A 72,089-nucleotide genomic window follows, 5' to 3' on the forward strand; every position below is an offset into this window, starting at 1 on the left:
ACAAGAAATCATGAAAGGTGATACTCCATTTGACCTTGAACTTGTGTCCTCCATTTAGAGGCAGTGGGCATCTACCATGTGATTTCAACAATATGTTTGATATTCCCATATTGAACACAATTTCAACATGCTATTAAGGTCTATGAGTCTAACTCAACTTCAAAAATCATGGTCAAGAGGTGAGGGTTGTCTTCTCCTTATATACTATATAGATTGGATTCCCACAGATGACGTGAAAGAGTTAAGGAAATGCTTCCATGCATTTAAAAATAGACACGCCCAGCCCAGATGCCATATTAAGATCTATGGGCTAACTCAACCTCAAAATCATGATCAAGAGGTGAGGTTTGTCTTCTTCTTATATACCACACGGATTGGACTCCCACAGTCGATGTGGGACTATCGTTCTAACACATGCATTATCTCATATTTCTTTTTTCAAATGCTTTAGTACTTATTTCTTAATAGTGTAGGTTCTGCATTGTAAATGTGTGGAGTTTGGTTTTATGTCACTTTTGTCTCCCTTCTTATTTTGGTTTCGCAACATATACCTTTGATCTACTAACTGAATTTTCATCCCAACAAGGCCAGACATATCTAGCCACAAATCGGTCCTATAACCTGTCTTCATCTACTAATTACTGGCCAATGACCAGTGACTACTATGTTACAACTTAATTACAACTTCCAACCTAAAATATTCTCTCGTTTGAACTCATTGGAATTGCAGAACTCGATCCTAAACATAGTAATGTAAACAACAGAGACTGAAAGTGTGTTTATATGTGTTTTCACCATCTTCATCCATATTATTTTTTGGTGTTCATCTCATTAAAATCTTTATCTTGAGTATTTATTTTACTTAGAGTTGTGAGTTGTGAGTTGTGATTGGCCTTCATTAAACGTGCACAAATCATCTCAATTAATTTTCTTTTAGTTTGTCTCTTAGTTATTAGAGTTGAATTAATTCAATTTAATGATTTATGATAGAAAATATTTATTATTTAAAAAATAAATTTTATTTAAACCAACTTAAAAGGGTTTGACCCATCAAGACACGGATGCCAAGACAAGAGGAGAAACAAGGTTTGAAAAGCATGGCTCCTAATTCATTAATTTCATCTTGGACTCAAAAACTTTGCATGAAGGGGACGTTGATACCAAGGGCTTCTCTCTCACATTAGGCCTTCTTTTACCATACATAACATATGGGCTTATAGGGTCCTCTAGGCCCTCCCTAAATGAAGACAATGTAGAAAAACTAGCTGTTATAAGGGGTAGAGGAACAAGAGCTTGAAATTCTCAAGGTTGTGGCAGAAGCTTGGCACATTGGCAAACCTAGACCCACAAAGGTAATTGAAGCTTAAAGAAACAATTACAATAGCAAGCCAACTTGCTTAAAACTCAAAACCACCACCATTTTTATTTATTTATACCTTACCCGAGATTCTCAATAGCTATTGAGATACATTTCAATGAATTAACAAGGAACGACATACTCATTATTTTATATTGATGCTCACATCCTTTAAAAAGATTATTTATCAATTTTTTTTCTTCTAAACATTAATTATATTAGAATACTTGATGTTTTAAAATAAAGTAACCCAACAAAATTTGTTTACTTCTTACTTTTGTGAAAAACAACGATTTCACTGTTTTATTCAATGTCCAGAGACAAATACATTGCTTTCAAAAGAGACAAATTTCTTGTTTTATTTATTTCCAATAGGGATGGCAATGGCACGGGTTTGGGCTGGGTTTAGCTAAACTAATCTCCGACCCTAATTGTAATTGATTACCCAGAATCCGCCTTGAACCCGACTTGGGTATGGTTTTTTTTAACCCATCCCTATCCCAAATAGTTTTTTCTAAACCCCACCCCGTGATCCACTCCTTTATAACGTTAATAATTAAAATTTGTATAAGTTGAGATTTGAACTTAGAATATGGGATGAATTTTTCACACACCTTATTATTAGGCTAAGTGGCATTTCCTAATAATAACTCTAATATATATATATATATATATATATATATATATATATATATATATATTGGGATAGGACGAGGTAAGGTATATCAAAATCATTCCCGCCCCTAGATGAGGTGGGGTATATCAAAATCATCCCCGCCTTGAAATTGACTCGATTTTTCATTTTTAATACCGAAATTTTCTTGAAATCGTTTAAAATAGTGAAAATCCGAACCTGTAAGGACGGTTTGGGACAGGGTAAAATTGCCATCCCTAGTTACCAAGCAACAAAATCTTTTTTTTTTTTTTTTTTTAAACATGTAGATAGTTTTCTTTCAAAATCGATGAATTCAATGCTTTATTTATTTGAAAGTTGAAAAATCACTACTATACTATGTCTTAACATTTGTGATTCTACAACTTTCTTTATTTTTATGTATGAGAATGATTACAATCTTGACTTATAAAATTGTCGGTTTCCAATTTGTAATCAACTATCCCAAACCTCTTTTTTTTTTTTTTTTTTCATATTTTCCCTTGCACCAAATATTTCTATTAGAGTTTCGTTGAGAAGGGGTATTTGCTCCCATACAACCTCGCCAAGGGCCATCATGGGACTCTTAGGTTAGGTATTTGATGAACAGTATTTTATAGGATATTAATTTAAGGATTAGTGATGATTTGACGCCCCTTTTGACATACGCCCCCATCACAGAACCGTAGATCATTTGCCTCGGGATATACAAGAGAAAGATTTATGGTTTTGTGTATTATGAGGCAAATGATTTATGATTCTGTGATGGGGGCGTCCGGAAATCATTATTCTAACACAAAAAAATGGTGAGGTTTTCATATCTAACTCATAAATTTGTAAGTTTTTATGAGCATTTCAAAAAAATGTATACATCATCATGTTTTTATTTTGTCAGTATCTTGACCTAAAAATCAATCTTATTAAGTGAAAGAAAACTTTTGGTATTTTAAATCAATTTTTTTTAGGTCATGAAATGTTTAGTTATTGGAAAAACTTTGTTGGTTAAGTAGTTGCCACCCAAAGAAATTAAGAACATTTAATAAAGAAAATAATATATTAGAATGTATTAAATAATTTTCTCTTACTTAAATCATCTTTTCGACTTTTATCTCAATGGACATTTTCTTGTTATTTGGTGGGTTACCTCTCTCTCGATTGGCTCAACAAACTCCACGTGGCTTCGTGCGCACCTGTTTATAATCAATTAGAGAAATCTAATTAGTAATTAATAAATTGAAAAGTAAAGTAAAAGGGTTTGTTTGGTCATGGTTGTCTAAACGACTTTGAGAATGTATTTCACAAGTTACATTTTTTTCCCTTGAAGACTTGTACACTACAATCAATATAAATGCGAGACTTAGATCTTATTAGTTGACCCGACTCCCAGCGGTGCAGAGCTAACAGGAATGACAAAGACAGGAAAATATATATATATATATATATATATATAATTGCCACGTGGCATGATTTAGCATACTCAGAACAAAACCACTTGATTGGTTCCTAAAGAATTCTATAGGTCAAGGTCATGCTTGAGTTGTTGTGGGTTTCTACTTTGGCTGCAAAATTATTGTGGTAAGAGGTTTTTTGAAGAAATAACTTTTTGGACTTATTGATAATTACATTAAATGTTTTCATCGTTAACTTGATAAAGTGTTAGGCTCTTTTAACCACACACACAAAAAAAAAAAAAAAAAATGAAAACGAAAATTCTTACTATTAAAACCCTATATCCAATCACTAAGGGGGTGGCTGAATGGTAGTAACTTGGGGTCAAAGAATTTGCTCTTTCTATGATCTCAAGTTCAAATCCCACTATCCATAAAAAATCTTGGTGGTCACGCACCGCTCCACGTAGTAGGGTATAGCTTGAGTGCGGGGCGTAGGGACTAGTCTAGTGCGCACAAACTGGCCCGGATACTCTTCATTATAAATAAAAAAAAGAAAAAAACTCTATATCCAATCATTAGGGTTTTACTTTAACAATACATCACATATCCTTGAAATATGTATCTAGCCCAACAATTGGATTTCATTTTTTAATGGTCGAGCCTAAGTGTTTTTTTCTTAAGTCATTGAATCTTGATCCTTTAAAACAAATTAGTAGCATTATGGCGTGTATTTTTTTTTTTTTTGATCAGTAAACCTATTTTTAATGAGTTTAGTAACTCGGTGTTAACAGGATTTGAACCCAGGTTTTTGGTATCGTCACCTACAGACTTTACAAATTAAGATAGTGAGCATATGCTAAAAGAATTTTATGGCCACCATGGGTGGGTAAACTGGACTTGAACCCATGACCTCAAAGTTATTTTACAATTTGTCAAATCAAGTGAGCTATGGGAAGAGATATTGTGGATGACATTTAACCACTAAATTAATTAATTAAATCATTAACGTTCGAAAATCACATAATTATAGCAAACTTCGGAAGTGGGAAGTGAATTTGATCCACTTCTCACATTTTCGACGTCCTGTAATGTTTGCCAAATCATAATTTAAATTTTAAAAGCGGTTCTAAGTACAAAAAACAGCACAAAATCGCTTTTCAAATACAAATCTTAACAAGTGCTGAGAAAGTCATGTGGCATGATATGGTTGTCAGTGGTCCAACAAACCAAAAACATGTCAAATTCCAGGGACTTTGCACTCCACGTGGAACATTTTGAGAACATAAATGTGTGGACCACCACCACAAATAGGGATGGCAATGGCTGGCTAAACCCGACCCCGCCTGATTATTATTGGTTAACTGACTCGGGTCTAGTATTTTTGACTCATCCCCGCCTCGAATAATTTTACTCCACCTTGATTTTGGTAAATTATTTAAGAAAATCGATATATGATAAGTAAAAGTTGGGTTGATAAAGATTTGAACTTAAAAGGTGTGAACTACTTTACACACAATTTACTATTTCATTAAGTGGTACTTCTTGATAGTAAATCTAATATATATCAAGATGGGCATATTGGCAAGGTGGGATATATCAAAATCATCCCCATCTTGAAATTGAATTGATTTTTTATTTCTACGGTGAAGAGATCATCTTCACCAAAATCAGCTCATTCTTAAACTTGTAGTCCCATGTTTACAAATTGAAGAATTTTCGACCGTTCAATTTTTGTAAATCACTTTTGTTGGGGTTATAAGTTTTGAAATGGGCTGATTTTTGTAAGAATGATCTCAACATATAGATTATCCTTACAAAAAATTAGTCCATTCCGAATTTTTTTTCCCATATAAGACAAAACACATTGTAGCTTTATGTGTATACCCATCTTACCCTATATATATATATATGGGAAATGTTCAGCACCCTAAGTTTTACCACACACTTTAACAAATGTTTTTTATCCTACATGGGTTAGAAGTTTTGGAATGAGCTGATTTTTGGTGAGGATGATCTCTATGATTAGAAGATCATCCTCCCCAAAAATCAGCCCATTCCAAAATGTTTAGCCCCATGTTTACACGTTGAAAAATCGTGGACCGTCCATTTTTTGTAAATCAATTTTGATGGGGTTAGAAGTTTTGGAATGAGCTGATTTTTGGTGAGGATGATCTCCTCACCATAGAGATCATCCTCACCAAAAATCAGCTCATTCCGAAACTTATAACCCATGTAAGACAAAACGCGTTTGTTAAAGTGTGTGGTAAAACTAAGGGTGGCGAACGGGACCCTATATATATATATATAGGGTCAGGTTCAGAGGACAACCATTTCTACACACATATAGACAACGTGTTTTGTCTTATATGGGCAAAAATGTTTGGAATGGACTGATTTTTTGTGAGGATGATCTCTGTGATGAGGAAATCATCATTGCCAAAAATCAGCTCATTATGAAACTTCTAGACCGTCCAATTTTTGTTGAAAAATTATAGACCGTCCAATTTTTGTAAATCAATTTTGATGGGGTTACAAGTTTTGGAATGGGATGATTTTTTGCCAGGATGAACCCCTCATCACAGAGATCATCCTCACAAAAAATCAGTCCATTCCAAACATTTTTGCCCATATAAGACAAAACACGTTGTCTATATGTGTGTAGAAATGGTTGTCCTTTGAACCTGACCCATATATATATATATATATTATTATGAATTATTTTATGACTTAAGACATAGATTAGTGATTTTTTATGTATAGATTAGTGATTATTATATGAAATTTTATATTTAATTTTTTATTAAAAAATATTATTTACAATTTATAGAATATTGACAATCCGTAAGATCGAATTGAAGCAAACCGACTTTAGTTTGGTTTGGTTCCAATGGAATTTAATATGATTTTGGTTGTTATTTAGTGGAATTGACCTATATTGGTTAGGTTACTATTTTGATTTGATTCCAATGAAATTTAGTATGATTTTGATTCTTATTTAGTGGAACTGACCTATATTGGTTAAGTTCCAATTTGACCTTAAACTGAACTAAGTTGCACCCCTAATTTTTACTATCATAACTGCCTCAAATTCGTTAAGAAGTGGGAAAAAACGACCCTATAGGAGTATGGTGGGGCGCGGCGGATCAAAATGGCCATCCCTACGTACAAACTAATTTCATTGGTCAATTATGGCCATGGGATTAAGTCATCTCTATTTACTTTATTTATAGAGTATTTTTGGATTTTGAAATGGAAAGACTAAAAGTCCAACAAGGAAGCTTATTTTACTGGCTAAGTCCACTAATGGGTGGGGTGACATCATTAGGCCTGAAGCCTCATTTCTGGGGTGGAGAGGAAAGTTTCTTCTCCATCCACATAATTAGAAGATAGAATATTCATAAGATGTATATACATGGTGTCTTACAAGTGCTCCAGAATTTTTTGAGAAAGTCTTCCATGTTATTAAATATGATCTAATAAGTCTTTTTCGAAATTTTGTACATTTCTGCCTATTGATACTTCTTCACAAGCAAAATATAATTTGCATTTATTCCTATTTACCCTTTCAACCTTACAAAAAGCTAGGGCAACAGCCAACAAACATGGCAATTGGAACCTTTTTCAGGTTTATTTATTTATATGTAAAGGTCGACACTGTAATAACTCCAATGCCAATAAATTTCATGAACTTTTTTGGGGCCATCCATTGGTGATAGACCAATTTCTAGCCAATAAAACCAGATCCATGGGTTAAATCTAAGGGTCAAAATAATCCAATCTTTCAGCTATAAATCATCAATCTTGCTAATTTTTGGTGCAGAGCCAATAAAAGGGTAAGCCAAAATTTCATGAGGAAAGTTGACCTACATGTATGAAAAAGAGTGTGCCATGTGGCATTTATGAAACCCCACCAACTTAGAACTACGCAATTAAATTTTTTCTCTTTTCTTATTGTTGGTATCCTCATCCGAGCCCTTCGGGTGAGATTAATCTCACAGTCACACACATCACCCCTTCAAAAATTCCTATGAGCAGCTGGTTGAGTTGAGGGTCAACTAAAACTTGGAGAGTGGCCCCGAGGAATTCATTGCTTTGTTGTGTTTCGAACACTTGAATTACCCTTCCCAAGAGTCAATTAGATCAATCGATATGGATTTAATACAAGCGTGAGAGATGAATAATCCTTTTAATGGACTTGTCGAATTTATGGGACATGCAATGGTTCCCTGATTTATATATTTCAAAAACCCTTTTATGAGAACCCTTGTTTATCACAAAAAGAAAGTCTAAAGAGGGGAGGGGAGGGGAGGGGAGGGTGGGGAGGGGTGGTCCTAGCACATGTGCCGTTAACCATATGGGGTACCCCATTACCCAACACAAGGGACTTAGTCTTCACTTCTTTACATAGCAAGTAGGTTTGTATTTATTTTTATTTAATTTTGTGCTTCTAGGGTAAGAAGGTTTGCAAATATTGCAAGAGACGAGTACCACAAGTAGTCCCCTCATGACACATAAGTGCTCAAGATATGAGTCTAGTGTCAACTAAATCCCCACCCTTGTATGTCAAGGGTCAAGGTACCTTTCTAAATAGAACTTTGGGATCTTAAGGTCATGTTAGAAGCAAGGAGCCAAGGAATGTAGGAGGGACTAAGAATCATGAACCAGACATGGTTGGAATATCTCCAAATGCCTCAAATCCTCAATAGAAAAGACTATTGAATTTAATCCCATATCGGACACTTATTGCCTTGTCTCTCTTTTTATAAGCTCCTAGGCCTCTTCACTCATTGCCAATTGGTTTTGAGTTGGACCCTCAAATTTATCATGGTATTAGATGTCTTTTCTCTCCTTCACGTCACTCAATACATATCTCCATGTGCTTTGGTCTAGTTTGACCTACACGTGTGGAGGCAAGTTGAATTTAGTCCCACATCAAGCATTCATTGGCTTGTCTCTCTCCTTATACACTCTTAGGCCTCTTCACTCATTGTCAATTGATTTTGAGTTGGATTCCCAAATTTATCAAAGACAACACCTGCTTACTGTAGACGTGCCTTGGAACTATACTCACCAAGGTTACTTGTGCTTCGAGTAGGTGAACAAACCCTAACATTGAAAAAATGCGAACTAGACATGGTCAACATAATTCATGAAATATACAACTTGGATGTGTTGACAATCATTATTGTAGAAAAAGTAGATGAAAGTAACAATAGTAGAAATAAAAAATTAAAACGCAAATCAAGATCAAACTAAAAGGAATACCAAAACTTACGTGGTTCAATTTTGAGACCTACACTCATAGGATGTGATCAAATCTTCTTCACTATGAGAATCACATGAGAGCAATATATACAAACTAATTCAAATTTCAATCCCAAACCCATACTCTAAATTCCTTGTACACTCCTCCATGGCTCTCTCACATCTTAGAAGAATAATACATAATTAATGAAAAATTGTTCCATGGATTATTATTCATAGGGTTCCAAATAAAGGAAACTTATCCTAATAGTCAAATTATAACTTAATCTAATGGTTTGGATAAGCGTAATGATTTTCTAACTCAACTCTAATAGAATTACTCAAAAACTCACTGACGTGGCATGTGAAATAACCATAGATTTTTTTCTCTCTGGATACACAACTACATCCCCACAAAAATGTGCACTTGTGTTTCCTGAGGGAAAAATCTACTGCTCTTACACATGCCACGTTAGTGAGTTTTTAAGTTATTATGTTAGAGTTGAGTTAGAAAATCAGCACTCTTTTGAATAAATATATATATAACAATCGCTCTATATAGTTATTAGTACTCTAATAGAGCATATAAACGTCTTTGAATAGACCCCAACCTACAAAAAGAGAATCAAAGGAAAAAATATGTTATTTTCTCTGCAATATTGTCTTGAAAATTTGTTAAATTATTTACTAACTTAATCATCATAATATATTTGATAGGAAAATCATCGAAATTTGGAGGGTTTGACCTAATAACATGAGGCAAAAAGACCTTCAAGCACTTATGGGAGGATTTGGGAATTTATCCAACAAGTAAGATCCAACGGTGGAAACATTAAGCAAATAAATCTAATTCTCAAAGGCCAATGATTTTCGAACTCAGTTGACATAACAAGGGCATAGAACCATGGATCTTTTTTCTTCTATATCCCAAAGAAAATGATCTATGGTTCTGTGCACTTGCCATGTCAGACGAGTACAGACTAAGTGAAAAAAAAAAACGAGTCTGAAAATCATGAGTCATTCTCAAATCATCCGACTTGACCTTCTCTAAATCATAATTATATCAATCCAACCCAAGACCAAAACTAGGTTAAAATTGATTTTTAAATCATACAATTTGTTCTTGTGTACTACTCCATATAAATCCAAGCCAAGACAAAGACTAGATTTTCATTAGAAGATCAATGGAGCACTCACAATCACACAAGGTTCTAATTGGGGAAGTGCCCCTAAAATTATTGCGAAGATTTTTACTTGGGAAGTGCTCTAAGATGACTACTGAAGACTCAACGTGTACTTGACCGAGTCAATCAATTAATGGGAGATGAAACTCCAACCATATATAAAATTAAATGACTCAAATATCCTTAGCCACAAACCCATAGCAATCACGTAATGAAGGCTATATTGGTAAAACTAGACCTAAACAAAATATTTTATTATGATTTTAAGATAAAACCTTCGTTGTAAATAAATATAAAACTGCCACGCATTACAAGTTACAGAGGTGTTTTTGTTTATTTTTAAATATTATTAAGAGTATTTCAGTTTATTTAAAATTCTAATTTTTAGGGTTTTAAATCTCTCTCTCTCTCTCTCTCTCTGTCTGTTTTTGTTTCTCTATTAAGATGAGGAATTATAGCTGTGGAAGAATATCTGGAAGAGCGAAAGCCCAGTAAACGGGCTAGAAGTGCTGTTTGAGTCTAGATAGAGAGACAGAGAGGACCAGAAGCCATAGATCGCTGCCTTTTTGAAGTTTTTTTTGGACAGATTGTGAAGTGGGTCGTGAACCCATTTCGCAGATTCGAAGGTTGATTTGGATTTAAAGGTCTAATATTGCGGTCGAAGGGAGAGAAATTGACGAAAAAATAAGTTTTTTTTTTTGTTGTGTTTAATAATCGGATGTTCATGATGCCTGACGGAGGGTATTATAGTTCTAAGAAGACTGATGCCATTTGCGAAGATGTTTGTGGGCAGGTAATTATGATCTTCTATTTTTTCCTTTTTTTTTTTTAAATGTATATATATTTTCATGTTTATGAAATATATGAATCTTTTTTTTTTAATTCGATGATTTGGCTTTTTTAATTTCTGGGTATATATTTTTGGATTAATTGGTTTTTAATTTCTGTGGATTATGATCTTCTATGCTCTTTTGAACCCTAAGAAATGTTGATGAAGGGGTTTTAATTCCCTTGTGTGGGTTTCCCCCATATTTTTATGTCAATTGTTGTTTCGATCAGAAAAGATTGTATCTTTGGGACTAAATTAGATACAATGTAAAGGGAGGTTTTAGAATTATGATTTAGGGATTTTAATCATTAGGGTTGTAGATCTTTCAAAATGGGTACCATTATTTCATGCAAAAAAAGGTGTTTTTTTTCCCCTTTCAATTTTGACATTTATATTTGGATGGGCACTCTGCTTGTAAGATTTTTTTTTTTTTTTGACAAGTACTCTGCTTGTAAGAATTCTGTGTTAGGGTTTGAAGAACTAGATTTTTTTTTTGTTGAAGAAACTGAAACTAATAAGATGGATTGATTTAGATTTCCTTTTATTATCTTGGGTGTCTTAGAAAAATTATGATTTTAATCTATAGGAGGCGAGAACAGCTTTTAGCATGTCGAGACTTCGCTGCATTCTCCGAGGGTTGGATTTGAAAGCCTACATCCTTTTCTTTGTAATTGTACCAACATGTGTTCTTGGTATTTATTTGCACGGGCAGAAGATCTCATACTTCCTACGGCCGATTTGGGAATCTCCTCCCAAACCCTTCCATGATATTCCACACTATTACCATCAGAATGTATCAATGGAGAATCTCTGCAAGCTTCATGGATGGGGAATCCGTGAGTCCCCAAGACGTGTCTTTGATGCAGTATTGTTCAGTAATGAACTCGACATCCTTACAATCCGATGGAATGAGTTATACCCTTATATCTCAGAGTTTGTTCTCCTCGAATCAAATTCGACTTTCAGCGGTTTACAGAAACCTTTGGTTTTTGCTAGCAATCGTGATCAGTTCAAATTTATTGAGTCTCGACTGACTTACGGATCAATTGGGGGAAGGTTTAGAAAAGGGGAGAACCCATTTGTGGAGGAGGCATATCAACGAGTAGCACTTGATCAGCTTCTAAAAATAGCAGGTATATCCGATGATGACTTGTTGATAATGTCTGATGTTGATGAAATCCCAAGCGGCCACACAATTAATCTCCTAAGGTGGTGTGACGAAATCCCTCAAATCATACATCTTCGGCTCAATAACTACCTCTACTCTTTCGAGTTTCTTGTCGATAATAAGAGCTGGAGAGCTTCGGTCCATAGATATAAAACGGGTAAGACAAGGTATGCACATTATCGGCAGACCGATGACATCTTGTCAGATGCGGGATGGCATTGCAGCTTTTGTTTCCGCCGTATCAGCGAGTTTATATTTAAGATGAAAGCTTATAGTCATGTTGATCGAGTCAGGTTCTCACATTACTTGAACCCCAAAAGGATTCAAGATGTAATATGCAAAGGGGCTGACCTATTTGACATGCTTCCCGAGGAATACACATTCAAGGAAATAATTGGAAAGTTGGGACCCATTCCTCATTCGTATTCGGCGGTTCATCTTCCATCATATCTTTTGAATAATGCTGATAGGTATAAATTTCTCTTGCCCGGCAACTGCAAAAGAGAGAGTGGCTAAGTGTCTCACTGACATGTCTTCAAGTCTTTCTTTGTAATGGTTGGAGGTTCTGTTTGTTTGATGCACTGAGAAGAGTCCTATTGGACGATTGATGACTTTGGTTTGGTACTAAATATGGGTAGATTGTATATCTATTTAAATTTAGACCATTCTTTAGAAAGAGTTCGAAGAAAATTGGATGAGCCGTTGCACCTTAAGGATGAGACTCTCTGTATATTGCCTTTTATGGTATTTGTTTTGTCCGAGATGGAGGAATAGATTAAGTCGCTGAGGAAAGCTTGTGCATAGCATCTTGTTGGTATAGCATGAGCCACCAAATGAAAGAGAGAAAAAAAAAAAATAGACATCGTGAGCTTTTCCATGTCAGGAATTTTGTTTTCTTTGAGACTAATTTATTCATATATTCTTACAACTTGTTTAGCTGTTATCTTTTAACTCCTGGATTTGTAAAAATTGCTTTGGATCTTTCTTTGATAATGCTGATTTTATTCTTTATCCATACCATTCTAGATGGTGAGGCTGCTATTATATTAGTACTGTTGTTTTTTCTCAGAATTTCTGTTTTGTGGTAGTGATGGTAGTTCTCCAGAATGGCTCCATTATATCTGCATATAACCCTTCAATTTCTTTTTATTTCTTGTATCAAGGTAGATGTTTGACTCTGATCTTCTTACTGTTATGGGCGATAACGGGGTTCTGACCTGCCTTTATTCCAGCTTGATATATTGTAGTAATTTGAAACATCTAAAACAATAGGAGGGAGAACACCACTCGTTAATTATTATTGTTAGTTTGGGTATTTTCAGTGACAAATGGTTGGTATGAGCTTTATTCCCATATATAATGTATACGCTTTCTAATGCGTTATAGTTGCGCCATGTGGTATGGTGGACTTTCAAGGCTAAGATGCTAGCTATTGTACATGGTGCTGGGACCCCACCTCTCCCAACTCTCTTTGCTCCCCTTCATAGGATGAAATGGATGGATTCCAAATTGCTATCCTTAGGAAGTGCCAGCTAAGCTTAGTTGGTAAGGTCTTTGGGTGAGGAGACCATATACCTGAATCCAATTCTTGGCTTCACCATTTATTGATCACATTAATAACTTTTTTTTGTCCATTTTATTAAAAAAGAAAAAAAGAAAGGAGCAAGAAATATTGCTTGGGTTCATTGGTAGGCATAACAGGACTTCAATCATTTTTCTTTGGAAAAGTTACTTGAAGGTCCATGGCGGAGGGATTTATTTTTTAATAGTTCCTAAGTTTTGCACATTAGCTTGATAGGACAGTCAACAAACTTTTTATTTCTTAATGGTCCATCATTATTGGCGAACTCACCACTTTTTTATTTATTGTCGAATTCACCACTTTTTATTTATTGTCGAACTTGACATTTTTTTATTTAATGTCGAGTTTACAATTTTTGCCATCAAACTCACCAATATTTACTATCGAGTCACCACTTTCTATTTATTGTCTAATTTGACATTGGTAATCCCCCCTCCCTTTCAATTTTTGAGTTTTTTCGACTAAAATATGTGGAAAGATTGGTTAGAAAGTTAAGATAATGACTTGTTTACATAATTTCACCTCCAAATAACCATTCTTGATTAATTTTCATCCAAAAACTAAGAAAATTAATGAAAAAATTCTAATTTTTTTACATACATTTCAAAATATTTGAAAGAACCCTTGAAAATGATTTTTTCTTTTTTCTTAAATCATTTATGACAGAATGGAATCTCCGAAGCTTGATTGAGATGTCAAAAATTCAAATTTTTTTTAATATGAAAACAATGTGTTCGAACAGTTAAGACATTCAATCTTGAGAAATGTGGAAGATGAGGTCCAAGGACTGTCATGAAAAGAAAAGGTCACTAATATTAAGAGACCATCCAAAACTTAAGGGACTATTTTATAAAAAAATCCCTCCACCATGTCCTTTTAAGTAATTTCCCCTTTTTCTTTTTTCAAAAATGCCTTATATCACCCATCTATCTCACTAATAATTTTTTATTTAAAAAATATTCTTATTATTAAGAAAAAACATATTAGCCCCCACCTCGCATTTCCCATGACAACCACACAAAATTTGGATGACTCGTTGCGTGTTGCATCTTCCCCATGAGATCAATCTTTTTGGGATAATGATTTGTCAACATGATATTAGAGCACTAGACTTGTATAAGTCCCGGGTACAAGTCTCCTCAAGAGAATTTTCCACTCTTACCAATGAGAGAGAGTGTTGAGTGTTATATTATCCACCTCTACTCCTAGGTGTCACGTCCATACGTATCATACCCTAATTCCACCCATGACCCTCTTACATTCATACTTGCATCCTCCCCATCAGATCGGTCCTGAGGTAAATGATTTGTCAACACTACCTAGATAATATAATCAAATATTTAAATACTTCATCTAGTCAAATCAAATGATTGATAGTTCTACTGACAATTACAGTTGATTTCCTTCTTAAAAAACGCCAGAACGTTGAATAACTTACCCATAGAAACCCACTCATGTATAACAAAATAGCTTACCATCTTCTCAGGAAGCTCTATTTTTACCTTCTTTCAATTGTTTTAAAAGAACAGCTCTCTCTCTCTCTCTCTCTCTCTCTCTAAATTATCTTTTGTGATGATATATATTTAAAAGGGACACTCTCTGCTCTGCAATTTACTAAGCTAATCACTATCCCAAGTCTCATCAACCTGTTTTGGTGTCTTGGCCCTTTTATTATTCTCCCCATTTGTTGGATCTCTCGTCGTGCCATACTCCTCATCCTCCCCACTACTGCTCAGATACTCATAACCATTCCCTTCCGGTGATCTCAAATCTTGTTCTTCCTCACCATCAGATTCCCATGAAACATTTTCTGAATCACTAAATATATCCTCAGACCCCGAGTCTATGTCGGAGATCTTTCCTCGTGATCTGCCCCCACCGTTTTTCTTAAAAGCTTCCTTGTTCTCAGCTCTGTTAACAAAATTGTGTTTCCTGTTCACAGTTCTCGATACCTTTAACTTATCACAATCTTCATCAGAATCATCCACTTCACTGTCAAGATCATCAGATGCCTCAGCAATCTCATGACCTTCATCTTCACTATCCCATTTACGTGTATCACTTGTCCTATGCCTACTAGTTCTCGTCCCTCTGATCTCATCATCGGAATCTCCACCACTTATCATTGGAGATCTTCTAGCCCTCCCGCCTAAATCTTCTTCTCTGTTCCGATATCTCATCCTCCCCATCTCTTCTCTCTCTGCAGCTTCCTCTGCTTCCCATTCTTGTTCTGCTGCCTCCTCAATGTCAGCAATAAATTTATCAAGCTGTTGTTGTTCGTGTTCTTCGGAAAATTGGTCGTGGTCTTCCCTATTATCAGGCTCAGATACAGAGCGTTTGTCTCCATGAAAGATGTAAGGGCTCCCTTGCTTCTCGTCAATTGCCCTAAAGAATGTTGAAGCAACTCGTTGAATGCTAGCCATAGCAACAGGGTCCTCGGGGTTCACACCCTTGCGCCGGAGTTGCTGCTCTATCTTCTTTATGTTTAGTTTTTGAGAATCAAGGGCTTGCTCAAATCTGGCCTTGAAGAGTGCCTGCATATTGATAAAAACGTGTTTGTACTTGATTCGAAAGGGCAACTCATGTAGCAAATTTATAATCCCAAATGAACCTAACCCATCTTACAATAGAAATCTAATGTTCTAGTGTCACAGATCATGCTACCATCTACAAGCCAGCAGGAATACCGAAACAGGCACACCGAGGAACATGGTGACAAAGTCAGGAAAACATTGACTTAACTAAAAATTAAAAATATTTTTTTAAAGTATAAAAATGTAAAGAAAAATGTATTTCAATATATTAAATGATAAAATAAAACTTAAAGGGTCCTGCCGTTGCATCTGTAATAATAATCTTACTAACTCTGCTTATTTCGAGGCAGGTCATCTCGACCTCCTCCCACTCTTTTTGGTAATATAATTATATAAGATTCACTAACATAAGGAGGGGAACTCCAAAGCAGAAGTGTTTTGTTGCATATTGCCAAGTATACACATTCAACATGCTAATGCAAAAAAATAGAGATCATAAAAGTATGAATCTACCTTCCTTTTGGTAAGGGTGTTGACAGGTATCAAATTCTTTGGTTGCCGATAGTTTCTGCCACGGAACATGATAATTGTTTTCACATCATGTATATTAACCACAATACCACCACTTAATCTCGCAAGCATAGTTGCCATCTCTTTAATTTTTTCTTTAGGAAAGTTATCACAACAAACTTGAACTGTCTCATGAAACTTCCAGTGGAGATGCATATTTTGAACGACACCTCCAAATACTCCACGGACACCAACAGGCACATAATTTCTGTTCCTAAAGCCAATCTTCTTATATGCCTGAAGCTGCTCAGGAGTCAGTAACTCAGGGTCGTGTCGTGGAGGTGGTAGCTCTGGTAGCTCGTACTTCTTGAGTTTTTGTAGGAGCAATGCCACTTTCTTCTTTGCCTTCATGAGCAAAAAGTGACAATAAGATGAAATTAGTTAATATATTACCATCAATAGCTTTAACATTGCCATCAATAGCTTTCACGAACAGAAAAAGGAGGGAAAAAAAAAACAATGAAATTAGTTTATCTTGTTTCCTAACAAATAAAACTAGTTTAACTGATAAAAGGAAAGTTTGATTTAATTATCTAAAACCTATTAACAACAAACTGGTTATGATTAGAGAAAAATGTCAAATCCAAACAACACTAGAAAAAGAACGAAAAATACAACAAATAAAAGAAGAAGAAGAAGATTCATATGCATTCAAAATAGAGTTTAGATCAATGGGACAGACACAAGTTGACTGTGAGAATAACATCATGAAAGGTCTTGTAACGGTTATAGACTTACATTTTCAATAATGTGGAAGGAAGTATCCATGATCCAGAATATTATTAGAAGCCTATTTAATCACATTAAGAAAATGTCCAATAACTAAGGGATTTTACGAAAGATCCTAGGTCCTTCAAACAATGACCCTTCTTCATTGGAGGCTATAGTGCCAATCAGACTAGAAGTATGTTATCTGAAAAAAACATATTTGGATGGTATGGACATATTGGATGAGGTACCTGTAATTATATACACATTATTATCTTTAAACATGTTTGGAAGAAACAATTAATAGTGGAAGAGATTGATGGAGCTGCAAATTGACTAGGACTTGTAAATAATGGGGCTCAAAGGATGCATTTAAATTTAAAATTAAGTACCTTATGTATATATGTTATAACAGGAGCAACTTTATAATTATAAGGGCTATCATGTAACAATACTTGAGACGTAAGCTTTTTAAACAAGGACATAAGCATATGCATCCTTTAAGCTGAAAGCTTTTTCGATGACTCTTCACATAAGGTGCAAGCTTTTAAGGCAAAATGAACTTTTCCTCAAAGACTCAATGAAAAATGGCCTTCCCACTTTTTATTTCAATTTATAACCTCATTTAAGACTCCCATTCAGACCCTCAGGTCTCAGCTAATGCCACTGAAAGCCACAAATGCTTCAATAAAGGTAACTTGTCTCACTAATGCTGTTATAGAAACCTCAAATCATCATCAAAGAATTTGGGGTCGGCGGAGCAATCATGTTCTTTCATTCAATTTAATCAAGATTCAGAGTTGAACTCAGATTTTTTCAACCATTATAGTTAAGTTGACCCAAAGAATTTACAAGCAAAAAAGTTCAAACTTTTTGAGACAAAATTAATCCTTGAATCAGCAAGTTAATAGGAAATAAAAAAAGAATTTAAAAAAAAAAAATCATGCTTTTCATTCAATTTAACCAAGATTCATAGTTGCACTCAGATTTTTTCAACCATTATAGTTAAGTTGACCCAAAGAATTTAGAAGCAAAAAAGTTCAAACTTTTTGAGACAGAATTAATCCTAGAATCAGCAAGTTAATAGGAAATAAAAAAAGAATTAAAATAAAAAATCATGTTTTTTCATTCAATTTAATCAAAGATTCATGGTTGCACTCAGATTTTTTCAACCATTATAGTTAAGTTGACCCAAAGAATTTACAAGCAAAAAAGTTCAAACTTTTTGAAACAGAATTATTCCTAGAATCAGCAAAGTTAATAGGAAAAAAAAAAAAAAAATTTAAAAAAAAAAATCATGTTTTTTCATTCAATTTAATCAAGATTCATGAGAAATTTCTCACCCATTATAGTTGAGTTGACCCAAAAAATTTACAAGTAAAAAAGTTCAAACTTTTTGAGATAGAATTTATCCTATAGAATCAACAAGTTAATAGGAAATTAAATAATTAAAAAAAAAAAAATCAAGCATACTCTTCTGAGGTTCCATATAAGCCTCTCCTCATCCGTCATCAATTTTTTCCTCAAGTTCCTCGCTCTTCGGACCTCCTTCTGAGTTTTCCCAACATCTCTTCTCATTAACTTCTCTACTTTACTCCTCATAGTCCTCCCTCTAGCAGTCGACATCGATCGAGTCCCATTAAAGCAACCCAACATAGATTTCGAATGCAAGAAGTTATCTTTTCTAGCTAACATTGAATCAAATACATTGTTTGCAAGAAATTTTGAAGAAGAATCACCCAATTGTAGAAAAGTCCTGATGTAATACGAAGAAAACCATAAATTAGGTTCCAAATAATGATAAAGTTAGGGTTTCAGAGAATGAAGGTTTAAACTTACTTCTTATCTTTGAGGAGAGAGAAACAAAGGGTATTCAAGTAATGCCTTTGGAGGTTCTTCGCTGCTGCCCACATGGTTTGGCTCCTCTCTCTCAAGTCGAAGGGAGAGAGACTACGAAACAGTAAATTTTTTAGTTTCTACTTTCACGGGACACTCAACCTTACATACATACATTCGCATAGATTTTTTTCCTCGAGATACATATTGACGGAATACCTAATGGTTCCGTACAGACTGCCACGTTACTATTTAGTGAGCTTATTTGAGTGTTTTTAGTCACTTTATTATTAAGAGAAATTATTTATAATAAAAAATGAGTTGTGCAATATTCATATTGACATCGTTTGGTACATTAGTTCCGTGCACACTGCCACGTTACTATTTAGTGAGCTTATTTGAGTGTTTTTAGTCACTTTATTATTAAGAGAAATTATTTATAATAAAAAAATGAGGTGTGCAATATTCAAACTGACATCGTTTGGTACATTAGTGTGCACAGAACCATAGATGATTCTCACTTGTATCTCGATGAAAAACATCTAGACACATCCACATCAGCAATGTTTGAAATGATGTCAATTTAATGTTACATCAGCATTTCCAAAAAAAAAAAAAAAAAAAGTTAATTTTTTTTCCTATTTACCAATAAGAACCCAAAGCGTCACTAGAAGTGGCATTTTGACCCATTTATTAAATTATCCCTCAAAAAATACCTCTACGATTGGCATTTAAAAAGAAAATAAAAAATAGAGGTTGTTTTCATAGGTGTATCTCGAAATTCATAAGAAAATGGTGGGCATCTAACAAAAAAAAATTAAAAAAACTTTCCTTGAAATGAGGAAGAAGTGTGATGTGTAATTCGTGGAAATGAGGAGGAATGAAGGAAGAAGCTGGTTCAGGAAGGATACTAAAAAGATCACTTTTAGTGGTGTTTTTCAAGGGTAATTTGGGTGTTTCATCAAAATAAATAATAAAAAATGACCTTTAGAAGTGGCATTTTGGATTCCTATTTGATAAATATACGAAAAACTGGAAATTGCATGAACCCCAATTTTATTTTTTTTTTTTTTTTTTAATATCTAGAGGGCTGTGGCGTTGGATTGCCAACGTGATAATCCATTTGAGCAAAATGACCCTTAGTAAGGCTTAAACTCTTGCTGAGTTGGTAAAGAAAGTTTTTTTCATTTACATATGACATCCCTTAGTTTTTAAGCTGCATCTCCAATGATTTACTTTGTTTCATGACATGAAAGATGTGTACATTAGTCTTCAAATTTAGGATTTGGGCTTCCATTATTTCCTAGTAGATGGATAAATTAAAGCTAATATGCAGTATGGCATTTAGATTTCTTTCTTTCTGCCAACAATTCAATGTCACGAGGCCCGTGTCCACGCAGCGCAGAATGAGCTACCCCCACAGAGCCAGACATGGCCATGCAACTAAGCTGCAAAACAACATCATATTAGATCTAATGCTACCAACAATACGTGCTCTCCTTCATAGCACCATTATGTCGCCAAGTCCATATGATTACAGCCAACCCATCCATAGATTCTATTTTGACACCAACCCATTCATCCATCAAACATATCGACAATTCAGAAAATTTTGGGACACATTTGATGATAAAAATTACAATTGGTTAGGTCCTCAACTAAACCATGTTTAACCATAAAACATGGAGAAAGCTCCCTTCATACTTTGACGTGTCACAACAGTCCCAACTCCAGATTACAAGTTTTTTTCCTACACATCTTCGATAAGAAGACATTAATTCTTAGAAGGCTAATTAGGTTCTAACACCTATGTAAGTATAACAGTACCTTCAGATAGTTCATTGAGCTTCCCTTAAAGCAGTTTATGATTCTCTCTAGACTTTCATCTGCGATTCATCAGTAGCATTGGTTGAAGCAGAAGAAGAATCCCCTCGATTTATTTTCCATTATTCCCTTTGGGGTTTCCCCTGAGTCATCATGTACAGCCATTAAAGAACTTGTGCCAGGAGACTCTGGAGGTAAGACTGCATTCTCCGAAGTAAACACACGGGATGGGATCATGGGTTCTGGTGGTGAAAGCATAGAGAGGTAACGGAGGAGCATCTGTGCTATTTGGCTGAAGTTTGGTCTGGCATTAGGATCTTCTTCCCAACAAGAAGTTAGAATTAAAGACAAATCTTCGGGGAGATTTTCTGCGCTAGGCCTCACATTCTGAATAGCAAAGAAGAACAAACTTGAATCATCAGCTTACAGTCAACAAAAGTTCTCCATAATTTGATGTTATGTAGAAACAATGAAGTTGAGATGGGAAAGGAGTAGACACCATATATCATAAAGAGTCCAGATTGGATGCACCCAGGGTGGAGGATTGAAACCCACCTCCCACACCTCATTAAAAATTGAATAAAATAAATGTAGTTTTTAATTGATAGTTACAACTTAATAGCATTAATCATACTATCACTATCATGAATATATATATAGTAAAAACATATGTAAACACAATCATTTATCAATAATTTGTAAACCACTTTTGATGGATTTAGAAGTCTCAGATTGGACTGATTTTTTGTGAGGATGATCACTCTGATCAAACCGAAACTTCTAACCCATATTTTTGAAAAATGATTGTTTTTACATATGTCCCTTGAACAACTCCCCAGAGGGAGAGATGTGAACTCTACACCATATTTTGCATGTTTTTACACCCTTAGCTCCCCAGAGGGAGAGATGTGTCACATGAATGAACAACCACTTAGGCACCCAAAAACATGGCATAGGGTGCCACAGTGATGTAGGTGCCACAGTGATGTAGAGAATATAATTTTATGAACTAAAAAATTTAAAAAGGCATTTTTTTCACCGTTGGATTTAAATTTCAAATTTGGGAGCTCATTGTTAAATTCTTTAAATTTGTTCGTAAAAATCCTATTTATATAGGTTATAATTATAAAATATCTATAACCCATATTTCATTATTTAATTCTTTGATTTTTTATAATTATTTTATAATTGCATTATGCCTTGCTTCACTCAAGCGTGCACTTCACCTTGTGTCTGGCGCCTCAGACACCAAGAGGCTTTTGCAGCTTAAGCCCTTAACTACACTCTGAAAATAACATTAAAAAAACCCACGATTCATTCTGATTTAAAAACAATGCATAATACAGTTGATGTATATGCAGTGTGGTAGCCCAAAAAATGACAATTGAATTAGCTCACACTCCAATTTATCAGATTCTTAGAAACATCCAACCATCGTGTCATTATGCCTATAGATCTTGATGGGACCTCTCAAGATCATCAGAAATAGATTATTACCTTAAATGCAGCTGCATAGGCTGCCTGCAGGTTTGACATGCCTTCGAATGGCAACCGGTTGTGTAAGAGTTCCCATAGCACGATCGCAAAGCTGTACGCATCCACCTTATGATTGTAATGCTTCTTCTCTCCATGTCTCAATGTAACCGTGCTGTACAACTGCCACCAAACAAGATGATAGATTTAGAGAGCTGCTATTGGCACCCCAACTTTTACTTACTACACCCCAATTACTTAAATCATTTATCACCCCCAAATTAAAGATTAAAACACACTCTTCAAACGTTACAAAAGTTTGGCTCAACTTCTAATCTCAACGTTACAAAAACATTAATAACACTCATTCAAACAATTTCAGTAGTTATTTACAATTATGATTAGGTTCATGTAAATCCCAACCCCAAAAAATAGAAATCTAGCAGAAAAAATGAGAGAGATACCAATGGCACCTCAACTTTTACTTATTCTCAATTATTAAATTATTTTATTTATTTTTAATTGGGGTGTAATAAGTAAAAGTTGGGGGCGAATAGCAGCTCTCTAGATTTATGTTTCTAGTAATTGACAAAAAGCCTGGACTGTTTCAGTGTAAGTACCTCTGGAGCCATCCAACGGTATGTCCCTGTTTCAGCAGTCATCATCTCAGTTAATGACTCTTCTCTTGCTAATCCAAAGTCTGCTAGTTTGACTGTCTTGTGGTCTGCAGTCAAGATCAAGTTTTCTGGAAAAAAAAAATCCAGTGAATACTTTTTCCGTTTAACTGGCAAAGTCATGTTACTTTACAGAAGTGTGTGTCTGTGTGTGTGTGCATGTCCATGCGCATGTGCAATGAACCATACTTAACACTCTGACAGTTCGTCACCAAAAAATTAATCTGTTAAGATATATAAATTTTGAGAGCTTCTAATGCCACCCCAACTTTTACTAATGCCATCCCAAGATGTGTGCTACTTCTTTGGTGATTTACATATGAATTGGGGTGGCATTAGCAAAAGTTGGTGTGGCAATAGAATCTCTCTAATTTTTTTTTTTTTACCATAAGTAATGGTGCAAATAAATTTCCATGATGCAAGGAATGTCCAAATGGATTCATTTTTGAGAGCCTTAGGTGAATAGAGTTTGCAGGATATTGTGATGAGTATCTATTAACATTCAAGGAAGTAAAAAGGAAACAACATCAAAGGAGAACCATCATATATTCAAATCAATAATCCCAAATCATTTTCTCACACAAAACATTGAAAGCCTTGAATCAAATCACATTTTCAATATCAACACCTATCAAAAAAAAAAAAAAAAAATTCTACATTCCCCCAATCAGATTTGACTATAAAATTCCAATCCCCCCCAATATGATTGCATGTACTTCTCTCTTTAAGTCATAAGCCTGGCTACCCATATTGTCCTTAAACCAAGAAAACTGTGGGAGTAAAGACTCAATTGTGCGAACTATCATTTTTTACTGATGAAGAACATAAGAATATCCAAAATTTTATATTTATACATCCCTTCGAAGACTCAATCATGCTAAAGTGAACTGATAATCGCAACAGAGATCCAAGAGAACAACCCCCTCTAAACTTTTAGCCAAATGAAACAAGCTTGTTTGTCTCAACTCTAGCATAGAACATGAGATCATGGATCAATCTAATGCAAGAATCCTCCAAATTGGATCTAAGCTCTGATTCTGTACTTCTCCCCAAAGTGATCCAATTTAGAACTGTAAGGCACCCTATTCAAGATTATAGTTTTGTGAGCAGCCCAACTACATGTAAGTTTAAGGTTGGAAATGTCAACCAAAACAAGAAGAAGGGGGGGGGGGGGGGGGGGTATGGGGTTCGAGACAAAGAAAGATCAAGGCAGCATATCAGTTTTTCCTATATACTGAACTTGGATCTGTTTTTATGCTATTAGCTATTCCGTTGATTCTTCTCCAAACAGGAACCACCGATTCACAAATCTCATTAACCACAGAATTTAGTGAGCGGCGCCAAATCTTTCTATGGATTGCTTCTTTCGCCTCTAAGGTCTTATCTTCATTATTTAGTTTTGAGCCCACGCTATTGAGCTACAAAAGGTACATAACCATTAAGATGAAATTCAAAACATTTCTCGCGGGTGCAGGGTGTTAATCTATTAGGATAAAAGGAGGTTTGCTGCTCTGGTTATCACTACATTTACATGTAGGGCTTAAAAAGGGTCGGATACAGACTGGATATGAGTGTGCCAATATCCATATCCATATCCGATTTTTTTATCTGAATCAGAATCCTACTCCGATCATTCTAGTTATGACCATATCCGAACCATTTTACTTTAATTAAAACCATATCTGGATTCAATCCGACAGAATTAATTGTTTCGGGTTGCATAATGTCAAATAATTTAAGATTATTTCAAATAAAATTGCTAAAATGTGACTTGAACTCAAGACCTCTCCATTTTGAAGAGAGGCCTTGACCACCACACTCAACCATCGTTGATTGATGAAAGATGACTAAAAAAATATAATAATACAACTTGCAAAGTAATATATCAATCAAATCTTGGCGGATATAGGGATGAACTCGTATCCGACTCGGGTCAAGGGACATCAACCCATATCCGAACCATATTTTAATTTAGACATACTTGATGAAACCAAACCCGCTAAATTCGGATCACTCAAATTTTGGATAAAATCCATACCATTTTAAGCCCTATTTACATGGAGCTTCAAAACAGGTGAAAATGTCGAGAGAGAGAGAGAGAGACCAAAAAGATATCATCAGGTTTATATTTTCACCATCGGTAAACTACCATATCTGGGTCCTTCAAATCCATCTGTGTATCCATGTCAACATGAAAGTACAATATTATCGTATGAAAGGGTATGTTCTTTACAGTCTGAATAATCCTTTGTTTCACATTTTTTTATGGGTAAACTGGACTTGAACCCACGACCTCAAAGTTGCTTTGCAAAGTGTCAAACCAGCTGAGCTATGGTCCAAGCCCTTGTACTTTGTTTCTCTTGGTTGGTCACCTCACCCAACCTTACTTTTCTTAATAAAATTTAACATATATATATATATATGTATTATGTATGATATTCATGTTAAGGAAATGCCTACACTTTTACAAGTGCAAAACCATTACAGTATCATACTATTACAAAATACTAATAAATAGATGTATCCATGTATCCTTAAATTCGCTGGTTGGGCAAGTCTGTCACCTAGACCTACACCTATATAACATAAATACTAACATAACCAAGCCAATACCAGCACTCGTATAATCATATAATTATATCAATACATATCCTCAAAGACAACATAAGCAGACTTTTAGCAAATAAGAAAAAAACAGCTTTTTCATGGTCTTCCAGTCAATGGCAGTGATGAAAGCTAGTGTAGAGATATAACATTTACAATCTGGCTGCAAGTCCAACAACTAAGTGAAGTAAATTAGACTACATGTCTAAGTTTCAACTGATGATAAAGTTCATAAATTGCAAGTTAGGGAAAAATGTGAAAAAACTTCAAGGCAAGGCGAGGACAAAAGATGGATAAGTGTGAATGATGTCCAGGCATTGTAATCTTCTACCTATTTTCAAAAAGTTAGTTAAGTACTTCCGTACTTTGTGAAAATGATATTAGAATTTTAAGTATCATCATATTTAATGAAACTATAAAATTAATTGGTGAGCATGGTTGAGCAAACTTAGAATATCCACATTCTGAGATGAAGGAAAAAAATTACAATTAGTATAAGCTTAACCTTTTTGTGTTGCTTAGAACATGCCAACAAACTAATATTTACTAATAAAATGAAAGAAATGGATTAGAAGTGGTTCGACACCAAAATTTGGATTCCTAAAAATGCCCCCACCTTAACATTTAAACTTAATATAATCAGGGTTATTTCGGTAAAAAACGAAGAAAATTGTAATCCCACGTCCCTAAAATCAAGTTGGATACTTTTCAAAATTACAAAAATATCCTTTTTACCATGTGATCTTCAAAAGCACCCTTTAATTTATAACTTAATTATAAATAAGCCCTTCACAGACGTGTGTTTGCACATGCCACCTTGTATAATCTAATGAATATGAAACCTATTTCTTAATCTGTAGATATTTCAGTTTTATTTCTGATCTAACAACAGATTGAATTTGAGAAGTAACCCACAAAACAAACAAAATCTTCCAAGCAAAGAACTCACTTTACGATACTTAACAATCATGAAAATGAAAGGGGAAAAAAAGACGAGAAAACTACCGGGCTTTAGATCACGGTGGATAATCCCATGTGAATGCAAGCAATCCATTGCCCGAGCAATATCAACTGCAAAACCAACCGCCACACGAGTGTCCAAGCACCTTGGCCGTAAGTTCACCAAGTATTTACGCAATGTACCACCCAATAAAAGTTCAGTTACTATCACCATGACAGGCTCGTTACAAGCCCCAATAAACTGTTCGATACAAAAAAACAATTGTTAAGACTCAAAACAAATATCATATGTAACGGTATAAATTTTCCAGCAATGAAGGATCTACAGAACACCTTTACTAAGTTTTTGTGTTGAACTCTAGACAACATTGCAACCTCTCTAGCGAAACGCCCTTCTCTCTTTGTTATCTCCTCTGGGGTCTCTCCTCTATGAACAATTTTAATTGCAACATTCTGGTTTTTATATCTGAATCACATAACACATCAGTGAGACAGTTTCCACACACACACACACACACACAAAAAAAACAACATTGTGCTGAAATGTACCCAACATAATTAACCCAAATTTCATCAGAGGATAGTAATACATAATCTCCACAAAAGAAATCTTGGGTTTTCAGAATATGAGCAAATATGAACAGATTTTCTCAAAATATAAAATTTTCAGTTACAGAACAAAGCGCAAAGATCAAACCCTAATCAGAAAATTAGACTTCCAACTGACTTACTTCCCCTCATATACTTTGGCATGAGCTCCCTCACCAATTCTTGGCCCAACAAAGAGATGCTTTGGATCGATCAACCACTTGGCATCCAAACGGAACTCGTTGACTGAGTAGAACCCATTACTTGACTCCATTTTTTTTTTCTAAAAAAAGAAGTATCTTTCATATATTTAGCAACAAAACCATGTACCCATCACCCATTATAGTAAAAAGAGACCTGAAGCAGAGCTAATTTTACATGGATAGGCTGACATGAAACAGAGAGCCATAAAAGACATGCTCTGCTCTACTTCTCTTCCCAACACAGATTATTAACCACAGATGATGCCCTTCTTCAGGAGGCAAAAAACAAACAAAAACCCTTATTTATCCGAACCCCAACAAGCGCTCTCTAGTTCTCTCTATTTCAGAAATAGAAATAAAGTAGAGAAATTTTCATTTTCATTGGGAACAGAGCACCAAACAATCCACAATGGAAGAACAAAAACTTAAGAAAAATATATTCAAAAAAATCAACAACCCAGTTTGAAGCTTTGAATATCGAGTAGTGGGTCGAATTTATTTTGATCTCTCGATCTGGGAACAATAAAGCTATGGAAGGAATCGAGTCTTTGTCAAACAATGAGAAAGAAATAAGAGAGAGAGAGAGAGAGAGCCGACACTTCCAGGATACGACACAGGAGAAGATATATTTCAACTAGTGTAGATCGTGTACATCCGAGGGCTGCTCAGAACCAGATTTCCAATGACACTTGCGTGCCACGTGGATTTTTATAACCCACGACCACTCGTGAAATGTTTGGCCAATCATTTAGTAGAATGCAAGTAATCATCATGATTATCAAAAACTCATTCAAAGTTAGCTAAAGGAATCCAATTCTTTTCTTGTATTCTGTCTAGAACCATACATTCCCTTATTATTTATTTTTAACTTCTTTTATAAAAAAAAATTCTTCTAAAATATTCAACTTCAACATTTCTCACAAATAATCAGTTTGTGTTCAACTTGATCAAATCGTCTCATAGGATTCTCCTATTTCATTGTCAACATAAATTTCTAACATAATTTTTCAAATGAGTTTAGTTTTAATTTTACATTTGTTAACTTTTTTTTTTTTTTATATACATTTATTCATCTCACCACTCTTGTTATGAAGGGTGATTAAAGTGCCATGACAAAGAGCACAACATTTAAATAACACTAAAAATAAAATTAATAGAAATTTAGTGGTTTTTCAAAGCTAATCTAACCCTTGAATGTCAAAGGGTTGAGGTGTCATTAATTTGTGCCAACGTGTCAGTAAGGGTGTAAGCATGCTATGTTTGTTTTTATATTGGTAAGCCTATTTTTTATGAGTTCAATTACTCGATATTGATACTAACGAGATTTGAACCCAAGTTTATGGTGTTGTCATCCAAAGACTTTACCAACCAAACAATGATAATCACACTAACATAAAAGGGCCAAGATACATTGATTTCAAAAAATAAATAAAAAATCCTCTTCTTGCTATCTTCAATTTATTACCATGGTTAATGATTTTTTTTTACTTGAATATTTTCACTCGATCTGACGTGGTAAGCACACAGAACCGTTGATTGGTTTCTTATGTATCCCAAAACATCCATAAAAAAATCAATCAATGGTTCTATATCTTTGCCACGTCAGACCAAGTGAAAATACTTAAGTCAAAAAATCATGATTCTGTTAACATTTTTCTCACCAGAAGCAAGGGTTAGTGATCATCGTCCCCACACCACCAAAAAAAAAAAAAACTTTATCAAGTTAGATGTTTATCGACAGTCCAACATTTAATTTCATAAAGCATGGTTTATCTTATTACAAAAATATTATGAGATTAAAAAAAAAAATGCCATGGTGTACAAATTAACGTTCACAAGTGAGTGGACCCAAAATCTATCACATGGATTGCAGAAAGGATGGGAGAATCAGGATTGCAAACCAACTCCTGGGAGTACATCATTGACACTTTACTCCAATATTAAATACTGTGCGAGCCAAAAACCATTGTGGGTGCACATGGAACCTCATCTTCAACATGGGGGCAACCCACTCTATTGGACAAGCTCCACCTTTCTCTCCTCCTTTATTTAGACTTGACAAAACTTTTAATTAATAGGGGCGGTGGTATCTAGTGCTTCACTCTAACATCTACTTCAGTGTTTGATAGTCTCCTCACCCTTGATTCTTAACTAGTCTATAACTTCACTTTAATCAATTTGATAAGTGATGAGATGGTGAATCCTAACTCTTGATGGTATGGATGTAAGTATCCACCATGCATAAATCACAACAGGGAGATCGATGGTCCAAATTTAGTATGATAATAAAATAGATTGGATGATTGTGATCAATGCCCTAGAGACATGAATCTAGAAGTTGTCCATCAGTTTCGTCTGTTAGTAATCCAAAAGATTTGACTGATCATTTGATCTCTTTTATCATTTTTAAGTATACAATTGATTAGTTGGACTTATCAAATCATAACTCCAATCGAAAGATAGAGAGATGATAATTAAGGAAAAAAATATATGACAAAAATATATCTTGACTGCAGATATAACTCAACCTAGAATAAAATGGTAAAATGTGATAAATGTTGTAGATGCAAATAATTATGATAAGGTGTAGATGATGAATTAATGAACTCTTGCGTGAAATTGTATATCTATGTTCTGATATATGTCTTGAATCTAATTGGTAGGGAATCGCACCGTAGGAAGGTATTATGTATATATACCCAAATTAGGGGTTGCTAGATATATGTACTTTGAAATTCAAGTAGAAATCAAAAGTATTTTGGTATGTTTCAGATCAGTCAAACCATGAAACAAAACCCTGTACAAGTCTGATGCTTAGCTCAGCAAATCAGTCTCAATTACATCAATCCTTGTGGTAGATAGCTTTCAAATAATCGACTGAGACGTGGATTTTTACTCGCATAATACTATTGATCTTGAATTCGGGGAGACAAGTTCGAGGACGAAGATCCTACGAGTGTTGTACGACAATTGGCTGCAAAGGCTAATTGTGCGAACATATACGTCACAAAACCATCGAGTAACGACGATTGGAGTACTGTGAATCCCAACGAGACCAATGGAGGTCTCCAATGAGAAACCTATCGCTAAACCTATTGCTGTAATGACGTCCAGATACAAACACTCTTTTTTTAAGCTTTTGAATTGATACATATAACATAACTCATTCTAGGGTAATAGGTGGTGTAAATGTCTTGTATTTTTTTTTTTTTTTTGTCTTACGTAAAGTTGCGGGTGTGTAGGGGCAACACACTTGACCCAAATTTTTTAAGAGATATGAAAGGGGTAATAGTGTAATATTTTCTAGAGGATTTCCTGTTTTTTGGGTTTTCTTCCTTGGAGAAGATACACATGTTTTAATAAGTCCCGAATTTATAAATAGAAATATCTGAGAGTGTAAAATGTATGAGAAAATAATAAATATTCTTGCTCTATTCTATGGACGTAGGCATACTACCAAACCACATAAATCCTTATGTGTAATCTGTCTCTTTGCTATTTCGATATTTTCACAATGAGAAAGTGAAATCGAACATGGAAACAATGCTTACAAGGTTCTTAAGACCTAAGAGATTGCTTTATAGAGAAATTTGTTTATAATTAATATTTCTTAGGATTAGTCAACCACTCTCATCGTATGATATATAATTCAACTGAATCATAAATATGCCAGATTAATGATAGTTTTAAAAGCTGAAACACCAACTTTTTGATATTCAAGTCAAACATTGAAGATTTTCTTACCATTGATTTGCTTTCATTATCAAATGTAACCCCTACTTTTATATCCATAAATGAGATTGAGAAAGATTAGGCTCTCTAAGTAGGTGCGAGGAAGCATCTTCACGTATAAATGTCCCCTCAACAAACTCTATAAAATTATTTTTCTTATATTAATATTTTATTTGCTTGGCTCTTCACATGTATATTTTTCTTTTATGTAACCGTGGAAGAGATATTGTTATATAACCCATAAGAATTTGTCCAAGGAAAATGTCATAAGTGAAGGGTGGGGAGCCAATTGTTCAAAAATTTTGGTGTTATCGATCGGTTGACAATATGATAATAAAAATATATAAAATAACAATTAGGCTAAGATTTCGGATATCAATAATGTCAATAAGTTTGAAAAATAAAAATTATATAGAAGATGGATTTACATCAAGATCAGGGTGACTTTTAGTGAGAAAGTCTTTTTTTTCCTTCTATTAGCCGATGTATTAGGAAAAAAAAATGATTGTTTACAATGGATTAGGTACACACCAAGTTGGCTAAGATGACTTGAACATGTTTAATGAAGTCCAATTCCATTTAAAAAACATATTTAAGTTGAAAATCCTAAAAAAATTGAGGAAGAAATTAAAAGAGCGTGGATGAAGACAATGTAAATATATATGACCTCACTTCTAATAATAGAAAATTGAGATCACAATGTATTACAATATAGGGACTAATCCTATCCCAAAGGGTGTGTGGGGATACCTACGTTTAAGGAGAGAGAGACGTGGCCTAGAACAAAGTGAAATGGAGTAATAAAATGTGTTTGAGATAAAGATTTGTTGTTGTTATTTAGGGACATATACTTTACGATTATAATTTTGAAAATCTAAATGAAAGTAAATAAATTTGATCTCTATCGATTGTTTTTCTACCATTGCTTAATATTTCTAATAATTCATAAAATGAGTGATCATGATAATTTCAAATTACTTTAGTAATCGATGCATATTTGGTGAGACAATCTCATTTGACCATTCTAAAGCATTTAGCTCTAACAAAGTTTTTGTACCCAATTTTAATAAAACTAGAACTTTAGAATAATACCATCTTTACAAAAAACATATAAAAAAATAAAATAACAAAGATAATACAATCATACAAAGCACAAAGATTTATGTGGTTCGGCCGTGTGCATACGATCACGGAATGGAACAAAAATAATTACTATTTTCTCATAAGTTTTAAGAGATCTTCATTTATATAACTAAGAGTTACCAAAACATATAAAACTCTCCAAAACAAAAACCTTTGTAGCTCTGTGTAGTGCAACATATAATACAAGACATTTACACTACAAAACACACCTTCTTGCGAGGTGAAAAGTGCATTTATAATCAGTACATGGAAGGTAGTACTACATAAGTTACTTGAGACATGTATATCTTATATCATACTCGTAACGATTTTTCACTGATTCACAACATGGCCTACGCCATGACACACACGTACATACACACGCACATTGGTTGGCAAAAGCGGTGGTAATGGGTTCAAATCAGAGAGAAATAGAGGGAGATCCTCTATGGAGGTAAGTGGGTCCAATATCTCCTGGAAAAAGTCCAATAATTGAAAAATAAGGACAAAATCAATATTTTAAAAATCTTCTCCTATTGAGAGGTATCATAATAATATAACCCTAAAGCAACGTGATTAATAAGATGCTGACCACTGTATGGTGGGACCAATTAATTGGCTAGTTGTAGCCTCCAAAACAGACCATAATACAAACCATTTGACATATAATGCATGACATATATATTATCATGTCGGTGGCAGGCCCCATTATTTGACGGAGTCTCATGAATTAGGACAATTTTCTCGATCATAAATTTGACTCTATTAAAAGCGTCAACTATCTCCATGATCATAAAAAAAAAATTTAAAAATCGAATGGTTAATAAGACTAGATAATGATCAAGTCAACTATTGGTGTAACAAACGTTTTGATGTACACACACAGAGAAAGAGAGAGAGAGACAGTTCAAGATTGTCCCTAAAGTCGTGGATTGCAAGCAAGTTTGTTATGATGTGGTGGTGGTTGGGAGGAAGACGGTGAGGGAGGGTGCCTTTTATACAATGTTGACTCAATGAACCTATTTCTTCTATTTGGCTCTTGTGATCATGATACCAACTTTGTTTGAAATTTAAATCATCTCTTGTGACTCTTGTCTTTTTTTCTTTTATCTCTATTGTTGGAATGAATGGTGTCAAGTCTAATTCACGTTTTGTGATTAACTGACAATAAAGAGAAGTAGGTGGAATAATAATAAGAATAATAATATTATTATTATTATAAGATCCCACCATGGTCCATGAATCAATGCAACTCCCCATGTATCATCAATAGAACTCAAGCCCAATTTATGTTGGGTATTCTAAAGGAAACAAAAGAAGAGCCCATGCTCAACCATTTGTGATTTGTGGAGCCCGATAGTACTGGCCAATAAGGAGGTATTATAAATCAAGTCATGTGTTTATATTAGTCGAACTCGTTGTTAATAAATTTTCTCAAAGGTATTTTTGTATTTTACTAATATTATGTATAACCTTAATTAAGTTTCTTAGGGTATTTATATTTTTTGTTTTTGATGAAAGATTGTAATTTGTAATTGTTAGGTTTCTCGTCATAGTGGAATCGGTGGGATCCATGGACGTGCCTTAAACTTGAGAGAACCATGTAAAATCTATGTGTTTTTTTGTGTGATTGCATCTTATTTTGTGTTTATTTTTCATTTTGCTTTCTTGGTTCGATTGCATCTGTTTTCTTACTACAACCCATGTAAGTAGAGAGAGTTCAGGTTTAAAAGAATTTATTAATGAAAAAAAAATACAAATAATGATAATTATTTCAAGGTATGACGAATATTGTTGTCACTAAAGAGATATTTTTTGTGACTAAGCCCGACCCGATAGTTAGATTGGTAGGGTTTGGCCCGAATCTAGTGGGCCCTAAACACGGGCCTCTAAGCTTCATCCAAAACTTAGATGAAAAAAAAAAAAAAAATCATTTCGAGTTTCATCCAAGGTTTTGAAAATGGTCGGCTACCAAACTTTATTCTGAGCTCGATCAAACTTAAAATTGAAATTCAAAGGTGAAAAATAATTTTACTTGGAAAGTTTTTTTAGTTCATAGAGAGCCAAAAGACCCTTGGTTTATCTCATTCGTCTGAAAGTAATTTTCTTTTTCTTTATACTATAAACTAACCAAGTGCAAGTTACATGGTTTTGAGGAACTTTACAGGAAGAAAAAAATTACTTCAGCCAAATGGGAGAAAACACATGATCCGATGCTTTAGTGTTGTAGAGGACTACCTTCTATTAACCTTGAAAAAAATTTATTTTTCACCTTTGAATTTCAATTTTAAGTCTGATCAAGCTCAAAATAATTATCCTTGGGCTCACCTCGTGGCATCCAAAAGCATAATACGACACTTTAGTGTTGTAGAAGGACAAAAATCTATAAACTTTGAAAAAAAAATGATTTTTCACCTTCGAATTTTAATTTTAAGTTTGGGAGTCATGAGGAAGTTCGGTAGCTGCACATTTTCAAAAACTCGACTCAAATTAAAAATATATATATTTTTTCATCTAAGTTTTTGGATGAAGTTTAGAGGGCTGTGGTGTTGGACTGCTGATGTGGTAATCCATTTTCAATCAGAAATCTCGATAATTGGATCAGTATTTAATAAGTCAATTGTATAAGTGCTTAAAAGAAAATAAGATAAGTGTTCACTCCAATAGGATTGCGTGGTCATGGTCCGTCGGTAAAATCCCACTCTTGATTGGAGCTTTTAAATTCCATTATCTACCAAAACTTTTGAGTCAAAAGATAAATGTTCAAGCTTTTAGAAAAAGTAACCAAAAAAGGGTTTAAGAAACCCTCTTTTAGAGGAAGGAAATCAAATTTTTACTGTTGTTGATTTGGAAATCTTATTAAAATAAATGTATTTTATTAATAGATTTCAAAATTTATTAAAGGTTGTTGGGTCACATGGATTGACAAAGATTTGAGGCAGTTAAATGGACCATGATTACTAAATTCAATTTTCTCCAATTTCATATCTTATGTTATTTAAAAAGAAAATCTTGAAATGACAAAAAGTATTTAGTGCGATTCTACAAGTTTGACGTGGGATGTGCGCATAACTATAGATGTGTTTCCTCGCGATACGAGTAAAAATCATCTATGGTTATATATACATGTCCACGTCAGAATTGTAAGAATAAATAAATCCTGTGTCACCCGAAACACGACTCTATGTTATTTAAAAAAGCTGTGTTAAGGTGATGCTGGATGTACTGCGATTGTCACAATTCTGATGTGTGGGTGCGCACATAGCCGCATTTGATTTTTACTCATATCACGAGGAAACACATATATGGTTACGTGTGCAACTCCATGTGAGGTGTCACTCCAGCAATAGTGTACTTAAAATGAAATATAATAAAATTAAGATCTATAAATAAGAGAGAAAAAAAAAATTGACCTTCACGAGTTGCTTTTGATTCACTTGTCGGGCTCACTTGGGCTCGGATCCTTAATAAACTTATGGTCATTGGATGTGAAATTGAATATTTTTCTAATTGGTACTGAAGCTTTGCTTGAATTGAACCCTACACTTAGGATAAGTAAAAGTGGAAATAAATAAGAAATGAAATAGAAACATTAATAAGAATTCCGAGGGTTTGGGAATTGAAGAGGCGTAATTGTTGGAATCAAAGAAACAAGAATAATGATTTTTGAGACTTGAGCCTCTAATTTGAGATCCAATTTGATTTGATAAGACCAAGAAGGGGTATTATGGGAAGTCATTCCTCATTAACCACTATCTTGATCTTCGTAAAATCAAGTCAGAATTATTCGTTTTTTTTTTTTTTTTTTTCTTTCTAAGAAGAAAGTATTCCCGAATTGATATGGAATGCATGGTCATTATGGATTGAGTCGTGATAATTTGACTACCCCATGTGGCAAACTCAATCAATTAATGTGACAAATTTGGAATCGTAATTTGCACGACTTGGGATACACGATTCCCTTGATATACATTTTTTTTTGAGGAAGTGCAGCCATGTTTCTCGAGGTGTGCAAATCTACGATTCTCAAACTTGTCACGTCAAGGTAGTCAATTGAATCTGCCAAGTGAGGTAGTAAGTAAGATTATCATGATTCTTATGGATTAAGCGAAGCAACACATGTGTGCCACATAATATAATAATAAGAATAATGATTTTTTTTTACTCCCCTGACATAGTCCCCCTCTACTCTCCCCCCGACGTGGCATGTGATAGTACCATAGATTTTTTTTTTCTTGAGATACACAACTACACATTTTTATGGGGGATATATGGAGATGTGCACTTGTGTATCCCGAGGAAAGAAAGTCTGCGGTTCTGTCATGAAGGAGAATAGAGGGGGAGTCAAAAAATCACAACTCTAATTATAATAAGCCTTTTAAAGAGAAAATGATCAAAATACCATCTGGGAGAAATTTTCTGCTCACAGCACAAGTGATTTTTTTGTCACAAAATTTGTGCTCACAGACTCCTCAAAGCGCATCACATCAAGCAATTGAAGGGTATTTGTGTAACTAACAAGAGTAGCTTGGTAAATTGGGGATGCCATTCAATACATGTGGGGTTAATGTGATTGGTGGATCCCAAATTTTCTGTAAGTAAAAAAAATTCCTCACAACACACACACTCTCTCTCTCTCTCTCCTACCCAGACATTATTTGTCTAGTGTTTTTTTTAGATTGACCTTAGGTTTTGAAGGGGTCATTCTTGGGATTTCTTCAGGGAATTGACTCTTCAATGAGCTTGGAGCATTAACCCAACAATGAAGAATTTTTTTTAGTGTTGGAATTTATGAGAGATCACCATGTGTCCTCTTTCAGAGAGAAGTGTAAGGCCATGGGCTTATAGTGTTGGCATGTGCCTAGAATAGGCTTAACATTGAATTAAGTCATGAGTTGGAGTTATGGACTTAGGTTTTGAAATAAATTATGTTTAGGTATTTGAAATAGGCTATAAATATGGATTTGGACTAAGATACATCATGGGAATGAATTTGGACCTTGGGTTACGGGTTAAGTTTTAGGTTAGGGAAGTGAGTATGAAATTGGATTGTATCATGAATTAGAAATAAGATTTGAGCACGCAAAACAGTATGAAATGATGCATTTATACATGAGAAAGAATGTCAGTGACAATTATCGTGGACCTTGGGCATATTGAAAGGCTTTAGACTTTTCTCATTGAAACCAAACAGGAGATTTGAAAATTTGGGCTTTTTTAGATGGATTTGTTAAACTTGAGGTGTCTACAAATTAAAGTGTATTAAATAATTTTGGGAAATGCCATCAATTTTTTTACCAAAATACCCCCATACTTATTCCCAATGTGTATTTATTGCACACATTAACAAGACTTTTTTTTTTTTTTTTTCTCAATTTATTATGCTCAACAATTTTTGCTCACATAAATTTTATAAATCGGAGATGCCCTCGATACACAAGACGTCTTTCCATTGGCACTCATTTTGGGCCCAGTCACTGTGAAGCCCATGGTTAAATATATACTGCTAGAATCGTAATGGTTATGTTCATGGAGAGCCACATCTAAGGAAGAACTCGCACTTGATGTATCAAAATTTCAGCTCTATTGTTCAGATGTACATTTATCCTCAATGGGTTCAGGTACTGATTATGGGCTTCAATCAGATCTCTATCATTGCCACTGTACTTCATTATCTCTATCAACATATGTAAGGGTAAAATTGTCATTAGGGCTTAAATTGAACGAGTTCTGTATCTTTGCTTTTAGCACACCCATTTTCGGATAGATAGAGCCATTGAGATAGATACGCGCAGTGATTGGCCTAAGTGAATCTCCATATTTCACTTGTGTCAACAGCAAAGACAACAAAGGTACCAAAGTAAATGACACATAGAAATAGAGAAATTTCTCTAAAACATGACCAACTTTTGACGAAATTCCGATTTCCACATCACTATTCAGTTTAATTACCAAATCGTGAAGTGCAAGATTGTAGATTTTAAAATGTAATGACCTCGCAGATTTAAAGTGACAATCTTTTGATTTTTTTTAAAAAAAAGTGATAATCTCATAGGTTATAAAATTATCACTATATAAATCAACGAAATTGTCACTTTGTAAAAAAAAAGGGTGAATTACCATTTTGTGAGCTGAAAAAGAGTTACTTGCGATTTCGGCTAACTGTTTATTTTAATTACCAAAATGTGAATGATGACGTTTTTATTATAAAAAAAACGTCAGAATGATAACGAATTTGGTGGTTTTAAAGTGACTATTTCCAATTAATCATTTTAAACCTGAGAAATAGTCACTTTAAAAACCTCCGATTTCATTTTCATTCACGTTTTGGTAATTAAAATGAACATTGAGTTGCAATTGTAAATTCATCAAAAGTTGATAACTTTTTCGTAAATATCCCAAAAAAATACATCAGCGAGATTATCACTTTAAACCTACGATCTTGTACTTCATCTTTTTGGAACTAAAATAAACAGTTAGCCAAAATCGGAATTTCACCACATTCGGCTCACGATATGATATAATTTACCAAGGAAATATAGGGAAATAATGTCAATTTCTCACCATCGACAGAGCTAATATAAAATGAATGTCACAGGGCAATCTGTTACAAGATGGCTTCAATTTTATTTATATTACTTTGATTAAAATTTCAAATTTTTTTTATAGAGATTAATAATACTCAATGGCACACAGAAACGCAAAAATTGAAGGTAAAATAAAAAGAAGCAATTAAATGAAATCAATATTAAGAAAAAGTGACCTTGATGGATTGCATGAAATACACATCCTTTTGACGGTCTAAATAACGCGTTTGATCCATATTGTATTTAAGTTTAAATGAATGTTAAATATAGATCGATTCCTTGTTAGCAAACTTGGAATACAATAACAATTCGATTCATGAAAAATTCAAATTCTATTCGATTTTGGATTGCAAAAATCCGGTCAAAATTTTGATAAATAAAAAATATGTGGCATATGCTTCACATGTGTGTATTATCCGTTTCATTTGAAAAATTCGAAAACCAAAAATTTGGCCAGGTGGTGATAATGAGGACATTAAGGTTATTGTTCCATTGATATTTAAAAAAAAATCAAAGTCAAAGGACAAATCATGAATTTGAAAAATTAAGGTGTAATCTCAAATAAATGTAAAGGGCCATGTCATTATTTTTTTAAAGATACAAGGGACATTTGTCATGTAAAAAGGTGGGTTACTCCAAAAATTTGAAGCATGGCCACTTCAAAGTCGACTTGTGTTACACATCACAATTTACAAGTTTTCACTTTGCAACATACAACAAGTTATAGTAGCATTTTTTTTCCCACTGAATTTTATAAAAATTTATAAATAATTGCGTTTTATTCTTTTCAAACTTAAAATCTATGAATTATTTAAAATAGTTCAATAATCCAAAGAATAATACTTTCATTGAAAAAAACTGAAAAATTCATGAATTTTTCAAGAATTAATGGGAGATTGCTAACAAGGGATCGATCAACTAAGAAATAAAATTATCCACTGAAACTCAAATCTAAACTCCAAATAAGTAGAAATGGATATAAATAAGAGATGAAATGGAAATGTTCAGAATTCCGAGGGATTGGGAATTAAAGAAATAAGAATTGAAGCTCTATTGGAATTGAAGAAATAATAATATATAAATGTTCTTCTAGACTTGACCCTCTAATTTTGAGATCCAAGCTTGAATATTTTGATTGAAGAAAGACCGAGTGGCCGAGTGGGGGTATTATGGGAAGTCATGCACTCATGCTCATGCATGCACGCCTCAACAACCGATAAAAATGGGTTTTTGTTAACATGTTCCCCAAGGACACACCTTAAGATGTATCAAATACACCTTCAAAATTTATTGAGAGAGAATTTGCCCGTGTCTCTTACAATTTTATTTAAAAAAAAAAAAAAAGAATCCCTTAATCTTAGTATGGTCTGGATTATCACATTGGCAATCCAACACCACGGACTTCTAGATTTCATAATATATATAGAATAATAATAAAAATCATTTTAAGCTTGATCCAAGATGTTGAAAATGAACGGCTACCAAACTCTTAAATTTAAAATTCAACAATGAAAATTATCATTTCTTTTTTTACCATCATTTACGAATATATTTTTCTTTTTTTATTTTCAATGCATTTCTGGTTTTGATGTAGGATGATGTGGTAGATGAGATCAAATATACATGGGAGCGAGGATGGGTGGTAGATTAAGCTTCTTGTTTTTCAGGGTTTCACTTCTCTGTGTTTTTTTTATAGAAGGTGATCTCATGAAATGAATTTTGAATAATTTGTATAATTGTCAGATGGATTGGTGAATTGAATTATTGAATGTTGATGGTTGTATAAGTTTGTGGGTCCATTTGAAGATTTTACAAAAATTTCGGATAGAACCTAGTTTTCGTCTGACCATAAATATTCAACGACTTTGGGCCATTGAATATGAAATTCGACAACCCTGAGCCCTCGAATTTACCCCCTTTTTCATGTGGTGCTAGACAATACCATGGGAGGATTTCATAATAATATAATTAGTTTCTCATCTTAGGGATGAGGATTAAGATCTAGACCATGATGAATACGTTAAAGAATTGCTCTACAACTATCATTTTTGTTTCATATGAAAATAATAAAAGAAAATATTCTACGACAACAACAACAAAGCATTATCCCAAAGATTTGCCCGTCAAAATACAGTAACTAAGTTAAAAATGGTTTTGAAAATGCCACGTGGCACCCATTTTGCGCCCAGTTACGATAAAACCCTTGGTTAAAAAAGATATATATATAGACTGCTCCATTATTGTTAATCACTCATTAATTGACCAAAGTCTACCCTAATTATATAATGTAATAAGAGGCCTCATGAGTTTTCCAAGAAACATTCAGTGTACATAGACTTTTTATTCCAAATAAGATCTGTATTCAAACAAACTATTTTCTAAGAACAATTTACAGATGCTAATTACAAACATCCCCAAAAACTTAAAAACAACAAAATTACAAGAGAGATATAACAAAACAAATTTTGGTGTGCTTGAAGACCTTGTCTTATAAGTCCAATTAAAAAAAAACTAAGTATCTTCCCCCCTAATAACTGAGGGCGATAAAACTGATTATGGCAAAGGCCGTTGTGATTAGGCTCTTCCGTTCCTTAAATACAATTTTCATGACATTCATGAAGATGTCTGCCATAATCTTATGTCCCTCACGGACTAGTGACTGACGACGCTTTCCTGCAAAGGTGAGGAGGACTAGTACTGTGATCCATGTTAGTACGGTGGCTCGAACAGCGAAGATGAGCAATGTAGCCATAGACAAGATTAAGAGAGCTAAGAGTAGAGACATGTAAGGAGTCGGCCAAGTTGGAGATGGGTTGGCCTTGAGGAGTAATAGAGGGAGAGACCATAGTAGAGTATAAAGAGAGAGAGGAACCATGTTGTTGTTGTTGTTTTGGTACTTCGGTTGCTCATTAAAACGTTGGCCATTGAAGCTTCTTTGGTTGTTTTGTGGACTCTTAATGAAACCTATTGTTTGTTTTTTTTTTTTTTGTGTGTGATCTGTTTGTGTGATTCTATGTTCTTCCAATAGAATTTGAAGCTTTTTAAACGGAATTGGGCGTCATGTGCGCACATGGTGAAGTTGGCACATGGGACCACGTAGGGCTGTCAAAGAATCGGATTGGATTGGATCGGATCAGACAAAATCTGATTCGTTTTTAAAAGATAACTTTGGATCTTTATAGAGGCTTTGGGTATGATCTCATTTTTAGATCAACCATATACCAATCCTATAAAATATAAGAACGTATACAAATAAATATTTTTTTTTTTGATAATGGGGTGTCCGGACTTACGTCTGACTAGGGGGACCGGATGAGCCAGGCCAGAACCAAGGCATATGGTCTAGAGGAAATATTGCTCATACTACGTATGGAGCACACAACCTAGTGGATTCGAAATTTTCATTGAGCCACCCCTCGGGATTATACAAATAATATTATATTTTCTATGTACGTATGATATTTATTTGAATCATGATTTTTTTACACCCCTTCTAACATACACTCCCTGATGTGGCATGGGCTAGAACCATAGATTTTTCCTCCAGATCACATCATGCATCCCTATAAATATGTGCAGTTGTGTATCTGGGGAAAAAAATCTATGGTCTAGCACATGCCACGTCAGTAAGCCTACGTCAGACAAGGGTGTCAGAATATCATTATTCAATTTATTTATATGTTATACATCAATAGAAGGTTGCGTGTGCAAACACACATGTATCATAGGGGTTTATTTGTAAGTTAAAACGTTGATTAAAGTGTTTTTGAAGATCACATAGTAAAAGGGTAGTTTAGCAATGTTGAAAACTAAGTAACGTACGCTTGATTTTTTCTAGGAAAATGACTCTGATTATATTAAATTTAAATATAAAAGTAGAGGCATTTATGGCCACTCAACTTTTGATGTCAAACGACTTCTACTCCGCCTTCTCTCACTGTAATAGTAAAGATAAAGAAGTTAATTTGGTCTGATCAGATCCAAACCCGAACCCATTATTATTTGATCGTATCGGATTGGTTTTGAATCAACCCAATCCAATCTGGACCCGATCCATTGACAGCCCTATGACCCCCTAATTTCTTATCCTAATTAAGGTGGAAGTCATGATTCTTTCAAGGTCAAAAGAGTAAATATTATGTGATATTTTCAATAGTCAGATTTTAAACTAATGTTTCAAAAGAATGATATAGGGATAGTAGTTTTCAAAAAGTAACAGTCATCCAACGGTTTTGATTTTCCCCCATCAAGTGGGGTCCTCTAGATGATTGGTTTCGGACCATCCATGTGCCTCTTGAGAATCAAGGTACCATTTATTTCGAAAATACTATTTTCAACTCAAATACTTTGTGTTTGTCTTTTACATGTTTGCATTTGGTGAACATAAATAATTTCTTTGGAAGATCATGGAATCAGGACACTTAGACAACTATTGAATATTTACAAATCCATTAATCAAGGAAATAATTGGGACACCAATAATGAAAAATCAAACTTATATGATTGAAGATCTCAAGATAATTCAATCGACAAAAAAAAAAAAAATAAATAGTCGCATGTGTATTATTGAGGATTCTTTAAAGAAGTTGAATTATGTACTCATTCTCTATCGTATTAGTTGTGTGATGATTGACTAACAAATTTTTATTGCTTTGGAGATTGAATTATTTTAGTAGATATTAATCCCAACGGATTGGTGAGATGGCCAAAACCACACCTCATGAAGTAGAGGTCTTGAGTTCGAACCCATCCTCGTGGATTTATCAAAATGTTCTCTAAAAATAATCAAGTTATTAATGACTGGACGAAACTAAGAAATAACCCCTCACGTGTGAAATTATAGAAGATCTCCTATAAGATCAAATAATTTCATTAGTAATCAATTGCCATCTACTTCAGAGATCCCTTCTGAAACAGTTTTCAAATACAAAAGTTCAGTATCTTCCCACGAATTAGTGAATTAGGTATTGTAAATGTGAAATACTTATACAAATTCAAATCTAGGAGAGATCGTGTCTTTTCTATTATTAATGAAACAACAATGTTATTATAGGAGCAATTTTTTAACCAAATAATGTGTATCTCAATGTATTCGTCATGATGTAATAAATCTTTATTGTAATCCCTAAGTTGAGAAACTAATTATATTATCATATAAATCATGGTGTTGTCTCACCCAAATTAAATGATCCTGAAAGTCGATAAGTAATGTATATAAAATCAAATGCCAAATGTTTCCCAAGAACACGAAACTAATATCAATGCTCTCTACAAGAAGATGATTAAATGGGAGGTCGTGAAGACTTGATCGAGAGCATGGTTCGAAGTTGGGCAGGGCAATTCTGTTATTTTATTTTGTGGATATTTAAATGCATTGGAATGGATTAACAATATACCTCAGCACTTCAAATGCTTAGAGTTTGTATGTGAGATATCTTGTGCCAATCTTCACCAACTTCTCGCTTGCATCGCTCTTCCAGAAGCGGGCAACCCCTTATCAACATGAACTTAAGTGCTTGTAGTTGCACAAACGTTTCCGGTATGTATCTCAGCTGGGGACAGTTCTTTATTTTCAATTCGATAAGTTTACTCAAATTTGGCAGCCAATTTGGAAGCGAATCGAGTTCAGGAAGGCCGTCGATTTCAAGAACTTGAAGTTCAGTAAGATTCTGCATCTCTTCAGATAGGCACTCTAGGATCGGACAGTCCTTGATGATCAGTGATTTGAGCGCCGTCAAATTTTGCAACCACTTGGGTAAATAACTCATTTCGTATAGGTTTCCAATGCTAAGAAACTGAAGTTCAATTAGATGCTGAAGCTGTTCTGGCATGGAGTTCAATTTGGAGCAGTTCCTGATAGTTACACGTTTGAGTTTTCTCCCCAATTCCTGCATTTCCATAAGCGAAGGGAACTTGGGTACGCCATCTATTTCTAAGGAGGTCAAGTTCAACAATGTTTCTGGTATAGACCTCAACTCCGGAAGATTCTTGATTTTCAAATGTGTTAGGTGCACAAGTTCATCCAAAATAATAGAATCCTGTGGTGGTGGTGGTGGTTCTGTCAAGGTAGAAGAGATGCATCTGAAATTCCGAAGTTTGGGACAGTCTCCGATTTCTAGAAACTCAAGCTTCATCGGTTGTCTTTCAACTTCCCACAAACTGTGTAGGCCTTCGCAGTCTTTAATGTATAAAGTAGTCAGCATAGGCAAGTAAGGCAATTTCCTCAACTTTGGGCAGTACCTCATGTGGAAGATTTGGAGACATGGGACTGATGTTTCATTATTGGTCTCCACCCATCCTTCCCAGTTGGGTGAGCTTTCAATATAGAGAGACACAAGGGCTGGAAGGCATGGCAATGTCTGCAGACTTTCACATCCTCTGATATCTAGTTTGGTAAGCGCAGGCATGTTTGATAAGATATGTAGATCAAGACATCTATAGATTGTTAATGTCTCAAGTGCTTGAAATGATATAGATAAAGATTTCAATTTTGGGCAATCTGTGAGATACAAACTCCTGAGGCAAGGCATAACAACTGCATCATCCTTGCACGACCAGTCCTCCCACGCATTCATTTGGAGTAAGCTGAGTTCCTCCAACCCTGCAAAGCCGATGTTTCGACCATCATCTATGCCATGAAAATCATCGTTTAGGTTCCTGACTTTGTATGCTTGGAATACGTAGAGTCGTTTTAAAAGAGGCAATTTCCCCAATGAGGGCAGGTGCTCAACCATTTTGCAACTATACAGAAGCACTTCCCTCAAAGCCCTCATAGACATCAAACTCCATGCAGGAAATTTCTTACCCAAGTAATCGCATATTTCAACCCTTATGATGTTTGGAGGAGGTTCAAGCTCTTCAAATACTTCCTCCATTCTCTCGGAATCTTCTATGCTCACATCTGTGTTGTCGTCCCTTTCCTCCCACCACAACTCCAAAGACTCAAGGTGTTCCTTCTTACTCAACTGGGCTTGCCTTGCCTCTTCTCTGCTTCTAACCCTCTCTAAATTCTCTATTACCAGATTTCCTCTTAACTTGTTCAAGTTCTTAAGCTCAGCTATGCTACATCCCTTTTTGTCCCGACAACCCACCACGAACTTTGACAGGAATCTTAAGCAAGTTAGATTCTTTGTTCCTTGAGGCATGTTCAATGAAGACTCAAATTCTAAATTTCTCAATTCAAGGAGTGATGAAATGCTCTTGGGCAATTCCTTAATGTACTTTCCAAGCTGCAACGTTTGCAAATTGCAAAGATTGCCGATTGACTCAGGCAATTCCTTCAGTTTTGTGTTTGAGAGATTGAGGTACCTCAAAAGTATCAAATCGCCTAACGAATCTGGCAATTTTGAGAGAGTAACATTATCACTCAAATCCAAAACTCGAAGCCGTTTGAAGTTGCCTAGTACTTTATAAATCACATATCCAACTTCATCCTTATTGGGTAATAACAGTGTTCTTAGGAAGGATTTTCTTTCTTCACCAAAGGATTGATCTTTCTTACCAATCAGTGATAAGTGCCGAGTAGCATTTGAGCTGATCGTCTGTGAGTACTCCTTCCCTGCAACGTAAAGCGCGAGATCGTGAACAACAGCGTGCATCTTGAATTTAACAATCCTCCCATCTTCATCCCTCTTCTCATCTTGAAACAGACAACGACCAACCATATCTTCAATGTACTCATTTGCCGTAATCTCCATCTCTACTCCTTCATCTGGAATGAAACCCTCTGCCATCCATAACCTGGTCAAGTAATTCTGATAGATCCAAAAATCTTTAGGAAATATGGAACAAAACATAAAGCATCTTTTCAGATGCATGGGGAGATGATTATAACTCAGTAGTAGTGCAGGCAGAATGCTTTGATCGGCAGAGCTTTGTCGACAATAATCCCAAATCTTGCTATTCATTACAGCTTGCCAATCTGCCCTAAATCGCGTTCTAAAGCGCATCGCACTCCCCATTGTCTTCACTGCAAGGGGCAAACCACCACATTTCTTTACTATTTCCTCCCCAATTCCCTTTAGCATTAATACCTCCAAGTCTTGTTCTGTCTCCTCATCCTTCAAAGCTTTCTTGAGGAACAACAACCAGCTTTGATTGTTTGATAAACCTTTTAATTCATGGATGTACGTCGCACCCATTTCAACCGAAAGATGTTTATTACGACTCGTGACTAATATTTTACTTCCTTGTGCACCACTTTGTAGAGGAGACTTCAACTCTGCCCACCAATCTGCATCCCAAACATCATCCAACACAAGCAAGAATCTCTTATTTGTCAAACTATCGATTATCCCCGCATAAAGGGTATTCAATCCCGTAATCCCCGTGACAATGTTACTACTCCCACCACCAATACTGATTTCGCCTCTGTTAACATCGTCGAGAATCTTTTTCGCCAATTCAGTCGGTCTTGGTTTCTCTGAAACATAAACCCACATGGATTTATCAAAATGTTCTCTCACCCTATTGTTGTTATAGACCTTTTTCGCAAGCGTCGTCTTTCCAAGACCACCAGTTCCAACAATGGAGAACACAGAAGCATTTTTTTCTTCCTTGACATCCATTTTCTCCAACAACCATTCAATCATAACTTGTGCATCCTCTTCTCTCCCTACTATCTCTGATTCCACCATTACTGAACTTGTCTGGCGGTACGACTCGGTAACATGGTGGAGATTGCTCTCCCTTGCAATACTAGCAAGCCCATACTTATCCTTATTGGAGGAAATCTCATTTAGTCTCATACTTATCTCTTTAATCCTTGAACCAACCTTGCAAAGTAAACCAACATGTTTGAACTTGAAGGTAGAGATGAAACATGTCTGACACTTAGACGTCTCTCTTGATCTCCTGCCAGTAGTGCCAAGCCTTGATCCATACTCATCAACTAGGTCTTCAGCATCATAGGCTGCAGACTTGAGCTGTTCTAACCAAAACTTAACATGTTCTGAAGAAAATTGCATTAGATCGGCATCCTGGAGTACATCTCGGATGATGTTAAGTTCCTCTTGTAGCTTCTTGAGCTCTTTTTTCACTCCAAATACAACACCCACCTCTCTTTCAATAAGGTAACTTAATTTTTCAAGTAAGAGAGAAACAAAAGGTTCGGCCATCACCTCCCTTCGCTATCCAACAAGGATAAGTTATCAAAGCCAAACCAACAAGTGAAGAAGAAGAAGAAGAAGAAGATCATGGCACATAGCTACAACTTTAGTAACATAAACAGAGATTGATCCTACAATACAAAGTCTATCACAAAGTCAATGAATATTTTGATTAAGAATTGTATGTCTACCATCTAGATCAACAGAATGAGTGATCCAGATTCTACACTGGTGGTTGATGGGACCGTGTGGATAAGTGTGAGAGAGAGAGAGAGAGAGACTAGACTTAACTGTTTGGTTATTGTTTATAACTTCAAAGGTAATTTTTTAACTTTCAAAAGTTAAAAAGATTAAAATAAAAATTAAAAAATCGTTTGGATTAGCAAAAAAAAATCAACTTTTAAAAAGTAAAATTTCTGTATTTTTAAAAGGTAGAGAAAAACTACTTCCTACAGTCAAAAGTATAAAAATAAATCTCTCAATCCTGTCTTTGATCTCCATATCACGGTAATCTCTCTCTCTCTCTCTCTCTTCGTGTTCATCTCCTTTGATTTTTGTGAGAAGTTGAATCAATAGAGATTATGTTTTAGATTTTATCAACTAAGACTTAAAATGACCAACTTCGGGCGAAACTAAGTATATCTATATCTGAAAAATGTATCAAAGTTTCAGATTTGAATCCAACTCGGGTCTTATTATCTAAAATCATAATCGGACCGTTTTACTTTCATTGAACCCACACCATACCCAAATTAATTGATTTGAGTTGGTCAAGTTGAATAATTTTGAACCGTTCAACTTTTTTTTGCTATATTTCTTTTTAATTACTATATTATTCTATATTACCATTATAATTCTTTTTCTATATATATATAAGAATTCAAGTTATATTAAAGTAATAGAAGTAAGTTATCTTGAAAAACATAAGAATATACTTTTTCAAGCAATATATTATTCATCTAAGCGGATATAAGGATGGATCTATATCTGACTCGGGTCAAAGGACATCAATTCATAGGAGTATAAACTGCTAAATTTGGATTCAGTCACTCGGATTTCAAATAAAATGTAACCTACTTATGTCTTACCTCCAAGACAACAATTTTAAATCAAAAAACTCGAAGATTTTTAAAAGATTTTGGTCGATAGATTCAGAACGGATTTTTTTTTAACAAATTCGATAGGTACCTACAGAACATTGTAAAAATGAACAATATTCAGTAACCACTTGGGTAAGTGCAACAAGAACTAGACAAAAAAATAAATAAATTAGGTGTGTGCAATGAGACATTCTATTTTCAAGATGGGTATCACGAAAAAATGGGTAAAATGAGTCATTTTGGCGTGTGCAAATAGAACCATCCCATTTTATATTTTAAATTATAAATATATATATATTTCCCTTTAGCTAAAGAAGCTTGACCTTTTGCTATTTCCCTTCTATTTCTAGTACGGGTTTGCTTGATGTTGTTGATAATTTGTCTAATTTGACCGTATTGATAATAAATACCTAAAACATTGGAAATGAGATTCTAAAAGCAATGGTTGTTAAAATCTACATACCATTGCAATTAAAGATCACCTACACCTTTTCTTGTGAGGGTAGACACTTTCCAGGTTAGTGGGCTCTTCTTTTGGTGTAGCCAAACGTACTAACTACATGTTCCAATTTCGAACAACATATTTATTTCCTTATAAAAATTGTCTGTAGTAATAATGGCCATCTTTGGTGTGCTGTTAGATGAATTTGAAAAACCTACTACGCATCTCTCTCTCTCTCTCTCTCTCTTAAGTCCCCAGCCCAGGACATCAACTCAATCAGCCTAGAATCTGGACAACTCGTCCGTGGTTAACATCTTCAGATGGCCATAATCCAATAACAGAACCGACAGTCGAATCCCAGACATCTAATTCTTAAAAATTCTACTAGATTTACAAGAAATGTAGCAGACCGCATATGTATACATACATACCGCAAGGACAACACACTTTGCCGCTCTTCCCTAAAAAATTTACAAGCATTTCTCGAGGAAATCGATAAAATCTGAAACAAGTAACAAGGAGATTCAATTTATTAGGATGTCTGACCGAGTTATCTCCTACAATAAAAGCCTTTATTTCATCTTCAGCTATACAAAGAAAGTAAATGGCTACCAGAGGCCCGAAAGATCAAGAAATCATAGCTGCTGATCGAGATATGGGTCTCTTGGAGATTTCTCTCCTGCTCCCAAATATCCCGTAACACTCTCAGAAACCACAGAAACCCAATTACTCAACCATGAGGTGCTGCGTGACAACAACCCAGTCTGAACTTCATTGTTACTTTCAAGCATGCTCTTCTGTTCTTCCTCAATAAGAATGTCGAGCCACCTTTTTGCCATGAAATCCTTGACAGCTTCAACCCCTTTATTCACAATCTCCATCGGAGGAATAACAAGTGGATTCTGATCCAGATTGAGCTTGGTCAGCTTGTCCAGCCGCCCAAAGGTATCGGGAAGAGCACGAATCTGGTTATTGCTGAGATCAAGCTCCCTCAGATTGATCAGATCACCAATCGTGTAAGGAAGCTCCGTGAGATCACTAAAGTTACTACTGAGATTCAGGATCTCGAGATTTGTCAGTCGTCCAATTGCATTTGGCAGACCTCGGAGCTCATTGAAGTGGACGTCCAGATGGCGTAAGGAACTCATCTCACAAATGGAAGTAGGAAGGGAACGGATCTTATTTAGATTAATCGAAAGCCTCTGAAGATTTACTAATTCATACCCGATGTTTGTTGGCAAATAAGTTAGATTATTATAGCTTGCGTCAAGCTCCACCAGCGATCTGGATGAACATTGTGTTATAGCTAAATATACTGGAAGGAACCTTGCATAACAAAGATCAGGTCTTGAAAGGAAACTAAAATTGATGGGTTACCTGCAATGAGAGATGCTATCAGGTAGGGCGGTAAGCTTGTTAGAAGAGACATCCAGGATCTTCAGCTTAAGCAACAGTCCAATGGAATCTGGAAGTGATTCCAGGAGGTTGGAGGAAAGGTTGAGCTCCTGAAGATTTTCTAGTCCTGCTATTGAATCTGGAATGACCTGTGTCCCACACACACACACACACACGAGACAATGAATACCAACCAAGTATCTATGGTCACTGTCAGGAAAAGTCCATATACTTGGCAACAAAAACTTAACTCTTAATAATTTATAACAATTTATGCAACTAGAATTTGCATGAATCTCCAACTATTGGAAATGGCAGTGTATACCTCTAACGGTAGGATGCTGTGTTTTACATTGTATGCTATGATATATACAACTTCATATTGGTAAGAAAATGAAAATCAGTCTTCGCTACCTCCTTAGCTCCTTTTTATTTTGTTTTTTTAATATATTCCTAAGAAGAAGAAAAAAATCAGTCATAAAGCTTTACTTCAAATTGTTAATTAAACTAGATGTATAAATAACATCCAGTTGTAAACCAAGAGATTATGGCATACCAAGATACATATTAAGTCATAAGCTAAAGAACATTAAGCAATTTAAAATTTTTTTTTATAACCCGGTATCCCTATAGACAGTGAACCGGACCCGTATCTGGGCTTTGCCCAGTCCATAGAGCATGATCTTGTCCAAGGAATAGTTCCAGGGGGCACGTGCAACACCCACACATCACACGCACCAAAGTAAGTGAGGGTCCGCCCGCACAGGTGGCCCTTGAGGAATTAATGCTCATACTGGGTATCGAACTCACAACCTAAGGGCATTAACTGCTTATCGGTCCGAAATTGCCATTGAGCCAACCCCTTGGGGTTAACCTTAAGCAATTTTAGATTTTATGTTTTCTTCATAATGAGTTTCTTTAGGGGCATCCCATTTAGGGAAGGATCCTCCAAAAATATGAAAATAGTGCTTTTTCTGTGAGCAATGAGCTAATAAAAGCACACATTTGTTATAATGTTTCCAAAAGAGTAGAGTGCTTAACGAGAAGATTGTATTTTAGCAAGAAAGAAACTCAGAGCAGTGGATTTATCCAAAGATAAGACCAACTAGACAACAGTGGTAAAGGAATGACCCAGCTAGAAGAATAGAAAATTGGGAGGGAAAGCAGAAAAAAGAGATTACTGAATGAAATTCCTATCATCAAGAATTGCCGATTTACTCCATATTTAGCACTTGTTGTATGGAAATACAATAGCCTATTTAAATGTCTATAATCATAATTGTCTACTTAATATCATGAGTTTTTTTTAGGCCCACTCTCCACATGAAAGCTTAAACAACCAAATTAAAAGAATTATCCAATGAAATACAAAAACAAGACTAAAACATACTTAACCCTTTCAACAGAACGCAGGTCTCTTTAGAATCTTTCTAAATAAATATGCACAAGAACACTTTTTATTTTATTTAAGTGATAATTTATTAGCAAAAAACAAGGTCGGGCAGGGTGACCGACCAAGTAACAAGAAGTACAAAGATTAGATAACACATTAGAGTAATTCACAGGCATCTCCAAACATGACAAAGATTCTAGCCAAATTAACATCCATAATGAACCACCTTTCAGTGCACCAGCTAGACAAATGGTACGGTTTAGATTTTTTTTTAAATTGGGCTCAATCTACAAATAAGCAGATATATAGATATCTGCTCTAATATAGTGCGAAAGAACATGGATATCAAGCAAACAAACAATTGGATTAAATAAACAGTTAATCACAATTCACATCTTTTGATTGCTATCGTCATTTCTCTAACATTGAGTAAAACAAAAACCTTTTTTTTTTTTTAAAACCTCGTCCAATACGTCACGGTATCCTCAGCAACGAGATGGATAGACAGGTCAAACGTATGGAGCGAGATTTAAAACCATCGTTCATTTGTCTCACTGTCAAACGATACGACTCAAACGTATCGGAGAAATTGTCCGAGATGACTTGGTCTCATTCATGGACGAGACAAGAACGAGTTTTAAAACCATGTAACTAAGGGATTAGGGATCTTCATAAGAATTATTTATCTAATATAATCAATATAAACAATGTAGCATATCAAACCATAATTAATTCAAATTTAAAGATTTTCGAATCTAAAAGAAGTAAAAAAAAAGTGAGACTCACCTCAAGCTGATTGCAGGAGAGATTAAGCACAACTAACCCACAAACCTTCCCAAAGGCCTCTGGAAGAAATCTCAATTCACGCCCTGAAAGCTCCACTCTCTCCAATCCCTTCCCATTCGCCTCTTTCAAGATCTCAACAACTTCTTCATTCACCTCTTCGATCACTTGAGAAGGCCAATACTCCTCAGCCGAACCTTCCTCCGAACCTGAAACCGAATCATAAATCTTAACCAAACGATTCTCCGCATCTCTCAGAAGCTTCTCGTAAGCCTCGTGCATCTGATCCAATTGCACCACAGCCTTGTAAATCTGCTTCTCCTTCTCCTCCGCATGTCTGCACTCCTTTTCCTTCTCCGCCTGTTGTGCTCTCCATTGAAGCCGATCGACACCTTCGGGCCTTGGTTCCAAAACTATATCTTCGAGGCGCTTCGACAACCTCGATTCGATCTCGACGATCTTGGCTCGAGCAGTATCGACTGTTTCGTGATCAGGACGGTCACCTAGGGTTTGTAAGATCGATCGAGTTTGAGCAACATCAGATATGGCTAGAGTCATGGATTCTAAGACCTTTGCGTGGGTCAGATTGGGCATCTGACCCACCAATTCTCCATCAGAAGATGGTGGTGGTTGCTCGATGTCGATCGAGAGCGAGTCAGAATCGGAGATGGGTTTGTGACCAATTTGGGGAATTCGAGACATGACGTAAGAGAGAATTGGAAAGTTTTTAGGGTTTGGATCCATTGTTTGGAGTTAAAGACAAAACTTACAGAACCAGAGTACACGAAGACGAAGAAGAAGTAAATCTGACAGGGTTAGTTAGATAAGAACAACGTAAGAAATGAGGGTGGGGGGGGAGATAATGATTTTGTGGTTCCGTAGTAAAGTAGTTTGATGTAACCCGACTCAATAATCCAAGTTTAAATGTGTGGTCCACACATTTGATATAGTTGAAGTTGCTGATTTTTTATGAATTTATTTGAATTGGTCAGAGTGGGTGGTGCATTGATCAAAGTAGATGTACCATCTTATAGTCTAGACGGCAATGCTGCTCTAGTTATTATATGAAGATAATAAGTAGTTTAAGTGTTCCAAATTCCATTTTTATATTATCTTCATGTCGTTATCGGTATCAATGGCATCTGAAGCCAGAGATGCCACATTAATATTAGTTATTTGATATCATTGTTTCAAAACTTGTCTGAGACTAAGATGTATCGTCTAAGTCGTCTTAGTATCAAGCATAGACGATACAGACGGATAAGTTAATATATCAAACGAGATTTAAAACCCCACGTTCAATTTTTTCATTATTGAACGGGATTTCTCTAACATATTTGATAATTCGTCTGAGACGATTCGATCTTATTCATGGACGAGATGCGATGTCAATATTAATTTAAAAACCATACTTGATATTCAAGATCTCTAAGGAAAGATGTTTGATATTTAAAAAAATTAGGAATATTATTTTGATTTCTTACCAAAATCAATCATCTTCGACCTCTCTAAAAGTCCTACTTGTTCGAGAGAATTTTACAAATTTTTGAAACCTGATCTGATAAATGAGGCTCCAATAAAATGTCTCAAATTATATAAATTTAATCATATTTTGTATATCAAATCAAAGTATCCAATTCAATTGTGATAGGATTGGATCCTAGTATTATTATTCAAAAAGGGTCTGGTCCTATTCTTATTGGATCTATTCCAAGTCAACTCTAATCCTTATTGGGGATATCGGGTTGAAAGACGGTAACCATGTTTTGGGGTGAAGGGCTCATGGAGATTTGATGGGATTGGGACAAATGAAGGGTCGGGAGTAAGGTTGATTGAGGACAACAAGCCATTAAATCCATCCAAACTCGAAACTTTTTCTTGGCATCAAAGCATAAGAAAATGTCCCCAAATTCCCAAATGTGAATAAAGACAATGTCATTGAGGGGGAAATGCCAAATGATATAATTAATGGGGCATTTTTATTTTTTTTGTTTTGTCAGGAGAACGAAAATTTGTTTTGAGAAATGGTCGTGGAAAAAAGAATTCCATTGTGTCATTACACCTAGGAAAATGTCAAAAAAGATTTGAAAGCTGCCAATATTAGTGTAATCTAGAAAAGAATGAAGAAGGTAGAAAAATTATTTCCCGATGGTGGGGTGAGAATATTTTGGAAATATAATTTAAAGGACCATGAAGAAGTGATTTTTTTTTTTTCTAAGTAGTCCCTAAGTTTTGGACATTAGCTTGATAGATCATTTAGAAAAATTTTATTTTCTTAATGATCTCTCATTATTGGCAAGCTCACCACTTTTTATTTAATGTCCAGGTCAATATTTTTATTATTGAGTTCATCACTTTTTATTGTCAAGTTTAACAATCTTTAAAAAATGTCAAATTTGACAATAAAAAGTGGTGAACTCAACGTTAGTAAAACCTAGCCATCTTTGTGTTTCGAGTTTTTTCAACTAAAATACATGAAAAAATCACCTAAAAACTTGAGATAAAGATTTGTCTAGATGATTTTAAGCGAAAAGAATCATCCTTAATTGATTTTAATCCAGAAACGAAGAAAAAATCCTAATTTTTCTACATGTCTTGAAAAACCCCCTTGAAAATGATGTCTTCTTCTTTCTTACATCTTTTCGACAGAATAGAGTCTTAGAAATTCAATTGAGATGTTGAAAATCTAATTTTTTGACAAAAAAAAGTGAGATCGAATGCATTCAATTGTGAAAAATGTGGTGAATGAGATTAGGGATTACCAAATTGGCTATTATGAAAAGTCTTAAAACTTGGGGAGTAATTAGAAAGAAATCCCTCCCGCGTACTTTAAGTAATTTTCCCAACTGTTTTTCTGTTAGGGGACAATAATTCATTCACCTGACAACGAGGGCTATTAATGGACCGGGTTTAAAATGGCTCAGATTAGTTGGGTCTCAAAAGCCTAACCCAAACCTAAACCCATCCCATATAATGGTTGGGCCGGGCCTTCTAAGGCCACCTCAGTAAAACATAGATCCAAGCTCGTGTCGGCCTGTCAAAACTAAATTTAAATATGGGAGAAGCTGCAAGATTTAAACTCAAAACCTCTTGCACACAAGAATTCATCCACCAAATTGAACATTCTTTCTATGATTTCACATACATACATATATGCATGCAATAATTGACCACTCAAAGGCCCGAGGGATTTGAACAGATATGGTACTCTGAAAGGTCAGTTGTCTTGCTTTATTAGTCTGACTTACTAGTCCAAACACCCTGTCATCAATATATATTTTTCTTTACTATTATAACGAGAGAAGATGGAGTAGAAGTGGTTCGATATCAAAATTTGAATTCAAAAATGCCTCCATCTTAACATTTAAACCTAATATAATTAGGGTTATTTTGGTCAATGTAGAAAATGGCATTCACGCATCCCTAAAAACATGTTGGTTAGTTTTCAAAATTACAAAATATCCATATAGTGGTCAAAAACCACCCTTTAATTAATTTTTAAATTATAGATAAGCACTTTAATATAAGTAATCAGGCAACCGTGTAAGACTACCTAACTGGTCTAGTTCTCAAACCCAAATCAGTCTTAGAGCAACTCCAACCGTCCTTTAAAACTCCAAATATAGAGGCTCAGGCAACTGAACCAAACTCCAATTAACCATCCTTTATTTTAAAGAAAACACTTTTAAATCACTATTCATTGCTTCATATTTGAAGTGGAAAGAGAAGATGTAAAGCTCCACATTTATCACTATTTACCTTTTACAATAAACCTTATTGTGTCCCATGTTTATTTTTTTTTATAAATGTCCATTTTAACCTCCTCTTTTCATGTAACGTGATTTAAATGCCACTTTTGTCCCTTACAAGGTTTTTTTTTTTTTTATAAAAAAACATTTAATATTTTAAATAGCAAATCAAATCAATTATTCGATCAAGCTCAATAAAAATTTGTCACAAATTATGTTCGAACCACCAATTTTGAAAGATTTTCTTACTTATATATATATATATATATATATACATAAGATGATCCACCATATATATATATTATTAAATATAAGATTATCCAATCAAATTGAGACAAACCTTTGTAATGTTCAGAAAGTGTGTTAATTTTTAATTGGAGTGTGATAAATAATTTAAGAAATTGGGGTGCCAATGACAATTATCTTTTTTTTCTTTTAATTAGAGTATAATAAGTAAAAATTGCAATACCAATAGCAACACTTACATTTTTATTTTTATTTTTATTTTTATTTTTATTTTTAAATGTGTTTTAAAGAAATTAATAGTGACTTGAAATAGAACCTGTTGAAGTAGAAAAGTGGCTCGGAACCTTTATTTTGACGTATATGCCAATTTGGAGGCATTTTTTAAAGTTCTTGGTTGGAGTTGCTCTTAGATATGAAACAGCCAAGTCTGACCTTCAATCGACCAGCCTGCTTCAAAATTTGAAGAAACCCTTCTTTTTACAAGACGCGTGACATTTTAAATTTACTTCGCACCCTTACATTTCTGCCAAAATATGAAATACCTCCTAAAATGCCACGTGTAATCCAATGGATAGGGTTTCTTTAAAATTTTGAGGCAGACTGCACGCTTCAAAGATTTTTTTCCAAAACAGCCTAACCCGTCCCAAAAACCTAAATGGAGTTAATTACATTACATAAAACTGGTCCATGGTAGACCGGGTCACATGGATTGTTATAATAACATATAAAATGTCACTCTACAGTGAGCTCAAGATTTGTACCTTTTCTTCATATTTGAGACATGAGTATCCATCAAACACTACATTATGCTGTCTTCTGCAAGCAAATGACACTGCTACCAATAGTCTGGCATTTCTGGTAATTTCTGTGACCCATCATCCTTCTGTTGTTTTTTTTTTTTTTTTCAAATCTACACTCCCGTGATATTTTCAAACTTCTAATAAAAAATCGTGTTTCAGAGTTGAGACAAGTTGAAGTGTTTGTGCAGCTTATGATCACGTTCCAGCAGTGGTGGTGCTTTCGATTTAGTTTTTCGAGGTTGATGGAATGTAAAATTGATCTTGAAAAATGCAATTTTCAATAAATGTATGATTATGCCAAAAAAAAAAAAAAAAAATTTTGGATCAGCAATGAAAAATGAAAGAAGGCAGAGAAAGAATAATAAATGGATTTGGTGGTAAAGCCAACATATAAATTCCAAAATACATGATCTCGAATTAGAAAGTGATGAATTAGTGTGAGAAGTGCTTAAATGCCTTTAAAATTTCTACAGTCCCAACTATTAAGGACCCCCGTTTGGACCAGTTTTCGAAAACTGTTGTCAAGGAGAATAAAAGCTGGAGTGTTGTTAAAAGAAGCTGATAAGTATTGTTGGAAGGAATAGATGGGTGTTGGGCAACAATGTTGGAGTAGTAGTGTTGTATGTGCAGAAGCAGAAGCCGGGGTTATTATAAGAGTCGTCCTAGAGTGACCTCATATTGCACATCTTGACATGAAAGTGGATAAGAACCATACGCACATCTCAATCATACTTATCTCAAGGATAAATCTCAATCATTAGATAACAAAAAGTATGATCTTAACATACAAATTCAATTTAAAATAATAATAAATAAAAAAATCAGATTTAGTAACACTAACTAACAAACACATGATTATACGTTCAATTGATCAATGATCATTTAGTAAATTAGACTGAGTATCGGTGATCACTGAAAATGATACTTAAAATCTAAATGAGGTTAAAAACATTCAATGAGATTGGGTGGGCCAAACTTGAAGTTGTTGGGTTGAACCCGAACTTGGCTCAGGTCTGGGCATAGTTATCTTGGGTTTGAACTTGGTTTCAGGCCAAAAAAGAAAAAAAATGCTTGACTCAAATTGGGTTGGGTTCAAATATAGGCATCGGGACAACCTATTTTGCCTGAACTCAATATGGTTATGATTTAAATTTTTTTCTTATATCTTGATTTTTTTTATATTCACAATTCATATTTCAACGAGTCGTGCTCGGGTGACACAAAGGTGACAAAATGATGTGGTGTCGTGCCCATTACCATAGATGTTTTTCGGGGAGATACGAGTAAAAAGCATCTACAGTTATGTGTGAGCCACCACATTATTTTTGTCACCTTTGTGTCTCCGTTTGTGTCATTCCAGCATTTTCCTATTTCAATATGTATGCTTGTGTTTATCTATATATCAAAATTATTGTGTGATTTTTTTTTGGAAGGTAATTATTTTCATTAAATAAATAATTACTTTGTCATTAATGCTTTTGTTTATGCAATTTTATATTGCCGTCCAATGATTATATTACAATTTTAAATATATTCTTTTTATATAAAATTGCAATTAATAATAAATAAAGAAGATTACTTGTGACTACACATGACATTGCGTTAGACCTTCACCTCCAGGGCAGAGCTAGTTAGGAGCAGGTAGGGACAATTGCCCCACAGAACTTTGAGACACCCCTATATTTTCAACTAATTACATGCCCCATTTGTCCCCACTCCCTCACCTCCCTCAAATTTTTGAACCCCCCCCCCCCTCCTTTTCTCTCCTTTTCAATTTTTTGTTTGGAAATGACCTAAATATAATTTTCTTCAACTTCTAATATAAAAAAACCTTTGAATTTCTCTCTAAAACCATTCATCTTCAAGTACTTTCAACTATACAACTAATCATAGTTTGCCCCCACTACAAGAAAATCCTGACTCTGCCCTGTTCACTTCAGCAGCTCAGTGTCTAACGCAGTGTCCAGTGCAGTCACTGGAGCCTTTTCCTTGGCAATGAGCCCTTATCATTACTAAATTAATTTGCATTAATGGGGAATGAATTATGCCGAACAACCCGAGTTGGGTTGGGTGTGGGTCAACCATTTCATGTCTGAGGTCAGGTTGGGCATGGGCGTGGGTTGGTGTATGTCTAGTTTGGGTTCGGCTCGAGCTGATACCTAAACCGGCCCAACCCACCCAAGTACAGCCTTACTTCTAGCTTATGGGCGTATGAAGTTCACATGGGGCTAAATTATTTGATAGCGCTTCCAACACCCATGAAGAGTAAGAAGTTCAAAGATTAAGCAAGGCTTCTTCTGAAATCAAAATCTGAGAGGAGATGCTCAGCGAGTCAAATTATAAAATCCCATATTAATGATTCTTGCTTGTGAGAGAACATATAAAAGGATTGGATCGAAAACCACCCTTGTGAGCTTCAGCAAAATTTGATCGTGTCCCTTGTACATCTAAAATTGGATTCAACTTCCAAATTCATGCTGAACTTTCTTGATACCCCTTTATATTCCTCCCTTCTCTTACACAGCCCTAGGACTATCACTTCCAATTGGTTCTATCAAATACTTGGAACAATGTTAATTACTCAAACCTCAAATTATGTTGTCCTACCCTTGAATTGCATTGTCCCAACCTCGGACTGCCACACCTCAGCAATACCAAAATCTCAAATTTGTCAATGTGAGAAAGGCCACAAATATTTACTAGGAAAAAACAGAATTTTCCACTCTTCATCCCTCAAAAGACTTGGTCAGTTTTATTTAATGGCTCCATCGGACCACCTCTACCTTTAAACGAAAAATTCGACCTAATCATTGTATTATAATCAATTGCAACGAACCAATCAAATTACTTGCCTGGAACAACACCACCAAGTTTCACAGAATTATTGAAGATTACTTCAAAAAGATGTAGAACACAATCTCTGATGCTCACTAGCAGTAACTTTTTCTCTCTCTCACGGGATTGGTCCAGAATGTAAATTCTTCAAATAATTATTCTCATTCATATTAGAAAGTCTCCCTCAATTTCGAGCAATAACTTGCAAACACGTACCAATCAACAACTGTACTTGCTCTGTTCACAACTCATAGCCCTTCCATTCTTTCAAGTTTCAACCTCACACACTGTTAATTCTCTAATAATGGGATCTAATAAAGCCCCCTCTTCCTTCCATTAAACCTATTTTTCTGATAGAGAGATAGATAGAGATATGAGATCTCCTTTTCTTATTTGAGATGGAGATGTAATAGTCTCAATGCTGAGATTATTACTTTGAGAGGGAAGTCCAGTATTTTTGAGAGGGAGAGAACCCTTATTACCAACAATTAGTTTTAGGTTCATTTTTACAGTTTTACCATCATCAACTCCAACATGGGGTTACTTCAATCTGTTATTAAAAAAAAAAAGAAAAAAAAAATTATCACAAACCGAAATTTCAATTAATTAATTAATAATGAAATAAAACAATCACCTCTTTCTTTTGTCTCTGCGAAATCTGAATTCTCACTTTCAAGAAACGGCGAACCAGACATGCTTTATCATCAACCTGTAGATAAAATAAAATAAATCAGAAACGGTGAAGCAGGGACATGACACGTGCGTCAACACGTGTCCACAATAAGAACGAGAAGATATAAGTACGAAAGCACGTTACGTGGAGTAACGAACTGAAGATCAAATACGTGTCAAACAGACGAAGCACTGAACTATAACGGTGAGTGACACAGCACAGCTAACACTTATCTGTAATTAACGGCTTTTTAACGAAACCCTAAAGGCGAGATTCGCGCCAACGAGAAATTAGAAAGCACAGAGAGGAAAAGAGGAAAGAATAATTGCCCCAAACCAATGGTCAATCCATCAATCAATCTAAAACCAGAATTTAAACTCTATATCAATCGAATTGGCCGTAAACTGCGAGTTCATTGGATTCCTTTCTTAATATTTTACAGACCAAATTACATCAAAGATAGTTTTTTTTTCCCCTATTTTTTCTTCTATTGTGATGAGAAATTAGGGTTATTGCCAGTAGTTCCCGTTGTGTACAAGGTAGATTCGTCTAGGATTTCTCTGGGGAACACAAGCGTGGTAACAGAGCTTTAATCCAGGACCAGCTGATTTATTGAAACTGACGGGAAATCCCATAGGAGTTGAGATCTGATGGATGGATCGATCGGTCGCCATGGCTGGAAATATTGGAGTTCGAGATCTGACAGTTTTCATTCCAGAGGAATCGATGACAGAGGAGTTGGACGATGGAGGAGGAGAAACTTTTTTCATCGATTTCGGAGGATAAAGAAAGGATCTGATCTTTAATGGTGAGGATGAACCCTTGCTTGCTCGATCGTATTCTTCGATGAGATTGGCGAGATCTTCATCAGAGGTGATCGAAACCAAGGCATCTAGATCTTCGGTTGGTAACTGACATCTCAGACTCACTGGAGATCCACACAACTCTCCAAACTTCAACAAAATTTCTGTATAAAAAAACAATCAAACTTTGTCACTCTAAACTCTAATTCAATCTCTAACAAAGAATCGATCGAAAACTTAATAAGAAAAAGAGAGAATCGAAGAACAAACCTGAAAACGGAACGGATCGAAGAACGGAGAGGACTCTGGTCTCGCCACCTACGTAACGAAGCTTGCCATCTGGAAAACGAGGGAGGATCTTGCCGCCGTAGCTACAGAGGAACTTAATGGTGTTAGTGCCATTGTGAGTTTTGACCGTTACGTCGTTGGAGTCCAGAGATGTTCCAGCCATGCTTTTAGGGTTTTGGATTCTAGAGAGAGAAGTTCAAAACTTCCAATTCAGAGAGAGAATGATAGAGGGAGAGGAAGCTCGAGTGTTTCCTTCAAGCCTATCCTCCTCACTCTCGTCTCCCTATTTGTAGGATTTAGTAGAGGAGGTGAAATAGAAAGTAGCCACCACTCACGTCACCGAGAAGTCAGGACCCCACCGCAGTTTAGTTTTAAATAAATAAAAATTCCTAAATAAGACCACCATTTTATTTTGAGTCGCGCTAGGGTGACATTTCAATTACTGAGGTTTTTGCATTTCTGACGTGTAGGTGCTCACATAACCGTTAATGCCATTTCCTCGCGATACGACTAAACACATCAACGTTTTTATGTGCACCTCCACGTCAGAAATGTAAAAGATGGCAGTACATCAAATGTCACTCCAGCTTTAGTGTGTTATTTTCAAATTTAGGGTTTAGGATTCAAGAACCGTGTCCCGTACTTAATTAAGGTCAGGTGGCACTCGATTTTTACGTCACGTGGCACTTTTGGGAGACACTATCAGTATAGATATTCGATGAATCTACACACACAATACCAGTTTGATTGGTGACGTGCACCCATTGACAACTTGATTTTTATTAGTTGGATTTAAATTCTTTTTTCAAGAACTTAGATCTAGTCGATACAAATTATTAAACATTATAATTTTTTAATATTTAGGTTCACCAAGACATAGACCACATATCCATACTATCTATAACTCCTAAAAATGTCATGTGCCATAAAATAAGGTGTCACTTGACCTTGATCAAATACAGGATATAATCTTGGATCCTTACTTTTTAATGGATCCTTACTTTTTGATTTATTTATTCTCGAAACAAGGAGGAGTAATTTTTAAAATAAAAAAATTAGGAGATTCTATTTTCACACAAAATTTTGTTAACACCAATCCAACTCATATGTAAATCCTAAAGCTACTAGTCCACTTTTTGAGTGGCATTAATGAGAGAGATCTTGACTTTTGAATTCAAACTCCTCTCATTGATCACTCATAAGGATTTGTGAGGGCATTACATGTTTTTGATTTAGGATGGATATGATGTTATAAGAGGTTAATTTTCTCGTCCTTATTAATCATATTTCTGTTTGTGTGGACATTAAGGACTACCCATACCTTCAAAGTTGGCAAATCCTCTTATTTGTGGGTAAGGAAATGACACGTTTGTTATTTATCTATCTTTCTATTTTACTCTTCGCAACAGAGTTCTACTAAATTTCTCTTTTTCTCCTTTTCATTTAGGTTAATAATTAATTTACATTTTTCTACTAACTTCTTATTATATAATTACCATTGAATTACTTGTCAAAAAAAATAGTCCAAACTCATCAAATTTGAATCTTAAATATACATCCATCAAATGACAGAAAATTATAAGTTGAGCACACAAAATTATTGTGATAAATGCATTTATTTAAGTTTACTTTTATTCCATTATTTTCAACATCAAATAAATGTCCATATTAAGGTTATAAAAAAATAAAAATAATTAAAGCACTCTTATTTAATCAAATGAGTCGTGGTAAAACGACCCCCCCCCTCCCTTTGATATGCCCCAATCATAGAATCGTAGATCGTTTGTCTTGGGATACATAAAAAAATATTTATGATTATGTGTATACGGAGACAAATGATTTATAATTTTAAGATGGTGGCACGTGTCAAATTGGGAAATCATTACACTTAATCAAGTAGGAGATGCCCCTTTTCATCTCAGTTTTTTTGTATGACACGATAATTTTGGATTCTTGTTAAGTCGGTTTGGAAAAACGTCAATACAAATGTTATAATTGGAAAAAAGAATTCGTTAACCAACCGGCAATTTCTCGCAGCTTCTTTCTCAAACTAACTATGTAACTAATAACCTATCGAATCTGACAACCCAACATCTTCCCAACAGAGTTACCATTTTTATATTCACTATTTAAAAGAAAACAACAAAAAATTGAATAAAGAACCCGCAAATACTCGACACCTTTTGGATCATTAATCCCACTTGAAAATACCAATAGTGTCACACTTTTATGAGTTGGAGTTACGCATTAAACTTTTGATTATAAAAAAAAAAAAAACAAAAATATTAGGCTGATTGATGATTTTCTATTCTTCTTGATTAGAGCATTTGTCATCATGGGGAAGGAAGATATACGTGTAACAAAATCGGTTGAGATCAGATACTTATGAAAAATTATTCCACCGATTCTCAACAAATTATCATTATCACTTGTGCTGATTTTAATGTGGGTCCATAAAAAGTAACATGGCATTTAGAAGGATCATGGCAGTGTCTAGATCGTATACGCCCAATGAACATGGTTAAAATCTGCCTTCCACGCCTCATCTTGTCACATAGAATCAGGGGCGGAGCCAAGATTTTCTTTTAATGGGGGTAAACTATCATTAATTGTATAGTTGAAGAACTTGAATGGAGGGATGTGAGGGTGTGGGGGCAAAAATTAATGGGAGATGAGGGGTGTGGGGGCAAATGGAGAGAGAGGTGAGGGAGTGGGGACAAATAGGATATGTAATTAGTTGAAAATATAGGGGTGTCTCAAAGTTCTGTGGGATCAATTGCCCCCCCCCCCCCTCCTCCCCTCCCCTCCCCTCCCCTCCTTACTAGCGCCGCCCCTGCATAGAACGTATGCTAAAAAATGTTTTAGAAAGTGTTGAGTTTAGTTTCACATGGGACACTCATTGTCTTATCTCTCTCTTTACAAGTTCTTGGTCATCTCTACTCATTATCAATTGATTTTTATTTGAATTTCCAAGGTTATCATAATATCAAAATGAGATCTTTCTCTCTTTCACATCACTTAATTCATATCTTCATATGTTTTAACCTAATCTGGATCACACACACACATGGAGGTGTGTTGAGTTTAGTCTCACATCAGACACTCATTGCTTTGTCTCTTCTTACAAGCACTTTTAGAGATATTTGTTTAAATTTTATAATTTAATTTTTGTCCATATTCCAATTTTAGAATCTAAAATAACATCTAATCCATAATACAATATTGAATCTGTCATTAAATAAATAAAAAATTAGTTAAAATGATAAATGAGGTAGGACACATTTCTTTCAACTTTGACATTTGTTTCATTTATTTCAGTATCAAAGTAGTATTTTTTATATTTAAGTATATAATATGTGTAATGATTTTGTAACTCAAACTAATACGGTGATGCAAAAACTCAATTAACGTTGACATTGCCAGAATTGTAGATTTTTCTCTTAGGATACTTTCTCCTCAGGATACACAACTACACATCCCCATAAAACATCTAAAATGTGTATTCCGAGGAAAAAAATATACAATTCTTGCACCTACCACGTCAGTGATTTTTATACTATGAAGTTGAGTTAAAAATCAGCCCTCATATTATATTTAAGATTTTGTTAAAGGTATTCGTTAAACTACAATAAATACACTTTGAAAATTGGATTTTGAACAAAAAATTACATTAAAAATTATTTTTTACCAAAATACCCTTCGATTCTAATTTTGATAGTATATTTATTGCACTGTAACGTGTGCCCTAAGGCACACGTTAACAAAACCCTAATATTTATTACAAGAGTCGCGATAATCTGATTCCACCACAAGGCATATTCAATTGACTTCTCTAATGTAAGGTAAGCTAGAATCATAGATTTTCTTTCACTGGGATAAACAATTGCATAAATTTATAGGGATATATGGTAGTGTATCCCGAGACATAAAGCCTTTGACTCTGGCACACCCCAGTTAGGGGAGTTGATTGAGTATGGCACATACGGGAATCATATTATGATCATTCTTTATTACAATTTTAGTAATATAAGAAACAGATTTCTAAGAATGCCTAAGAATATTTTCCCGTCTCATCCGTTAGATTGGTTAGATGCTCACATCTATTCTAAATATTTAAAGTACGATATCTATTGGTTAGCAAAATAAACCTAGGATATCTATTTCATGGAACTCGTTACTCCAACCACCTATGAACGCCACGTGTCCTGATAATTAGACAATATCACCATCAACGACATTAACACTTGTACACATTAATTAACTCTTTGAAGCGGCGTGGATGCATCTTAATCCATCGGGCCCACCATTGTACTACAGTACGCCTCATATCACAATCTTTTATGGAGATAGTATTCCCGAGACTTGATTTCACATTCATACGTAACCATGACTGTATGAGAGGCGGGACCCAATGCCACACACATGATGGCTCTATATTGACCAGATGTCAACATTTGATAAGACATAAACATATCTAAAGTACAAGTTGCAGCATTTAATTGCTGAAGTCGTCTTACAATAAAACCATTTCTTGTCAGGCATTGATGATATTTTTGAAGGCTATGGTGACTTGCGATATTTTGATGTAGAATTACGAAATTTTCGTATTTTTCCAATTTAAAATCCAAACTTAGAAACTTTATTTTCATATCTATATATCTTTTTAATAGAGGAATCTCTCTCTTATATGCTTTAAAAAATCAAATCTTCAATCCCTGCAATGATGCATAATTCAAAAGTACTCACATGGGTCTTCCAAGTGTTCTTAATGGATTCACATTGAAGGTCCTACAAGTATTTTATTAGTAATCCATCTTTTATTAGTATAACATAAGAGTTTTCTAAATCGACTTCTTTTGACATCACGAACAACATTATATTGACATGACAGTGGACAAAGAATCATAGATTTTCTTGAGATACAAAATGAAAAATCTATAGATCTTTGCTCATTGTCATGTTAGCATAGTGTTGAATCCAGTATCAAAGGAAGTAAATTCAATATTTTTAATAATATAATTTGATAATTTAATAAAATAAAATAACGAAGGTAATAATAATTATTATTCAATGTTTATTTCTAAAACTCCATGACGATAGAGTACTCATCAATTACACATTTATATTCAAGTCAATAATAATCTCAATCTAAATAAGACATTTTTAATTAATCTATTTTGTAACCCTCATTTGATGCTCTTTCTCTTTATTAATTTCATGGCTTACTTCAACACTGTATGTTCACGAAATTTGTCCCTCAAATTAGGTTTTTTTTTTGAAGTATTTTATTTTTCGTATTCTTGGGATTTACTTTTAATTTTGGTAATTTTGTTGAGTTGTGTCCATCAAGGACTTGCCATGTATTACTCCTGCGTCATGCGTGGGGGTCCCCTCTTGATTGAATTTCCAAGAGATATTTATCACATCTTCTAAGTTGGATTTTTGGATAATATTTGATGTAATATATAAGTCCACAATAATAAAAATAAAAATATACTTATATCTTAAAGATTAATAATTCTTAATTACTTTTATAATAAATTTCAAAACTTTTACGAGTAAGCGACAAATTCAATTACCTTAAGTAGGACATCAAGAAATCAATAGGTGCAAACAAAACCCATTTTTGCCATCTTATACTTTTATGAAAGAGGTTCGTGTTCATGATATTTTTTGGCTTCTTAAACTAAAAATAAGGCAATTTTTGTCCTTTTCACTTATTTACTAAAATAATAAATCAAATTTCATGAACATGCTTTGTGGGTCCAACTTAACTGAATGTATATCCACTCTCCTAATTATTCCTCAAAATCTTATTTTATATTTTTATATTTTTATATTTTTATATTTTTTATTTTAATTTGTATTTTATTTTATATTTATATATTTTTTATATAAAGGACCTAGCACATCCACCTTTTATCTCCTTATCTCTTGGAAGAGAGAATAATGCAACCCCCCTAGGTCTTCCCATAGGGCAAGTAAATTGAATGGTCTGGTCATAAGATCCCAAAAGAAATTGTTTTTTTTTTTTTTTTTTTCTGATCCACTCATTTTATCATTTCTTTACTCTTTGTTTCATTGCTTTAGAATCTTATCTCCACTCTTCTCTCTAACACTTGGCATGATAATGATTTGCCATCTGTCAAGTGAAGGGGAGAGTCACATCTATCACACAAACATCCAACTTGGGCTGTTGGGAGGTTGAATGTCCTTTTGTGTAAAGGTTGTCATCAGCCGTGTAAGCTTCAAACGACTATGGTCCTCGATATATAGATATCTTGATGAACATGCAACTCTTTGGACCTTGGGACATTTAACACTCAAAGAAGAAAAATAAAACTACCTATCATATATACCTACCAATTTGTGTTTCTTCCACGGCCATGCTCCACACATTTGATGAGCCTCTCAATTAAGACCATGCCAATAGATGATAGTAGACACTTGGAAAGACTGACAATGTTTTCCATACCAATCATAGAGAAACTTCAAGGCGTGGTGAGATAGCCAAAATCATGTCTCAGGAAGTCAAAGTCTTGAGTTTTAAGCCCCTTTTACGGATCACTCTTTGAGATTTATCCCAGAAAATTATTTGGTGCATGTGGGGGAAGGGACTACAAGTGTCTTGAAGATTACTTGAGTGTTCTAAGAGGTCTAGATACTTCGATTCCATTAAAAAAAAATGTATAAATGCTACAATAACATGCACATACTTACACACACACACATAAGAAAAAGTGTCAAGAGCCATGGACTCATGAAAATTAACTCATAAAAACACACAATCCTGATCATTAAAATAGAACATTTAATTGTCAAAGCAAAACAAAACACATCCCTAGAATAAATCTTAATAATTGGATTTTGTGTTTTACTAGTTGGGATTGCATGTATTTTTACATAAGTGAGTTTTACTGAGTCCATGGATCCCAACCTTGAAAAAATGCATATCTGAAGACAAATAAATGGTAAAAAGGTTACATGGTTCAACAGGATCACCTACATCAATGGGCGATTATGAGATCTTTTCGATTTTTTTATTTTATTTTATTATTTTTTTTTTTTTGTGTGGTGAAAATCAAGATTACAATCTCTTGATTCTCACTTTTCTCTCAATAAAACTGAAATCTCCTTCATAAAAATCCTAAAATCATGGCGATGAATTTGTAATGTCTATAAAAAATGAAACTACCCTCAGGGAAAAAGTCACAAAATTGAGGAGAAAGTTACTTCAAAATTATAACACTCCTATTTGATTTTTATCTGATGGCAATATCATGTAATTAGGAGAAACCGTGCCTCACACGTATAGTTGACAATGCCTGATATAGTGAGGCACCATTTCCTTTGATGGTGCTCGTACAGATTTTATTTACAACATCAAAATCAAGTGCTACTTCTCATAACCAAGATATTAGTATCCAATAGTTAGATACATTCACCTCACGAGGATTATGTGTCATCTTGAGATATGTGTTTTATTTAATTCTCGACTCACACCTCAACAAGATTGTAGAGACGGATGTTCCACAACTCATGTGCGAATTCCCTAGAGTGAAGAAGATGACAAACTACCATGCGTGATGGAGGAGGAAAGATTGCAAGTCCATACAAAAAGTAGGAAAGTTTGACAAAGAAATGACTCCTCAACAAAATGTCTAATACCGAAACAGGCAAAACATGAAATTGGACAAAACCTATGAAATACTTGGAACACAAAAGTTGCAACAGCTACGTATTGAGTGATCATGATATGTTAGGGAAGGAATGACCAATAAGTCAGTTCGAAGGCCTAACATGAACGATTGGATAACCATACTAACTTCAAAACATAGGACAAGAATGAACAATGTGATAGGATACGATGTATCACCCAATCCTCCTCCACCAGACTATAAAAGGGGTCAAAAATTGACTTATGTAAAATTTTCATTATTTTTTCGTAGACTGTTGGATTATTGATGATTTCTGTCGTTTGAGTGAAATTACAAGGACCCCATTAGAGTTAAGGAAAGAAGATATGATATTGATGCACATAGCCTAACATCTTGAGAAGGAATGAAAAAGAGGCATTTTTTACCTCACACTTGAGAGCAATGCATCATTTATCCAAGACCAAGTCACTCGGGATTAAAGAAAGAGATGAGGCAGGCAAGTTAATTTTAGTTGTTTTATATGTTTGAATTATAGGTGCTTTTTTTGAAAGAATTTTTTTTTTTTCATATAAAAATCAATATGAGATTTCACAGAATCCTCAATGACCAATCGCATGAAACTTATTAAGGGTAGTTTTGTAAATTGGGGATGTACTCAATACACATGGGGTTCATGTGATTCACTATGTGAAAACTGAAAATTTTGACAAGGAAATTCGACGGGCCAAAACTCACAAATTTTATAAACCTAATTTTCACGGCCCATGGCCATTGAAATTTTTTATGTTCCCCAATTCGATGGCTTAGACCCATCAAATTTCCCATCCTTCATTAATTTGATGTTTCCGATCTGTCGAAAAAAAATTGATAATGAAAATTTTGACGCCTTGGTCCCTCAAATTTTATGAAATTCGACGGCCTTGAACTGTCAAAGAGAGACTTTTTTCACATTGTGATTGGTCGATCCGGGATTTCATGAAATACCAGATTGACGTTTTTGTGAGCAAACATTTTTTCGTTTCCTTTTGCTAACGTACACCATCTGAGCATGAATTCTTTAACAAGTGGGGTTAAGACGGTGACATGATGGTATGGCATTCTAAAGGGTGGTCCCAACTGGCTCATGTTAGCTACATTCTTCAATTTTCTAGGATGTGGAGTGGGGTGATTCTATAGTAAGGATGGGGTGGGGGTTGGGGGTAGGGGAGTGCAACTGAAAGAATATAGATTCTATAGAATATGGGACCACCAAAACAAGTTGTGGTCCTCCTTTCACACCTGCTCTTTCCATCTTTCAAGATTATTGAGAAAAATACAAAGTAAGACTGGTCTGGGCGTTGATATGTTCGATGCTTTTGCCAACAACGAGGAACCTTTGTCACAGAAGATCGAATTTTCTTTATATCTATAGAATTGGTTTTCCCCTCAGTTTAGGAGGTTTATGGATTTTGTCAAATATATGTGATCATGGATATATTAATATCAGAAAATACTTATCAAGTGAGCATTGACCGTTGATCTATGAACAATAATTATATTTTATATTTGAATTAGGTAAACTATATCATGGCCCTACAATCGAATGAGCGGAATATGATTGACAAGATGCATGTATAAAGGATTATGTCGTTATTCTTTTATTCATCTTTTTCGTAACGAAATTTAAACAATCTTTGACTTGACTTGGTCATAAGAATCAAGATCGTATCCCATTCCTATAATATAGGTAGGGTGTCTATGTGCCACGTTTTTGTTAGAGCTTAAGACACCTAGGACTCCAAACTAAGCCATTTTACACATAACACGCAGTCCAATGTGTTTAAACTCCAATAAGAACATGTCACATAGACACCCAAGAACGGGATACCTTCATTTCACCCAATTTACTATTGATGAATCAATTCACCACCTTATATCTCTACCTCAATTATCAACTTTTAAGAAAATAGTTTTTTACTATTTTAGAATTCTAAAATTTTTATCTTACATTTTATA

At 34.7% G+C, this 72,089-nt stretch overlaps 6 protein-coding genes across 6 annotated transcripts; 1 reads left to right on the forward strand and 5 right to left on the reverse strand.

Annotated features, from left to right (window-relative positions):
- The first annotated feature begins 10,192 nt into the window (after window positions 1-10,192).
- LOC147400979 (uncharacterized) lies at window positions 10,193-12,840 on the forward strand. Its single transcript, XM_086442052.1, has 2 exons — window positions 10,193-10,621; window positions 11,244-12,840. Exons 1-2 carry the CDS (start codon window positions 10,547-10,549, stop codon window positions 12,339-12,341), a joined length of 1,173 nt encoding a protein of 390 aa, XP_086298178.1. The 5' UTR covers window positions 10,193-10,546; the 3' UTR covers window positions 12,342-12,840.
- A 1,921-nt stretch (window positions 12,841-14,761) lies between these two features.
- On the reverse strand, window positions 14,762-19,191 carry LOC147400980 (RNA-binding CRS1 / YhbY (CRM) domain protein). The gene is made up of 4 exons (XM_086442053.1): window positions 19,059-19,191; window positions 18,693-18,975; window positions 16,455-16,856; window positions 14,762-15,941 (listed from the first exon to the last, which is right to left on the reverse strand). Exons 1-4 carry the CDS (start codon window positions 19,130-19,132, stop codon window positions 15,027-15,029), a joined length of 1,674 nt encoding a protein of 557 aa, XP_086298179.1. The 5' UTR covers window positions 19,133-19,191; the 3' UTR covers window positions 14,762-15,026.
- Window positions 19,192-20,656: 1,465 nt separating this feature from the next.
- Window positions 20,657-27,963, reverse strand: LOC147400981 (serine/threonine-protein kinase STY13-like). Its single transcript, XM_086442055.1, has 6 exons — window positions 27,322-27,963; window positions 26,924-27,056; window positions 26,636-26,831; window positions 22,973-23,097; window positions 22,377-22,535; window positions 20,657-21,266 (listed from the first exon to the last, which is right to left on the reverse strand). The coding sequence occupies exons 1-6, from the start codon at window positions 27,450-27,452 to the stop codon at window positions 20,952-20,954; spliced, it is 1,059 nt and encodes a 352-aa protein (XP_086298181.1). The 5' UTR covers window positions 27,453-27,963; the 3' UTR covers window positions 20,657-20,951.
- Window positions 27,964-43,907: 15,944 nt separating this feature from the next.
- LOC147400982 (putative disease resistance protein RGA4) lies at window positions 43,908-48,083 on the reverse strand. The gene has a single exon (XM_086442056.1). The coding sequence runs from the start codon at window positions 47,936-47,938 to the stop codon at window positions 44,228-44,230; it is 3,711 nt and encodes a 1,236-aa protein (XP_086298182.1). The 5' UTR covers window positions 47,939-48,083; the 3' UTR covers window positions 43,908-44,227.
- Window positions 48,084-49,974: 1,891 nt separating this feature from the next.
- LOC147400983 (plant intracellular Ras-group-related LRR protein 9-like) lies at window positions 49,975-54,021 on the reverse strand. Its single transcript, XM_086442057.1, has 3 exons — window positions 53,046-54,021; window positions 50,849-51,015; window positions 49,975-50,755 (listed from the first exon to the last, which is right to left on the reverse strand). Exons 1-3 carry the CDS (start codon window positions 53,784-53,786, stop codon window positions 50,107-50,109), a joined length of 1,557 nt encoding a protein of 518 aa, XP_086298183.1. The 5' UTR covers window positions 53,787-54,021; the 3' UTR covers window positions 49,975-50,106.
- A 7,717-nt stretch (window positions 54,022-61,738) lies between these two features.
- On the reverse strand, window positions 61,739-62,720 carry LOC147400984 (protein PAL OF QUIRKY-like). The gene is made up of 2 exons (XM_086442058.1): window positions 62,419-62,720; window positions 61,739-62,312 (listed from the first exon to the last, which is right to left on the reverse strand). The coding sequence occupies exons 1-2, from the start codon at window positions 62,597-62,599 to the stop codon at window positions 61,855-61,857; spliced, it is 639 nt and encodes a 212-aa protein (XP_086298184.1). The 5' UTR covers window positions 62,600-62,720; the 3' UTR covers window positions 61,739-61,854.
- Window positions 62,721-72,089: the final 9,369 nt, after the last annotated feature.

The sequence above is a fragment of the Akebia trifoliata genome, chromosome 5, assembly GCF_017979445.1.
Source record: "Akebia trifoliata isolate Shusen 1 chromosome 5, ASM1797944v1, whole genome shotgun sequence".
In the NCBI taxonomy this organism is placed as follows: domain Eukaryota; kingdom Viridiplantae; phylum Streptophyta; class Magnoliopsida; order Ranunculales; family Lardizabalaceae; genus Akebia; species Akebia trifoliata.

Excerpts from the sequence above, each read along its gene's own strand:
- LOC147400983 (XM_086442057.1), bottom strand. The coding sequence starts at position 53,786 with ATGGATCCAAACCCTAAAAACTTTCCAATTCTCTCTTACGTCATGTCT. Across the intron at positions 51,016-53,045 it reads TCTCCTGCAATCAGCTTGAG|GTCATTCCAGATTCAATAGC; the intron begins GTGAGTCTCACT and ends TGTGGGACACAG. Across the intron at positions 50,756-50,848 it reads GATAGCATCTCTCATTGCAG|ATCGCTGGTGGAGCTTGACG; the intron begins GTAACCCATCAA and ends ATGTTCATCCAG.
- LOC147400979 (XM_086442052.1), top strand. The coding sequence starts at position 10,547 with ATGTTCATGATGCCTGACGGAGGGTATTATAGTTCTAAGAAGACTGAT. Across the intron at positions 10,622-11,243 it reads GCGAAGATGTTTGTGGGCAG|GAGGCGAGAACAGCTTTTAG; the intron begins GTAATTATGATC and ends TTTAATCTATAG.
- LOC147400981 (XM_086442055.1), bottom strand. The coding sequence starts at position 27,452 with ATGGAGTCAAGTAATGGGTTCTACTCAGTCAACGAGTTCCGTTTGGAT. Across the intron at positions 27,057-27,321 it reads GCCAAAGTATATGAGGGGAA|ATATAAAAACCAGAATGTTG; the intron begins GTAAGTCAGTTG and ends TATGTGATTCAG. Across the intron at positions 22,536-22,972 it reads ACCGTTGGATGGCTCCAGAG|TTGTACAGCACGGTTACATT; the intron begins GTACTTACACTG and ends GTTTGGTGGCAG.
- LOC147400982 (XM_086442056.1), bottom strand. The coding sequence starts at position 47,938 with ATGGCCGAACCTTTTGTTTCTCTCTTACTTGAAAAATTAAGTTACCTT.
- LOC147400980 (XM_086442053.1), bottom strand. The coding sequence starts at position 19,132 with ATGTGGGCAGCAGCGAAGAACCTCCAAAGGCATTACTTGAATACCCTT. Across the intron at positions 18,976-19,058 it reads TCTCTCCTCAAAGATAAGAA|GACTTTTCTACAATTGGGTG; the intron begins GTAAGTTTAAAC and ends GTATTACATCAG. Across the intron at positions 16,857-18,692 it reads TTATATGGAACCTCAGAAGA|GCAAAGAAGAAAGTGGCATT; the intron begins GTATGCTTGATT and ends TTGCTCATGAAG.
- LOC147400984 (XM_086442058.1), bottom strand. The coding sequence starts at position 62,599 with ATGGCTGGAACATCTCTGGACTCCAACGACGTAACGGTCAAAACTCAC. Across the intron at positions 62,313-62,418 it reads TCGATCCGTTCCGTTTTCAG|AAATTTTGTTGAAGTTTGGA; the intron begins GTTTGTTCTTCG and ends TTTTTTATACAG.